Source organism: Danio aesculapii, chromosome 18, assembly GCF_903798145.1.
Source record: "Danio aesculapii chromosome 18, fDanAes4.1, whole genome shotgun sequence".
NCBI classification, from domain to species: Eukaryota; Metazoa; Chordata; class Actinopteri; order Cypriniformes; family Danionidae; genus Danio; species Danio aesculapii.
The window spans coordinates 46,641,326-46,704,345 of record NC_079452.1 but is presented as its reverse complement, the minus strand read 5'-3'; the positions used below and the strand labels follow the sequence as shown (position 1 = coordinate 46,704,345).

The window sequence follows — 63,020 nt, the reverse complement described above, 5'->3', positions numbered from 1 at the left end:
CTGATTAACTTACTAAACTAGGATAAAGCTTTATAAAAAAACATTTGTAGCCAGGACTTTTTGGCTTTTTTAGTGTAGACATTTATAATAATAATAATAATAATAATAATAATAATTATTATTATTATTATTATTATTATTAAGCCTTTATGTATATATCATTGTTTACTAAAAGTATTTATACCACTGTTTTTCATATGAATAAAATATAAAATTCTTAATTAGGCAACACAAACCTGTTTATTGATTTGAAACAATGTCACTCAGAATATGCAGAAACTAATAAATGATATTTTCTATTAAAATTATATATTTTTTAATGATACATGAATATGTAAATCATTTAAAAACATACAATAACCATAAAGAGCATTAAAACCTCAATTAACAGTCCGATACTTTCCAATTAGGAGCAAATAATCTGCCTTTAAACTTCAAAGAAATAAATATGAGTGATTTATAGTGATAATTATATATATATATATATATATATATATATATATATATATATATATATATATATATATATATATATATATATATATATATATATATATAATTATTATTATTACATAATTATTTATTGTGATAATTAATATTGACTAATATGAAAAAAAGTTATGTTTTTTGGCCATATCATGCAGCCCTGAATTAACATAAGCTAAAATTGCAACTGCTAAACTGCAAAGTTAGCTTTGCTAGTCACACTGTGCTATATCAGCTTGCAGAGAATGAAGAGTTCTAGGCTACATTCATACCTGAAAACATTAACCAGAAACAAAAGTTTTTAATTCATTGATTTGTTTGTTCGTTCATTCATTCATATCAGTGTGGCACCTTTCATCCCTAATACATATTTCAGGAAGTTCACTGGGAGTACCATCCCACATATAAGATAGAATTTCTGCTAATATTACATATTCTAACAGTAATGATAATCGAAATGGAATTTTCTCCAATAAACAGCAAGTGTACAATAAATGTTCGATATAATGGTTAATGGTTAAACTAAGTTAAAGTAACATTAAAAAAACATTAGTAGCCATGACTTTTTGGCTTTTTTTTTTTTTTTTTTTTTTGACTAATATGAACAAAAAGTGATATTTTGTGGCCATATCATGTAGCCCTGAATTAAAATGAGTTAAAGGGCACCTATGGTGAAAAATCTACTTTTCAAGCTGTTTGGACAGAAATGTGTGTAAGTATGGTGTATAAACTGTCATATTGGGGTGAAATAAACACACCCAGCCTTTTTTTATTCATTTAACAACATAAAAACGGTGGACCAATTGGAGCGGTTTTCAGATCGACCGCAACTTGACGTAGGAGTGCGGTCCCCACACCCACCAATATTGATTGACAGCTGCACGCATTAACGTGTCTCCGTAGTAATGCATATAATCATATCAACAAGCGCAAAGCAGCCAGGAATAAAAGGTCTGTTCAGTTCGCTAGAATCATCAATCATCATCAAATGTGATCAAGAGTGAATTTTACAAGTTTAACATGTTTTAAAACAGAGCATGTGTGTAATGAATTACAGCGATTTAGCTTAGCTTTACTTCATCAGCACAGCTGCGGGTCAGAACAATTATAAAAAAGACGTTTCAATCCTGGTTTGTGGACATTAAATCAGGTTTATTTTGTACATTAACATAACAGATATCCATACAGCAGTGGATATTACCAGTATCATGACAGATATGTGTGCAAAACGAGTGCAAAACTTAACGCGCTGTCTCTCTCTCTCTCTCTGTGTGTGTGTTTGTGTATGTGTCTGCGCGCTGTGTTTGAGTCCTCGCTGTGTGTGTGCGTGAACTTTGTAATGACATTGTGTGTGACTCGTTGCAACGCCACAAAAAAATGCATTAAATACTGATTGTTAAAGTTCTTACTGTAGTATTTCTCACACACGTTACGTGAGATCTGCTTCCTGGGGCAGCCAAGGGCGGCGATTGAGGCATGTTGCTGACAGGCACGTGGGAACTGTGGGCGGGGAGGACTAGCCTTAAAGGCCCAGTGCAAAAAAACAGCAAAACCTTTTTTCCAGCTATAATATAGACACTTCAAACAGCTATAATAAATAATCTGATGGGTGTTTTGAGCTGAAACTTTACAGACACATTCTGGGGACACAAAAGGCTTATATTAAATATGAAAAAAGGGGTAACCTATGTGCCCTTTAAGTTAAAATTAGTCACACTGTGCTATATCAATTTGCACAAGACTAAGAGAATTACAATCAAACCTGAAAGCAATAACCAGAAACAAAAGTACAACACATCAAGCTTTCCTTCATTCATTCGTTTGTTCATTCAATCATTCATTTCAGTGTGCCACCCCAAAGGTGGCCCCCAATACATTTTACAGGTGGAGTGGCATACCATCCCACACAGAATTTCTGGTAATATTACATATTCTAACTAATCAGTAAGAGTTCTACAATTGTGTAGAAATTATATAAAATTACAGTCAGAAGTGTATCATATATATCAATAATTATTTATTTAGGTCCACCTTATTGTACAATGTGTAAATAGTGGAATATGCAAAGAAACACGGTTTGTTTCAATAGTCATTTTCACACATGCATGCATTTGAAAAGATCAAGTTTGGTCTCAAAATAGCACCCGACGACATATGCGTACACAATTTAATACTGCAAATAAAAAACAATGCATTGTCGTGTGATAATTACGTATATACATGCAGTTGTGCCATTTATGCACGCCTGTTGGACTTCTGGAAAGAGCTCTTTAATAACCATGGTGCAAAACTGGACAAACAATTTTTCAGTTTCTTCCTCAATGCCCTTCTCGTAAGACAATATATAAAAGGATTTAAGCAGCTGTTAGTATGAGCCAAGCATACAGTGACGGGAAACACATAAGTATGGACAACATAATAAGCCTCATCCCATCGAATCGCGTTCAACTTGACCAGAACACCCCAAAATGTAATAGCGTGGTTCGGCATCCAGCAAAGGAAGAACGAGAGAATGACCACTGTGATGGATTTGGTGACCTGGATCCTGCGCCAGGAGTGAATGTTTTTCATATTGCGCTTTCTCACAAATTTCAGAAGCAACAAATAGGATATGGAAAGGATCGACATGGGCAGAACAAAAGCGACCATGATTTTTTGCAAGTGATAAAAAGCTAGCCAGTATTGTCCCGCAGGAAACTTCAGCAAACAGAGCTTCTCTCCGACCACATTGGTGACCGTGGAGAAAATAGAAGTTGGCGCGGTGGCGACTGTAGCGAGCACCCACAAGAACGCGCAAACCCATTTGACGGAGGCGGATGCTGGTGGTCGGATCCTGTTTTTGCTGGCCGAAGCCACGGATAAATATCGAGTGATGCCCATTGCGGTGAGGAAAAAGACGCTGGCGTACATGTTCATCACGGTCACGGACAGTATGATCTTGCACATGGCGTCTCCAAACGGCCAGCTGAAATCCAGCGCGGTGTCCACAGCCCAAAAAGGCAGTGTCAGGACGAATTGAATGTCTGTGACGGCTAAGTTAAGAACAAAAGTATTAATGGTGGTGCTCTGCCTGCAGTGTTTCACTCTCATGATGAGGAGCACCAGCGAGTTCCCAATTAAGCCTATTGCGCACACGAGGATGTACACAACGGAGATCATGATCCTCAAGACTGGGCTCCTGTCCGCGGTCACGTCGATGTCCTCCAGATTTCCAAATGTGACTTGACTTTGCAAGGTTCGATTGAATGTCCTGCTGCTGTTGATGAAAGGGTCACCCATGGTTAAGCGTTCAAAAGCGCGTTCCTTTTGCGACCCGAGCGCGCGCTGCGCAAAACCTGTGTTGTGCCGTTGAAGGGGATCTATCTTTCAGTCTTTCACTCTCTCTCTCTCTCTCTCTCTGTCAGGTGGTACGGTACTCTCTCTCGGCCAGAGGTACAAGACACGCTTCATACACGCGCCTTCATATAACTCGCCCATATAGCAAAGATTGGCAAGACTAGACTTGATAAATGACAACTGAGGGTCAGTTATATTAACCTATAGGGTTAGGATTATGGCTGTTTGAACCCCTGGGAATAAGGTGTTTAATCATCATAATAAGGCATTTGAAATCTGTATGCTGTTTTTGGAATTTTGTACCTTAAATATAGATATTAAAAATACAACTAATAAAAAAATAAATGAAATAATTTTGTACCTTAAATATAGATTTCAAAAATACAACTAATAAAAAAAATCAATGAAATAAATGAAAATTTTATTGGGTAAGTTGATGTTTTACCCAAATTTGACCAACTATCCATAATACATGCATTTATAGATGTGACCCTGGACCTCAAAACCTAAAAATAGTCATATGTTTGACGAGTATAGTAGGTCTGTGTGTCAATATTATTATCTTTTCTTTTATCCCAAAAATCATTAGAATATTAAAAGGATGGCTCACCAAAAACGAAAATTCTGTTATCATTTACTTGCCCTTTACTTGTTCCAGAAAATGTTTCTGTTAAACAGAAAATATATTTTGAGGAAAGCTTAGACCCCATAACCTTTGAATTCTATAGTAGAAACAAAAATACTATGGAGGTCAATGGTTACAGGTTTTCATCGTCCTTCAAAATATATTTTAGTAAAGTTAATTTTTGATTGAACTATATCCCTTTAAGTAGAGACCACATTTTATGAAGACATTTCATAAACATCCACCTTAAAAGTCTTTTGATTAATGTGCATGGCATGCCACATTTTACACAAATTAAAGCTGATTTTCTCCTTATTTAGATTTTGTATAAACCCTCAAATTCTGGGTTTTTAAATAGTTGCATCTCAGGTACATATTGTCATATCCTTACATACATCAACGGAAAGCTTAATTATTTGGCTTTCATGTGATTTATAAGTCTATTAAAAAAGCCACTTATGACTGGTTTTGTGGTCCACAGTCACAAATATTGGCCTATAAGTGACAAAGAATGGAATTAATTTAAATGTGTTACTCACAATTGCTGAAGACAGTCTAAATATTTAAAATATACATCTAGATATATAATTTGTTTTCAATCAAAATTATTGAATTTAGCTTACTTCCATAAATTTCCAGCAAAAAAGCTAATTTGTGCTGCAGTGGTTAGTCAATAGGCATAAAGCTTCATGCTTATAAGCAAAATTTATTCCAAAACTTTTTGATGTTCATTATTTGATCTGTTTGTTCAAACTACTTATTTAAAATGAGCTGAATCAACACAATTCTTGAGGTTTTTTTTGGGACAACTTAATTGTCTTATGGTTTTATGTTTAATTCACTTTAAAGTTACAAAAAAAAAATAAGTTAACAATCAATTTTGTGTTGGGGCAGAATTGTGTGGATCCCAGCATTTTCTTTGCTGTTGTTTGATTTGTCCCCTACACAGTAGCCACGGTTGGGTCAGTTTACATGTTCAGCCCATGTTTGCGTGGGTTTCATCCGGGTGCTCTGGTTTCCCCCACAGTCCAAAGACGTGCTAATAGGGTAAGCTAAATTGTCTGTAGTGTATGTGTGTGTATGTCCTGGTCCTCCAGGTTATGGGGTTGAGCATTGACGACCCACCTTGTAAAAATTAGATGCTACAAAACACCAACATGGTGCGGCTAAATATCAACTTCAATATAAACGGCCATGGGCGTAACTAATGTATTGTTTGTTGTTTGCTTAAACGTTTTAGTGAGAAGTTAACAACTAAATGAGTCAGCGGTACTCAAGTTTATTTTATTAAGAAGTTAAGTAAATACAAACTGTTTTAAGTTATGCTCACTTAACATTAATACACTACTTTGAAATTAAGGCAATCAGTTTCCTAAATTTTTCTCAGTAAGGTCAACTTATTACATTTTACAGTGTAACTAGATTATGACTTCCCAGAATTTTTATAAGCGATCTCTCTCTCAAGTGAAAGCAGACCCAGCATGCCATGCAAGAGCCAAATATTTGTGCTTCTTTTTTTTTTTTCTAGGGGTTTTCACCTTTATTGGATAGGAAAGTAGAGAGAATTGACAGGAAAGCATGGGGAGCAGAGATAGGGAAAGGATCGACATAGGACCGCGAGGCGGAATCGAACCCGGGTCGCCGTGAGCACCGGAGTGTGTGTCGACGCCCTAAACACTACACCACTGGCTCCGACTTGGTGCTTCTTTAAAAAATAAAAATAAATCATAGTAATATAATCATGAAAAATTTATATCTTTTTTAAAAATAAGTGACTATCCAACATTATAATGACACACTATTGCCACACTGTATTTGCCAATTCAGATTAGTTTAGAAATGACCAGAAACTAAGGCTGCGTTCGAAATCGCCTACTCAGTAGGTACTGCATTTGCATTTAAATCAAACTCGACCATTAGAAAAGTACGTTCTATAGAGTATGATTGTGAGTAGTATGAATTGAATTCGGATGTACTGCATTCACCATTTTGTCATCAAGTGACCTACCTGCATCAGTTGCTTCGCTTCACTCCCATTCATGAATTCTCTCCCAGAGCATCTTGGGATAGCATAACGTCCATCGGATGCACACTTCAGAATCTCGCAGGAAGTAGTAGGTCATTCGGGAACATACTGTTTTTCGAATTCTATAGGTGCATCTCAAATCGCATACTTATGCACTATTCTAAGCCATTTAGTAGTATTTTGTAGTAAACAGTGCAAGTAGTGCGCTCGTGAAAACTCTAAAAATAATTAGTGCACTATAAATACCCGGATGATGCACTTACTCAACGGTTAAAACAAAAGTATGGATTATTGGACACTTCACGCACTCAACAGCCACTGCTTTGCTCACATAGCGAAAGGAGCAGAGCTATCAGGCACTAATGTTGGATTAATTCATTTATTTTGGATCGTGAAAGCAAAATTTACCTACGAGAGTGATTATATCACCTCCCGATGGTGAATGTGGTTAAACTCAGGGCAGGTATTATTTGGTAACGTTAGTTTGGTCATTTATTTAGCTAATTTGGCAACTGTCAAAGGTCATCAGGGAAACGGTTTGAATTTCCGCTTAGTAAAAAAAACCTGTTCCATTTAGGACGGCACTACATTCATATACAATGCGGTTGAGTGTGTAATTGCATAAGTACATACTGTATAGTGTGCCATTTGGTTCAGACATACTACTCAGATTGCATACTGTTTTTGGCGTCCTATATAGTATGGAATTATGCGATTTTGGGCGCAGCCTAATCTCTAAATTGTTATTAAATAAGCTATAAAAACATTCTCTTATGCCAACAGCCATATCACAAGCAGAAACTTTTTATTTGACATGTTTTGTACTCAATGATAATAAAGTACTCGTCTTAATATCAAATAAATCAAGAAAACCTGCTGATTCAATTATCAGCTCTCAAATATTGCCAATTCTATGGTCATGATGTGGATTCGGCAACTGTAACTCATTTAAAAGGGACTTATTTACTCACCCTTCATTTGTTCCAAACACTAAATTTCTTTCTTCTGTAGATATTCTGAAGAATGATGATGGGTATGGGTAGTCATGGACGTCCATATGTATACAGCGACGTCAGTGTCTACTGGTTTCCAACATCGATCAAACAAAGAGGCCAAAATACAGATAAGACAGAAATAGAAAAGATTTAATGTATTTGTTTTATTACAGCTAAACCGCTCTCTACATAAACAAGTAACATTCATTAAGTAAACAATGTATCCCAATTCAAATAATAAATAATTCATATAATATTTTGTACAAACTGGTATTGGTTTCCTGTACATAATGGTTTCTCTCATAGCGTACCATACAGTAAGAGAAGAACTTAAGGCAGAGAGTTCACACTTGCCAGTTACTGGTACAGCTATAACAGACTGACTGTCTAGTGGTTTACTTCAAGGACGTAAGCACATGAAATACGTGATTTCAGTGCAATGTCGAAATGGGAGATTTGTGGAGAATGACGGCGGTCTCAATTTTGTGTGCTGTTATGTAACTCAGTGCAAAAGTAAAAAATATAGATATATATTTATGTATATATAAATTAAACAAGCATGGGTTTGATAGTCCAATTGTTAATTTCCAACACTGAAGACATAAATCACTCTTTTAGAAAGGTTAGTGGACTCTTTGTGCACTGGCTGTCATCAAGCAAATATGTGCTGACGTTCATCATGTTCCACAACCCTTTCTATTTTTAATGCGAAATAATCAATGACAAATCGAAAACATCCGTCCCATCGCGGTGAAGCCAGAAGATGTGGCTTTTATCCTTTAAACGATTTCATTCCAATCGGACACAGTAAGAACGACTGTGGAATTAATGCCTCAGATGTCTCATATAGTACAAATATGAGGGGAGGAGGACACATAATCAGCTACTTGTAAAATGCAAAGCAAATGTTAAGAGCTCTTGAAATAATAAAAGCATGGAAGTAATGCATGATCAAACAAATAGTAAAAATATAATATATAGATTAAAATAAATAAATTCAATTTTATACAGACAAAAAAAAAAAAAAACAGACAGCACGGATTATGTTGCAAAAAGGTCACCTTCCGAACACACTTCGAAAACCTCGAAAAGTTAGATTAGATGGTGTTGCATTTATAAATCTCAATAGTAGCCCAAAGCCACACAGACCTCAAGAAAATGTGTACATGATTTAAAGTGGCTAGTTCACTCAAAAATTTCTAATTTATTAATTATTCCACCTCATGTTATTATATAATCGCTGAAACTTTCAGAATTAAGATATTTTTGAGGAATTCTGAGAGCTCCCTCATCCTCCGTCCAAACTGTCCATAAGTCTGTAGCGCAGGGATGCCCAATCCTGTTCCTGGAGATCTACCTTCCTGCAGAGTTCAGCTGCAACCTTAATCAAACACACTTGTCTTTAATTACCAAACACTCCTTCAGATCTGACTTCGTTGGTTTAGTTGTGTTGTGATCAGGGTTAAAGCTGAAATCTGCAGGAAGGTAGATCTCAAGGAACAGGATTGGCCAACCCTGCTCTAGTGATTCATTCTGAATATTCTGAAGCTACAAGAATACTTTTGTGCACAAAAAATAAATGAATATAGACTTCATTCAACAGTTTCTTTATTAAGTGTCATTATAGGGTGTGCGTTCACAAGAGCAGTGTTACTTCTGCGGACATATACCTCAGATTTGTTTCAAATACAGAAAGTCACACACTGACATCAGGTGTCAGTGCACAGTGCTTATGAATGTGCACCCTATACTGACACTGAAAAAAAGAAGCGCTTAATAAAGTCGCCATTCTTGTTTTAGGTGCACTAAAGTATTCTTGCAGGTTCAAATTATTCCATATGAACCGATTGTGTTTTTTGGTACCTTTCTGGACCTGTCCTAACCATTGCTGTCTATGGAGGATGAGAGAGCTCTCGGACTTCATTTAAAATATCTTAATTTGTGTTCTGAAGATGAAGAGTGAAGGTTTCAGGGGATTGGAATGACATGAGGGTGAGCAATTAATTACAGAACATTGATTTTTAGGGGGACAAACCCTTTAATACAGGTCACATAAAGAGAGCAAGTGTGCACAAAGCTGAATCTGAAGGTCTGCTGGCAATGGACATTACACCATCATGAGGAAATAACTGCAACACCATTTTTCTGTCATATTAGCAAGAAACTAAATGAGGTATGCTATAATGTCTGAAACCCTTAGCGCTGTTTTTGCTAACCTCACCTTATCTTTTGAGGATCGGCGCAGACAACAACATCAAAGGATATGAGATCATAAAATAAAAAAGTACAAGAGTTTACCTCAGGTACTTACCAGCAAATCCGGGCACTGACGTCCTACATACTTAATGTGGTAATGGATGAGAAAGAATGTGCAACTGGAATAAGACGTGACCTCTGTCGACTCTTCAAGCATGTCGTGGCTAGATTCTGTATTGGCATTAGGGAATGCTTCTGTACAGCATACATCCTACATAACTTAAAAGCAATAATAAATTACCTGCACAGGATAAATGGCATTAAATAAAGTGATGTTCCCTCACTGATCGAAAAAAAAAACGCACAAACCATGGCTGAGGGACAGAGTCTCCAGAAATAAAAACAATAAAAGATGACTGCCACTCTATTACCGCGACTGAAATCATGATCTGAAGTCAAATAAAATAGCAAAAAAGGTATAAAAAGGTAGAGAATAAGATAATCAAGGAACGACACACAGAGCAGTGAAAAACATCTTCAGTATCCATGGAGAAAAGACCAACTGAAGTCACTCACTGGGTAGGCAGCGTCCTATTGTTTATATACAAAAGTAAAACTGAAAATAGATTTTTCTTCTCTGTACACAGCAATTTTATTCTTCTCTTTACAAAAGTCTTTGTTCTCCTTTTTTTCCTCTCTTCCTCCAATCCTTCGATCCCATTTTAATCACGAGTTCACAAAGCTCCTTCTCCGTCCTCCTGCTGTCTGTGGTAAAAGCCTGTCTTTTTTGGCGAGCCAGCCAGGAGCAGTCAGTCCAGTGAAATGACGTCAGGGATGGAGCCGTATATTACTGATGCGGCGGCGTCAGATCGCGAGCGGGACGTGTTGTTGTGTGGGTGACTGTCTCTCAGGCTGCTGGAGGACACCAGGCTGCTGCTGCTTCCGCTACTGCTGCCTCCGCTGCCGTTAGCAGGCACTAGCGAGCTGCTCGCAGGCGTCCCTGACTGCTCCAGAAAGAGCTGAGAGGAACCGTAGGGCATGAAGCGGTTCAGGAGCAGCTCGTGGTCTTCGGATGCTGATGCGGAGGCTGATGCGGCGGCTGCAGCAGCCATGACCATGTTGTAATGCTGGGTAGAGGACAAAAGAGCAACAGCTTTATGCTAATGTTTCATTTAAATGGGTTTGTAGTGTATTATAATTCTCCCTAAGGAAGATTTTGGCTACATCCAGGCCGAGATAATAACCAGATGCGTTTAATCATAGACTTTTGTTTAAGCTCAACGCTGCCCTCTAGCAGTGAAGTGTTGCTCTGTCAGAGAGTGAACCCACCTGGTGATTGTCCCCTTGTAAAAATGAGAAGAAGTTCAGATCTGTAGAATAAGAAAACAAAAACAGTTGTTTGGCATAAATTGTGCTCACATCTAATTCAAGGATATTTAATACATTTTAAAAACATTATTTTGAAATCAATGGCACCTCCTCTAGCAATCAAAAGTTAAAGGTCAATAATTTAGATTTAGATAAAAAAAAAAAAAAAAGAAAATCATTAATTTATCAAGAATATATTTAAAAGTGAAACTAAAAATATTAATAATTATAATTTCATGACAATTTGTACTGAACTATCTACTGAAATACTTTTAGTCAATTAAATGATGCATAATGGTTAAGTGTAGAACAATTTTCTTCTCAAATGTAGAATCAAAAAATTATTGCAAATTTCTAATATTAAATGCAGTCATTCCCAATTTCACTAATGTTTTCTGTTAAAGCCGTGGTTCTCAATTCTGTCCTGCACATTTTGTATGTCTCTCTTATTTGACACAAAAGGATCAGTTCGTGAATCTCTCTGTTAATGAGCTGATGATCTGAATCAGGTGAGTTAAGTAAGGAAGACATATAAAATGTGCATGGTGGAGGCCCCGAGGACTGGAATTAAACCACTGTGTTAAAGCCACAGAAATAAGATTTTGTATTGTGGCACAGACAGTGAAGTGTATGTTTATAATGCAATCACAACTGAACCTAAAATATTATAGTCTTATATTAATAATAATAATAATAACAACAACAATAATAAAAATAATGTAAATTGGACTAATTACAGACTATATTAATAGTTAAATTAGATAAATATGAATAAATAATATTAATAAATAACATTTTTAGCTAAAATCTATCATTTAAGCTGCCAATCTTAAGCATTAAAGGTCCTAGATATGTAAATACTACTATTAAATAATCTATAATCCTTTGTCATCTCCTGTTTGTTTGTTTGTTTGTTTGTTTGTTTGTTTGTTTGTTTGTTTGTTTTTTCAAATTTTGGTTACTTTTCATTAAAACTTTATTTGTGTCTTATTTTTTCATCAATAACATTAAATGCTGATAAAGACAATTTTCACTGAATGTAGTCGCATCGATTAATTTTATTCATGGACAAAAGGTAGTCATATCCCAGATTTGTCAACAAAATGAACACTAATCAATTATAATCAGAGCTGTTTATAAGCACTTAAATAAACATTTTAGAGAGATGTCTGATTCGTGCCATGATAGACACGCATACACGACCGGTCAAAAGTTTGGGGTCCGTTGGATTTTTAAATGTTTTAAAATAAGCTTCTCCTGCTCACCAAGCCTGCATTTAATTCATCAAAAATACAGTACAAATGGTAAAATTGTGAAATGTTATTGCACTACAAAATAACAATAACAATAATTTATTCCAGTGATTTTAAAGATGAATTTTCAGATTCATTACTTCAGTCACATAATCCTTCAGAATTAACTTTATTATTAATTATTATTTTATTATTATTAATAATAATAATGTAACAGTAATAAAAGCAATAATGACTGGAGTAATAAGTTCATTTGAAACTACATACAATAAAGCAGTTATTTATAATTTGATTCAATATTGAACTTTTTTTTTTTTTTTACATTTAATAAATTCCACCTTGTTGACCAGAATAATTTCTTTAAAAGAAACATGAAAAAAAACTGAACCCAAACTTTTGACTGGTAGTGTATATTACATACTACTACTACTACTAATATACTGTAATTACTTGACTGACAAGAACAATGCAGTCTTGACAGCACAAGAAATGTGAGACGTTAAATCAGTGCAATGCTGTAGTACCTGAGAGGTCACTGGGTGTGTGGTAGTAGTGACGGTAGTCCTGAATGAGAGGAGGAGGTGGAGGGATGTAGTTTGTCTCCATTGCTGGCATGCTGGGAGCTCGAGCCAGTGGAGACGCCTGATGATGCAGATTTAACACTCTGCAGGAAAACATACACTGGATTAATAAGGAAAGCCAGTGTGATATTAAAACAGTATTTTAAGCAACATACAGTTGCTCCAAATGTATTATTTGAATTACTGACTACATTTTTTTTTTAAATATCTTGGCTTGATATAATGCATAATAAATCAAAGTGGCATTTATAAATAAGATTTTAAAGGTGCCCATTGATTATGATTACTCTTTAGTAAGTGTTTAGTCAGTAAAATGTAAGAATTTAAGACATTTTTAAGACCATTTTGTGTGCAATTTCAGACTTATACAGAGCTAAATGTTAAGGATTTTTTTCTAATGGCCCGGTTGGGCCGGTGGAAAATTTTTTTACTTGCTCCATTAAGAAATTTAAATGTAGTTATTTCTTATACAAATTATCCACATGCTTTAAATAAAAACATATATCTCAACATAACTTTTCTTTAAAAACTACAGTACACTAAATGTATGCACAATATGATGTCTGTCCTTGTCAGTGTCCTCACCAGGTAGCTATAAATCATAAACCTTTGAACAAATGTTATTGAAAGGAAGATAATTAAACTATATTGGTAAATAGGTAATAAATAAAACTTTTCTTAATTGTTTTATTGAGATGGATTGTTGGTGAGTGGATGGGTGTTGACTCGATTGGGTAGCTTACATTGACATAAGAAAATTAAGACCAGTTTGAAACAATTTAAGAACTACAACACAAAGGTCTTAATGTTGTTTTTGAAATTTAAGACATTAAGCCTTTTTAATGCTTATGCAAAAACATCTGCAAAGTTATGATGCTTGATGTTTAATGCAAAACAAGTTGTATACATAATTATCTTTAAAAAAAATATATTTTTAAGACCTACAGTTGAGGTCAGAATTATTAGCCCCCTTTGAATTTTTTTAGTTTTTTAAACATTTGCCAAATGATGTTTAACAGAGCACAGTATGTCTCATAATATTTTTTCTTCAAGAGAAAGTCTTATTTGTTTTATTTCGGCTAGAATAAAAGCAGTTTTAAAATTTTTTAAAGGTCAAAATGATCCCCTTTAAGCTATATATTTTTGTCCGATAGTCTACAGAACAAACCATCATTCTTAAATAACTTGCCTAATTACCCTATCCTGCCTATTTAACCTAATTAACCTAGTTAAGCCTTTAAATGTCACTTTATGCTGTATAGAAGTGTCTTGAAAAATATCTAGTAAAATATTATCTACTGTCATCATGGCCAAGATAAAAGAAATCAGTTATTAGAAATGAGTTATTAAAACTATTATGTTTAGAAATGTGTTAAAAAAAATCTGCTCTCCATTAAACAGAAATTGGGTTAAAAAAATAAACAGGGGAGCTAATAATTCAGGGGGGCTAATAAATCTCACTTCAACTGTAGAACTGGTAGTGACTGTAAGGGATCTCATCCTTGGTTTATTATGTCATCACAAAAGCTGAAATTTACATGAACTCCGGCCCTGGATATGAAGTTTCTAGACCACATGCACTAGATGGTCACTGTATTACTTATATATTAGTTATATTATATGTATTACTTATGTTATATGTATTACTTATATATAAGTAATGGGCTTATTTATTTATTCTAAGTTTCAGCAGCATTGGCAATATTAATGGCAACACTTGTACTAAATATTCAATTTATAATTTACAATCATAACGGTTTCTTAATAATCATTTATTGTAGAAAAAAATACAAATAACAACACTGATTAAAAAGTCATACAAGTTATTTTAGTTTAATCTATATCAATCAATCTCTGATCAACATTTTATAAAAAGGTTTGAGTCTAAAATAATAAATAGGGCAACATATAAAGAATGAACAAGTGAAATACTCACCCCTTGTTGATTGGCGGGGAGGTTGGTGACAGAGATGGACATGCTCTTTTAGGTGGAGGTTCATCACTATCATCTTCATCTGATGAACTGTCCAACGTCAAGTCAATCACCTCCACTTTCTTACTGCTACTGCTGTGGGACGAACTGTTTCTGTGGTCTGACAAAACTGACCGACACGAGTCTAAAAAAAAACAAAAAACCTTGTTTACTATGCTGTACCATGCATTTCTTACTACAGGACAGAGACATGTCTGTCTCCATAAATGTAACCATCTTTGAGGAAATACCTTCAACGCCGTTTGATGAGGCTGACAGTTCCTGTACCACTTTCTTGGATCTCATAGGAGCCCAGTTGCCATCTTCTTTAAACTGGATCTCATCACAGTCCACACAACTGCTCAGGATCTCCATAAACAATCTGTACAAAAAAAGTAGTAAACAACAAACAAACACCTTTCACAAAACTCGCATATGTTTGACTTTTTTTTTTCTCATATTTTATCTGGGTCTACACATTAATATAATTGATATCAGATATATGTGACCAGTAAGGAAATGTACTGAATTGCTAAAGTTTTATATTCGAGTTAAGATTTTATTTTATTTTATTTGTCAAAAAAAAATTCTATTTGTCGAAAATATTTACAAATTTTCCTTGTAAATAAGATCAGAATCATTTCTGAGGAATCATTGCGACACTTAACCTGAAGAATTTTTTATTTAAACATAGATACTTACATTTAAAATAAAAAAATGTAAGCTTTTATTGTAATTTTGATCAAGTAAAAAAAAAAAAATTGGTAAAAATAAGATACTTTAAAAAAATCTTATCAATCACAAACATTTTAATGGTAGTGTACAAAAATAAAGAAACCTAAAGCAATTACTAGTACATTAAAGCTAATCTAAACAGTTTTAGCAGATTTCAGCTGGCCTACAGAAACAGGTGTAAGAAGTGAGAGCAGCACTGACCCATCAATAATAAGGTGTTCATAAGGGGCTTTCTTGTCACAGACCGGACAGACCCAGGTGGGTTTCTTCTCATTCATTTGAATGTAGAGTGTAGCATCAAAGCACTGCAGGTGTGAGCAGGTCAACGCTCGACACGGAATCATCAACCGCATCTTTCCCAGCTGTTTGTTTACACACAGGTGTGTTAGTTAGCATATATTATATGGTGACACATTGCTTTCAAACTTTTAAAAAATGAATGATGATTACGCAGTAGCTTCTAATCATTAAACCGCTGACTTGTGGTTTCTTAATCACTTAAACAGGGCAAAAATCAGATTTTAAAGACCTTATTAAACACCCTGAAAAAATACAAATGAATACTGTATTGTATAGTTGAGCACGATGGAGGAAAATAAACAAATTTTGCTGAGAATATTTCTGAATGAATTTAAACGCCATTTACAATTTCATAAATAATGCATTAAAATGCACATTAAATAGATTCTAGGTGGCGACCAGCACCTGTTTAATTAAAGCCAGTCATTTATTAAACCATTCATTTAATTGTCCAACAGAAACACTATTATTTCTTTAAAGTAAGGACTGTAAGCACAATAAGATGTTTACATGGCAAGATGGAACTTCTTTTCTCATTTTTACATTAAATTGACAATATTTTCATTATTAGTAAAGATGATGTTTTTATTTTTACACAACCTGTCCACTGTTTTCAATATATTTATATCAAATGCAAAATACAATTCAATTCTAAGGTTGTTCAGTGCAGAATCACTCTATCGCTTTCTTAGATGAAAATAGGAAGAGTATTGCAAGTATTAGGTTTATATGAAGTAAAGTTTAAATCACAATATTGCCAAAATTTCACTATAATCACATTATAAAGTGCTTTTAAATAATAGTCAGTGTTTATAACATCGTATTTAATTTATTGTTGTATGATTTGATTTTTGCTTGTCTGATACATTTCAGGATGATAAACAAGGCAAAAACTAATATGCATCTTGAATTTTGACCGTATAACAATATGCATCATACAGTACAAGTATGACCTCTGAAACCATATTTTGGCATTTAATTAATTGTGAGAACCCGGTCACAAAGATTCAATTCACAATGAACACAATTTGGGAATTCAGAGAATCTTAAGGAAAGATTTTTCTGACAAATGACTCATGCAGTTGTGCCCAAAGGAATGTTACAAGGTTTAACACAATCGCTGGAAGAGAATACACTCTTTATTCAGGGTCTGTTACATACCGGACAGAGCAAGGAGACTCGCAGGCTGGTGGTGGCGATCTCACTGTCAGGGTCAGCAGTGAGCTTTTCTTTGACTGAGGAGAAAGCACAGAATACAAACCCAATCACCTCACTATAGCTTTAGTCATTTTCTAAAGCCTTTTTACAGCAACGTTTTCTCAGAGAGACCACATGAAGAAAACAGACAGCTCAAATAAAACTTGGTTTTGGAAAAGCATTGATCAATCCTTAACAAATTAGTACTACAACTTCTGGTTAAATGGATAATCACAATTATTTTGCTTCAAATTTATAATTGTTACTTTCGTATGTATTGTTTGAATATTGTATCTGTTATTGTTAATTGTTGTTTAAATGTTTGTTAGACCAAAGTTTTAAGTCATTGTGTTTGACAAACACAAAAGAAACTTATAATTGTGATTCTTTCTCTTTTCCATAAGTAATATTCAACATCAACCTATGTGGTTTAATTCGCCTCTTGATGTATGGCTTACTATAAACAGTGTGTTATGCCAAACCCGTTCACAGATTCTAAAAGGAGATCCAGAATTTTTGCACAACACTGTAAATAAACACTTTCTACATTATGAAAACAGGAAAAACAAGCTAAACCTGTTAAATTCCAAATATTATTAAATCATTATTATTCATCATGTGATTAATATGCTGTAGTAATTACATCTAATTATCCCCCAGTACATGTTGTTGTTTAGTACAACTCCCTAATTAACTTAATAATTACACTGGCCAGAACACCTTAAAACAACAAAAACATATTTGCTTTATGACACAGAACTTTTAAAATTTCCTCCATTTAGTTGCAATTGCAAACATTACAGTGATGATTCATGTAACATTTATTTAAAGGTGCTGTATGTAAGGTTTTGACTCTAAAGCATAAAAAATACCATAATATGTTTGCAGATACTTAAGAAACATGCAAAGTGAACATTCTTGTTTATCTGAAAAACAATGCTAAAGAGACATATTCTACTTTGAAAATGTGAGTTACGTGCCTTTGTTTTGGTTCTTTGAACCCGTCCAATGCCATTTTAGCCAATTATATTTCAGTAAACTAGGTTGCCTGTGTGGAAAACCACGTATTTCATTCATTCAGTCTGGAAGACTGACTGTGACTGAAATGCGACCTCCGGTGGACAGTAACAGCCTCCGAAATGAGACGCAGATTCAGAGTTCCACATGAGGTTATTAATTAGCAAATAATACAAATATTACGAACGTAAACATTAGGTGAGCAGGTTACATTATGACCCTGTGTCCTAACAACACGCTATGTGACAAGATTTGCAATGATAAGCAATTTGGCTGTTTCCACCAGACGTAGCATGACAGAAATTTAAATACAGCCATTCCGAAGCACATAATAGTGCACTTACTGCACTTCAACAAAACGGTAAGGTTTATAATCTATTTAATACATATTAAACTTTAACATTGTTAAATGTACATGTTGAATCCCTGATATGTTGGTGTTGTCAATCTGGAAACCTGCACTTGCTTGTGTTTTAAACCAGGTGTGCAATACCTAATTCAACCACTGGGTGTCAAACTTAAATACTGCACGTTTAAAAGCAAATATAGTGGTTTAAAACAGAAAAATCTGGCAACCCAACACGAGCACTCATAGAGGCTTGCTTCCAATGCCAAAAAACACAAATTCTTAAACTAGAAAAAAAAAACCCAAATCCAATTAAGTAATAAATATTAAACTGCAAACGCATCATTAATGCTTAACTATAGGCAGTAAATATCTTCCAAAAAAATTATCAGAGAACTGTCCAGTGAGGGACATTTCCGTATCTCCCAGCATGTAGTTCATGTAGTTCAAAATCAAATTAATTAAAACACAATGCTTGAACTCCCCTTAAAGGTATTAATGCGTTTTCATCAGTGAATTTAATTTCTATAGGAAATGCGATAACCTGCAGTTGTGATGAACACAACAGATATTTAGTATTTACCTTAGAGAAGAAAGTGCAAGGATTATTTTGTTTCATAATTCTATTTATCTTAATTACTAACCACCTGTGTACTCTTTCAGCGCAAGACAATGTGAACTAGCATATTAACAGTTTCATGAACATGCAGCCATGCAGAAAAATTCACAGTAAAGTTTTGTTGTTAAAAATTACATTTCTGTTGTTATTTTTAAAATGCATTTATTAACTATTAAATTTTGCCTACATTTTATGGTAAAAAGTGGCAGAACATGTTTTTTGTGGGTAATATTTAACTATTTAATGGTTCAATTTGTCTTTTAATAGTGTAGAGTAAACTTACTGAGTGCTCTTGAATGGTCTGGGTTTCTAATGCCTTTTGACCGTAGTCTCTGTAGCAAAACTGAGGATGACTGCTGTCGGACCAGGTATACTGCCATTGAGTAACTCTGTATAAACAAAACAGCATTTAGAAACACTTAATTGTTAGATCTTCAAATTTCATACCAATCAAGGACAAATTTCAAACAGATACCACATTCATTACCCTTCCGATTTCTGACGTCCACGACACAACAATGGTGTTGGGAACTGTTGTAGACAACCTAACCAAGGAGGTAATGTTGATGGGTCTGCTCGGTCGCTTTGGCTCCACTCCATTTTTGGTAGGAGGAAGATATCCCTGAGGACAAAACAGCTTTGAGTTCATATTTGTGTAGAACATGTTATTTTAACATATTAACGTGGACTTTTTTTAATTGATTCGACTCAAAAATGAACTGAGACCATTTAAGTGTTGAAAAAGTTAAAGTCTGGAGCTGCTTTTTACACAAGTGTATTATGTTTGTTAATGTTTTGTTATGGTTATGCCTGGCATTCACACTACTTCAGCATCTTCAGACCACGAAAATGCTGGTGTTCCTTTTCAGTATAGACAGACCAATATGTTGACATTTGAAAAGGAATTGTGGCTATATACAGTTACTCTCTGACTGGTCTTCTGCACTATTGCGTATCGTTCCATGATTCATCAATCTACTCTCATATCAAACAGAAGGCAGTATACAAGGCGGTAAAATATGTGACATAAAACATTTTCACTCTAAAATGACATTTTAAAACAAAGAATGCCTTTTTACAAGCCTTAAAAATGCATACCTTCAACCAAACTTTAACTAGTTTACTGCTGTGTATTGTGCAAGGTTATAGCCAAGTGAAAAAAAATGAAGATACATGCATATGGCATAAAAAAAGATCAAAATGATTGTTATAGTGGGTAAATTGCCAAATTAATTTATTGTTAATTCATTTGCTGATTCTTTTGTTTTTAGTGATTGGCCTCATTTTATTGGCCAAGAAAAATGTAAACAGCTCAGTGTAAAATGCCAAGTTGTGATCTCAAAACCATTGAACATTCAGCATATAACGCAATGAACTACACAGATATACAATCACCGGCCACTTTATTAGGTACACCTGTCCAATTTCTAATTAGCCAATCACATGGAAGCAACTCAATGTATTTAAGCATGTAGATGTGGTCAAGACGATCTGCTGCAGATCAAACCGAGCATCAGAATGGGGAAGAAAGGTGATTTAAGTGACTTTGAATGTGGCATGGTTGTTGGTGCCAGACGGGCTGGTCTGAGTATTTCAGAAACTGCTGATCTACTGGGATTTTCACACACAACCATCTCTAGAGTTTGCAAAGAATGGTCCAAGAAAGGGAAAATATCCAGAGAGCGGCAGTTCTGTGGGCGCAAATGCCTTGTTGATGCCAGAGGTCAGAGGAGAATGGCCAGACTGGTTCCAGCTGATAGAAAGGTAATATTAACTTAACCACTTTTTCAATCGAGCTATGCAGAGTAGCATCTCTGAACGCACAACATGTCCAACCTTGAGGTGGATGGGCTACAGCAGCAGAAGACCACACTTGTTGCCATTCCTGTCAGATGAGAACAGGAAAATGAGGCTACAATTTGCACAGGCTCACCAAAATTAGACAATAGATGATTGGAAAATCGTTGCCTGGTCTGATCAGTCTCAATTTCTGCTGCGACATTCAGATGGTAGGGTCAGAATTTGGAGTTAATAACATGAAAGCATGTATCCATCCTGCCTTGTATCAACGTTTCAGGCTGGTGCTGGTGGTGTAATGGTGTGGGGGATATTTTCTTGGCACACTTTGGACCCATTAGTACCAATTGATCATAGTTTCAATGCTACAGCCTACCTGAGTATTGTTGCTGACCATGTCCATCTCTTTATGATCACAGTGTACCCATCTTCTAATAGCTACTTCCAGCAGGATAACATGCCATGTATAAAGCGTGAATAATCTCAGACTGGTTTCTTGAACATGACAATGAATTCACTGCACTCAAATGGCCTCCACAGACACCAGATCTCAATCCAATAGAGCACCTTTGGGCCATGGTGGAACGGGAGATTCGCATCACGGATGTGCAGCCGACAAATCAGCAGCAACTGCGTGATGCTAACATGTCAATATGGACCAAAATCTCTGAGGAATATTTCCAGTGCCTTGTTGAATCTATGCCAGGATGGATTAAGGCAGTTCTGAAGGCAAAAGAGGTTTCAACCCGGTACTAGTAAGGTGTACATAATAAAGTGGCCAGTGAGTGTACAACTATATAACCTGTATATTTATAACAATCTGTACATACAACTCAACATCCAGGTTTCTTGACTAACCGCATCTGTTTAATGTTCATCATTTTTTATTAATATTATTTTATTTTTTCAGATTTATTTTGTGTTGTCACTTGTCACTTTATGTACACTGGAAGCTTCTGTAGCCAAAACAAATTCCTTGTGTGTGTGAAGCACACTTGGCAATAAAACTGATTCTGATTCTAATTTGAAACACTAATTCATTGAAAGAATCAAAGATGTTGAAATGATACGTTTAAGATAAAAGAAGTTTAAGATTCCAAAACGTTCAAGTCCCAGATTCTTAAAAATGAAATCCCTCTGTTTAACAATTTAATAATGGCAAATAGGTGAAAGTAATAAGGTATTATCCTGAAATCATAAATATACTTAAGTACACGCTAATCATTCTTTTGAATTATTTATCCAGCATTGGCAGATGAACTAAAAGAGTCTTCCTGATTTGTGACCAAAAACAAAGCCAGACTTACAGGGAGGTTACAGGGTTTTCCATTCACTTTCACACAAAGGTTGGGTGGGAAATGATCTTCCTGAGGACAACTTGTCTCCGATAAGCAAAACCTGAAAAATAAGTGTTTGAGATTCCTTCAGGAATGTGTGGGAAAGATTTCAGAAACCCAAACAAAAGAAAGCTCTGAAGATGGAGGCATGTTTTCCTTAACACAGACAACCAGAAAGCAGACGGAGCATTCACAGCCACAACAGAGCATTTGCCATTTTAAAAGTTAGATACAAGACTTTACAATATGAAGATTTAGTCTGATAAACACTGATATCAAGTAAAAGGACATTCAGCGGTCATTTAGCTAAATGCTTCCAGTTGTCAAAAAGGTTCTGCCTGAGTTTTATACATATTTTGCTGAAACGGCGATCTTATCATACCTTAGCTGTACTTGCACGGTGAAGTCACATTTGGTCCCAGAGATGTCCCTGTGGAGACAGCAGGGTAGGAGTGAAGGAATGTGTGATGCAGCGTAGGAGAGAAAAGCATACCAAACATTCTAGAGAGGACCGCTCGCTTGGGCACGTTTGATAAGCACTAGAGCCTGCTGTGTAACTACATGGAGATCATATCTAACAAGACAAGATAAGATAAAGGGACTAACAGCTGTTTTCAATTCGACAGGTTTTCAGTTCTGGCCGAGTAACTTTTCTAGTTTAAATTTATTAGGAGCTCAAATTAAGAAGGGGCATTTCAATCACTTGAAACATGTTTTCTTGTCCAATGATGTACTTTGATATCCCATAAACACACTTACATTGAACTGCTGATCTGTTGGACTTGCTGAGGCGTTAGTGCAAACGCAAAACACGTTTCCTGAAACCTCTGACTGTTGTCTGAGGCTGTAAAACAAAACGAGGAGATGATCATTGAAGATGGAGAACTCAACACATCACACCTCTAAAAATCTCACAGTTAGCTACATCAAGAGTAACAAAAAAAAAAAAAAACACAATAAATAAATTACTAAATGAACCTACAGTGTATTCTGTTATGGTCACTTCATTATGAGGGTTTCTGTTATTATAGAATTGAAACCTTTTTAAAAGATACTATATAGTAACAATATATATTATTAATTTTATTATAAATATAGTATTTTATTCACTGTATAAAGGGTGTTAAGTGTATTAATTGTATGACAAGTGACTTTTTACGAAATAATTACATTATCACAATAATTTGTGATAGTTACTTTGTATTTTTTAAAGTATCAAAACTGCAAAACAATTTGTTTAACAAGTCACAATTCCTAAAACAAACAATTAATCACCAAAGCTCTAATTAAACATTATCAAGCAACTAATCATCATAGCAGTTAGGGGTGCATGATATTGGGGAAAATCTAACATTGCAATATTTTTTTATTCTGGGATATATATTGCGATATGAATACAATTTCACTAAATTACTTGAATAACTATTTGGAAAGAATTTATAATTTAAGGTTGATTAGGATGATTCTGTAGTCGGAGTGCATCTGCATAAAATATAGTTAACAATCTACAAGCGTAAACTCAAAGAAAAAAATACTAATTAAATAAACAGCGTTTTATTGTTTTCAGAGGAGTCTAACTATTCGACATAATAATACAGCACAGCTAAAAAAATTAATTGTTATTAATTTTTCAAAAGTTACAAATGGTACAATATCGTATGCCTGAATGCTTTTAAAATGTTTATACAATCACAGGCCTCAAAAAACACTTGCAATATGATCATTTATAATTTAGACTCAACATTGCATGTTCTGCAATGTGACTATTGCAAATGATCTTATTGCAATATTGATGCTAAAACTATATATTGTGCAGCCCTAAGAACAAGAAATATTTATTTGTTAATTTGCTAACCAATTTTTGACGGCCCAACACACATGGTAGACAATTTTGCTCATTTACCATTTATTTGGTTATTATCTATTCCATACTGTGTATTTTACAATATCAATAAGATTTTATTAATAGGTTCCAAAAAAAACAGAACGCTTCCCAAATTAGTGAGGGGGATTTTCCAACCGCAAAAAATATTTCCAGAACAAAACGGTACAGTACAATACAGAACACCCTCTATTGGTTATTTTTAGATTATTTTATGCAACCATAAAAAACTATTCTCAGAAGGTTATTTTTGGGTTTATTTTTACAACCTTTTTGACAACTTAAAAAGGAACTTTTGAAAACTTAAAAGAAACCACACAGATTACACAGATAGCCACACTGCAGATTATATTTACAACCATTTCATTTTAACAAACAAAAAGTTATATATTGTGAGAAAACATTACTAAAATGTGTATTACAGCATTTAATAATTTTAGAAGCACACAGTAAAAAGTAAACAAATCATGATCTTATTCTTTTGTTTTGCATACCTTTGATCTACGTGTGAAAGACAGATGCACACTTTCTATCAATTGCTTAGCAAGCTTCTCATTTTATAATTCCTTACAATGAAAATAAATATGATATGACAGTGTGTAGCATTTTTATAATTATTTTAAAGTGACTATTTCAAAAACAATCTAAATTTTAGCTTAAACTAAATAATTTCATTTTAATAACATTATTTTAATTCAGTAATTGCACTATAATAACCCTACTTCCACACACTGCACACAAAAGATATTTCAGAGAACTGCACTTCTCCAACTTTCCACCAAGAGGGAAGTTTAGAGAGGGAGTTTTCTGTTCCATAAAGTCCATAAACAATGTTTCTGTAAGTCGGGCAAGTTTTCTGAAAGGGAAACTGCTAGGAGAACCAACTTCCTTGTAATGTAAATGCTTTTTGCTGATTCACAGGTAAAATATATTTGCATATTTCGTGACAAAATCATTGACTTGAACAGTGAAAAGGACAGTTTTTCAAAGTGAACATTAGTTTGCAGGATTACAAATAAAAAATATAGAAAAATTAAATCTGTGAGCATTTACTCACTACCTACTTGATCCAAAGCCATATCAGTCTCTTCAGTTGAACACAAATCAAATTTTGTTAAAACAGTAGCCAATGACCTACACAGTGTTTTTTTACAACTATGGATGTCAAATAGCCCCTTTCACACAGTGATACCGGTAAATATCTTTAAAAATTTCCGAAATAGACCATTCACACATTTAGTGCTGGCCGATTAATCGAAAAGACATTCAGAACCTATAATCAATCTAATTCTTCAAGGTCAATTTTTTCAATTACTTTCCCTACTGTGTGTGGAGTCACGTGACCCTGCCTTCGCGAGCTTGTATACCTGTGCACCTCTTAAAAAATATATAACTACACATTGCACGTTTGCACTACTTTGAAGATGATTGGAAGCTGCGGCAGAGATGCCTTGAGACGGCATATTTTCTATAATGATGTATTATGCGGGTTTCCTTCATTTATTTTAAGATCAAGTAATGCACCCTTCATTCAAAAATCTCTCACTTGTAATATGTGAACATATAAACTGTACAAAACTTGTCATTTACTACGAGGCCAAAAAATAAAATAAATAAGTAAAATAATCGTTCATTAATCATAATCGAGGTAAATCTAATTGCCCAGCCCTACACACATCCATTATAAAATACCAGTAAATTGACATTCTTAACCAGAAATGGCCTCTAAATGGCTGCCCTTGTATTGATAAACATAATAGGGGTCAGGCTTTTGTTGATGGTTTCACTTTTTTTTAAAGCTATAGCATTCATGCAGCTGCTTTTGTCGACAGAAGCTACGGCAGGAAACCGCAGTAAATGTTTACAAATTTGGATGGATAACTTCGATGTAAACATATGGAAGAACACTTTCGCATGTCGAGATGTACATTTGTTTGTGTGCTAGCACTCACCGGAGAAGACCTTCATGTGCATGAGCGCTACGCAGCTGAATGTAGGGCTTGCAGGAAAACTCACAGCGGTTTGTCATAAGCATTTATCGATAATTTTTTTTTTTTTTTTTTTTTTTTTTTTTACAGTTGGCAATAATAATGAACATAGAAATTTGATCTGACTAATAGCTGCTAAATGTGTCTGGAAAAGTATTCACATGCTTTTATTTTCATAAACAGTGCGGAATGAATGTGTGAATGCATCTGAATGTTCTGATTGGCTGAAGTAGACATCTCACGTCAGTGCGTTCTAAGCGTGAATGCGTTCTTTCCAGCAATTTTCCTTCTGCGTTCACAAAGCGCAGCATTCTGGCTAATTACCGGTAATGGTACAACTTCTCGTTCCAGAAAAGTTGCCAGAACGGATTTATCAGTATTTTCACACATGATTCCGGAAAAGTCTGTATGTGTGGGACTATAGTCATTCCTCAAAATATAATGTGGTCAATAGGAAAAAAAATCCATTAAGGCTGGAAACCCCTTAAAGGTGATTAAATGCTCCTTTTAGAGTGAACTTTCCCTTTAATCATCTTATAACTATAGCAAACCAGCATCTCAGATACAGACACAAGGTTGCTGGTCCTTTGCCGTGGAACCACTTCAAATGCTTGTGCAGTTTATTTCAAAGCCAAACTCTACAACAGAGCCAAAAATAACCTCAGGTTACATAACCCGATCTCCTTAAACGAAGCAAAGGGTTTCAGGAGCATGAGAGATAAGAGGAAGCTCTATCTGCACCTCTACAGGCCTGAACCCAATGAAAGAGAAAGAAACGAGGTTCGTTTTCTACACACTGACCACTTGAGTAGTCATGTGAAGAGGAAAATCTATTCCACTTGAAGCAAAGAGAGTTTAACAGTGAGATGCTGGCAGATGATTAATCTGTACACATGAGGAAGGAGAGCCAATTCTCTAGTGCACACAAGATCCATCAACACTGGTTGCTCTCTCAGCTCAAAATTCACCAATCGTTTTCATCGCACTGACCTAGAAAGAAGCGTTCAGTCAGAGGGACAATACGGAAGGAGGACCCAGTTGTTTTCTTGAGAAGCAATTTAATGTTGCAGAGTTCTTTGCAATGCACAGCGGAAAGCAGTTTAGCAATTTGCACTCAACTGAACTCTTTAAGAGCTCTTGTAAGAAAATGAAACTTCAAATAAGGTAACTTGCTCCCACACTTCAAAATGAGCTAAGCATCGGTTAAGAACTGATATTTGATTCAAACTGCCGCCTGCTCAGAAACAACATACAGAATTATCTTTGGATCGAGTTTGGTCCGTCTGGCCCCATGCATTACTTCAGAACACCCACTTTGGCAGTCATTTCCTATTGATTCTGCCATGCAGCTCAAAGACTACAACTGCTGAAGAGGAATCTATCACAGCTGAAATGCCCAGCCTACATGCTTAATGACATCCTTTCCATTGATATTGGCCTTTTATTCTTAGCATGAGCTGGATGACTAAATATAGCGCACGTGGCCCTTGTTCAATCTGATAAGCTATAAATCACTTGAAGAGCACCTTTATGTTTGTATGTGTGGGGGAGGGGAATCCTCAAGAGAGGTCGTGAAGCGATGTCCAAAGTGATAGAATTTGAAAATGGACCAGATGGTGTGTTATCTGAAGGCTTGCATCATAATTAAAAGTTTTGAGAGCGCCTTTGTTATCTTGTAGCAGTCTTTTTTCCTGAAATTTGCATGGAGTATTGCTGCAGTACAGAACATCACAAAACTGCTTATATGCATGCACGACGAATACTGATAATACGTGCATGCATTTAATAGTGAAGCTTCTTACAAATGACCTTACTGGGCTTGAAACCTTTTGACAATGGCATTTTTCAGTTCAAGTGAATAGAAATACAATTTAAACCTTAAAAGTTTCAAAAGCTCTTGAATTTATTAAACACTTTTTCATGTGATGTTAACAGATGTACATAAGTGGGACATTGTTGAAAAAAGTAATTGGAAAATGTTGGTGATTGGCTGCCTTGACAGTAGAGTACACACGTATACATAATCTGATTCAGAGCGTTTCTACACATTAATTGATGAGAAAGGGCTTGTTCAATTCAATCCTGCACAATACTGTAAATGAGCCATAATAATTGCATTGTCATGCCTCAGAAAGTATCTCCTCTGATTATTCCATCTTCCCTCATTGTCATTATTCTGAAACATGTTTTAAGTGCACCAAGCAAAAAGTATTGTTTACATTTTTCTAGGTGTAGGTGGGTGGTTCGGTGTGGCACACGAACACAAAAACATGTTTGTACAGAACTTTTTACCAGAATTTTGATGATTTGGACCAGTAGAATATAGGGCTGGGTGACCGGAAAAAAAAAGTATATCTAGATATTGTCAACATTTTTCCAATATCTGATACATACAGATATTTTTGCATCAGAAAACTCTTGTGCCCCGATTAAAAAAATATTTAGTTTGATCACAATACATAAATGCTCATCATCATGAGCTCAAGTTAATTATTTCAGATATAGATGCACGGCAAGTGCATGCAAAAAAACTGGACTGACGCAGGTTCAATTTACAATAACTTTCTATGATAAGCTTCTTTGACACAATCTACATTGTAAAAGCGCTATAGAAATAAAGATGAATTGAAATACAGAAAGTGAAAAAACTCGCGATTTCCAAATGCTTCTTTGTAACAAATTTTCTTTCAGCCTCGTAAATTTTTTTGATAGCTATATAATTATATATTCTACTTAGTCCTCCAACCTATACTGCATCAACAAATACAAAAGCTCTGGAGAATCAAGTATGGATGGATGGACGGATATCCTTTTTTATTAGCCACCTTTAACAGGATTCTCAGTGTGTGTGTGTGTGTGGATAATTAGGGATCAGATGTGTAGAGTACTAAAACCTTTTCAGTTATCTCATAAAACAAAACGGGTAAACATTAAACTGCGTTTATAGAAATACATAATATAGGCCTATTCGAAACAAATGCTTGTGTGTGAGAGAAAAATGAACAGACGAGATATACGGCTCACCTTGTGTGCAGATATTTCCCTTTTATTTATTTTTATATCCACCACGAATGTGAAAATTCTTTTGAGGACTAATTCATCATCTCGTCTCTAGTCTTTTTCCTCTGTGCGGTGTGTCGTCTCTATACTTCATTTTGGAAATGTGTCAAATAAGACCCCCCCTAACCTCACGTCTCTTTTGTGCAGGGGGTTATATTGGATGGTTGATGCATTCTTTTGGGAAAGTAGCAATGTCTGAATTTGAAATATTCGATACGCGTGACAATTCGAAATTTTACATCATCTGCAAAATTATTCTGACATTATCAATAATATTCGATGTATCCCCCAGCCCAAGTGAAAAATGGATTTCAGGATTCAGTTTTCTTTCCACTCTCACTACCATTGTAACTGCTGCTTTTGACATCTTTTATTTCTGGTGTGCAAATTAGCTGTCTTATTATATTGGAACTACTCTTTTAATGAAATCCCTTCCCTTTTTCCACACTCTACCCTCGTCTACAGCTATAGCAACACACATTTTTGAAACCATTTTCAAGTCATTCTCACTCACCTAAACTGGTGGGTTTGATGAGCTCATCGAGCACATCGTAGAAGGGCAGCCTCTGGAGCTTGACGTCTGGATGGACTGGGTGAAGGGCGGAGGGCAGGTGGGGCAGGCCCAGCTCATGTTTTGGCCCAAGCAGTGCGACAGGTAGTAGAGACGGTGAGCCGTGCCCATCATATCCCAGCTGTGTGAGGCTTGCTGGCAGGCCTGCGGAAGCCCCTCCAGAGCTGGAGTGTATGCCAGGGAGAGAGAGGTCTGTCGGGGACACCATTTTTGTGGGGAAGCGTCGGCGGTAGAGCTCCTTGATCTTCATCTGCACGGCAGGACTGCAGCCGGTTTTCAACAAATGTAGCGCTTTGGTCAAGAGTTCATGCTTCCTTCCATGTTTGTTGCGGCCTGCATATCCCAGAAGAACCTGAAGCTCTGAGACACGGAGGCTCATCACCATTTGCTGTGTTAAAAAAAGAGGAAACAGGAGAAAAGTTATGACTTAAGAGATCGTCCATTTAGATTAGACATAGTTCACCCCAAATTATGATTGATGAGGCAATTATCAAAACAGTTTATTTGTTTACACGTTTGTAAAACTATTTTAAAATATAAGCATTTTTATTATTAAAACAACCAAATTAGTAATGCTCACCAAAGTCATATTTATCTGCTAAAGAACTAAAAGTAAACAGTAAAATTCAGAAAAATGTAAAATTTAATTTAATTTTAAATAGCGTTTTTACAGGCTGATCACACTTTTCTGCTCTGAGAAAGCAAGGCACACCAGAAACCCTCAGAATGAAGAAATCATACATCTTCGAATAACTCAAAACAGCAACCACTAGTCTCTCCTCCATCTTTAAAACTATCTATAGTAGTTTTGACAACATAAACACTGCTGTTATCTCAACGGAAGCCCCGCCTTTCATTTGATTGGACAATGACAAAAGATACAACTGTGCAAGTTATCATTGTAGCACGATATCATGTTTCATATATTATTCAGTATCTATTCCATATATTATTCAGTAGCTATTGGCGCGTAAATAGACGCGTGAACATTTGAGTGTATTCGCTTCATTCGCGCATCAAAATCCGCTTCATTCACACGTCAAATTCACATCAGAACAGGGCTTCTGTCTTCGTAGCTTTGTTGCTAAATGGCTAACATGGATTTTATTGAGAAAATAACAGTGTTTATGTGCTTCATGGAGGCTGAAAAACAGCGTCGATTCATTTGGAGCAGAGTCCACTAGATCCTTTCAGAGGTGCAGCTAGCTCTGTGAGCTCATAAACTCCTATAGAAACTTAACCTGGATGATAGAAGCATTTAGCACTTCTGACTGAGCCGAGCCCAGTTTGAAGAACTGTTGTCGGTGTCAGCTGGAGGATTTTCCGCCCGAACACCAACAACAGGGGCTACGTCATACTCACGCCCCCACAAGAGCAAACTCCTGATTGGTTAATGCGGCGTGAACGTGGATTTTTTTTGTGGAAATAATGTTAACGCAGGTGTTAAAATTCTTTGACGAATAGAAATTTAAAAAAGAAAATAAATGTATCAAATTGTAAATGTCTTTATGTTTTTTTTTAATCAGTTTGAAATAGAACTGCACAATATATCGCTTCAGCATTGATTTTGCAATGTAATCACATCGTAAGACATGCAATGTTGAGTTTGCATTATAATTTATCATTTGCAGGTGTTTTTAAGGCCTGTGATAGTGTAATGATTTTAAAAGCATTCAAGCATAATAAACTGTACCATTTGTAACTTTAGTAACAATTAATTTTATTGAATTTTATTTTTTATTATTTAAACCTCGGTACCTAAATACTGTTAGACTCCAAAACAAGATAAGACACTGTTTATTTCAATTGTATCTTTTTCTTTACTATATTTATAGATTGCTTATTAGATTTCACGGAGATGCACTCCCATTGCAGAATCATCCCAATAAATCTAACATTATAAATTCTTTCCAAATAGAGATATTAAGTCATCTGCTGAAATTGCATTCATAAATCGCAATATATATTGCCAAAAAAAATTTCAATGCTAGATTTTTCTAATATCTTGCAGCCCTAGTTTAAGACATCTTAACTGCTGGGCAGTGAACAAGCTGAAACCTCAAAGTCAGGGTTTATTTTCTATTAGTCAACCAAACTTATAAGAAAACTAATGTTCAGGTGCCTCACATTTAATGAGTGTGATTTCAAACAAGGTTATCTACTCTGCTCCACATGAACGATGATTTAGAAGCCTTACAGACACAATGTAGGCCAGCTAGGACTAAATTAGCTTTAGGCTCAGTCTTGGACAAGCTTTCATTATAAGCCATAAGCCATGCACAGTCAATCTGCCCAAAAGACACGTCAGTAAGATTCAGTTTACCACATGCAAATCACGTCAGAAACTTATAATCTTCTAATATCGTGCTGTTCATATGGCAGTGCAGACCTGAAATTGTGATGACCCTCATGAATTCGATCACATGTGCGAACATTAACACCTACGTGTGTGTGGGATCAAAACCACTTCTCATGTGCAGAACAGCAACTTTGCCTCCCCGGTTGTTTCTTGATATTCTGAGAGACTATAAAAGGCTGTGTTGGTGGTATACCAGCATTCGGATTGTATTAAATCTATGGGCAAGCAGAGAGGTGAAGAGGGTGAGTGAGTGGGGGAAGGGAAGATCAAGGCTGAGTCTGGGCCAGTGAGCTTTCATAACAAAAGCAGTGAAGCACAGCTCCAGGGAAAACAAGAGAACCGCAGACCAGCAGCGGCTCAGATTTCTCCACCTCTGAGAGACCAGAGTCCCCTCCCCAGTTTACAACCAAGTGCCAACTGGACTGTTCACACAAATACTGACACAAACACCCTTTATTAATTTCCACCCAACACAAATAAACAAGCTTCACTGGTGATGAGGCTCTTGCTCTCATAGGGCCCCAGTGTAATCCTAGAAGAGATGTCCAAAACATTCAAAGTTTGGCAAATCGTGAAGAACTCATGGAACAGACTGAGGCCTGAGGTCTAGTTTAATTATTTATTTAGTTTGAATGAACTAAAAAAGGTGGGTTAGTTATGAACTGATTTCATTGTCATGATGATTAACTTTACATGGCTAACCTGCTCCAGGGATGGTTTTACTCTGAGCAAATCAATAACTGAGCTGTGAATAAAGTGACAAATCTTCTGCAATAAAGTCGCACTCCTATGCGTTTCGCTACAAAATTAAATGCTTTTACATAAAACTGCCCTGTATTTTCCTGCTATAATTATTTATTTAATTTATAATACATTATAATTTTGTATCATCCATATATTCTCACATAATTATTAATAAGATACTATTAAACTTTGCATATAAAATAAACTAAACAATTTAAAATAATGATAAATGTACAAATAAAAATACAATTGTGCATTTTTTCTGGTCCTTTTAGTTTTTTTCTGAAATGTGAATTAATTTGGAACATTGTAAAAAAAAAAAAAAATCTGTTGCCATAGTTTGCGATTGATGGATTGTAGGGTTGTCACGATAATGGAATTTGTTACCAATCGATACTGAAATTTTAAAAACCTCCATTTCCCGTAAGCATTTGAGTGCAGTTGAGCACGTTCTTAAACAGCGTTGATTTGCCATTGTGTTCATGTGCTCAACAGAAATGACTGTGATTGCCCTTAAAAGTCATCAGTTCACCAGATTCACCACTGTTTACTGAGTGTAAACACAGATACAGGGATCCTGGAGCGTTTTTAAGCTGGAATTCATCAGTGGATCGCTCATATGTCAACTTATAGACAAACCAGCTCATCAGTGTGACTTTGAAACGCACCATTGTCCCCGGATCTGTTCTTATACTCAGTAAACAGCGGTGAATTTGGTAAACTGATGACCTTCATGGCCAATTGCAGTCATTTCTGTTGAGCAAATCAGCAGTGTTTAAGAACGTGCTAAACATTGCTCAACTGTTCGCAGGAAAAAGACATTTTTAAAATTTCAGTACTAATTGGTACCGAATTCCAGTATCATAACAACCCTAATGGGTTGTTGTCTATCAATTAATGCTTTTAAATAGAATTTGAACAGCTGGTTGGTTAAGTAAATTACTGTAGAAAAACTGGTAATAAGCCACAAAAACCTTCCCCAATAAATAATATAAAACAACATCCAATTCAACGTGTTGTCAAACAACTAAATATAGCCTTCTTTGTTAAATGCAGAGTTACATTTTTAACATGAAAAGTTCTTTTAGCAAGCAGGAAAATATTTTCTAGTGTATTCCTGGCTTGTTAACACACTTACATACATCTATTTTCATTACACTCTATCAACTTTCAACAGAGAAGTGAATTGTGCTGGCTCTCTCATGAGAAGTGGATTTCTATTTGAAAAGTTTTGGCCAACAGAACAATTCACATTTACAAAATCTAATTTGTAAATTCTAAACACAAATTCAAGAATCCATAAAAAAATATTTATTTAAAAAATATTTATTTAAAAGCATAAATATTACATTTATAATATATACACACATATAAATCAAGCACAGTGCACACTCACAAAGCAAACAACTTCCACACTTCGCTGATTAAACATATTAACGGGATTACATTTGTCATGTTGAATGTGGAAAAGTTTAAAACCCTGGCATCCTGAACAAGTAAAATGATCCCTGTTGTATCTACAGTAATAATAGAATTATTTTACAACTTATTGCATGCACAGACCAAGTGTAGAGTGGGGCTTAGTATGATTTCTTTTAGGTTGTGCAGTTTAATTCACAGAATTTCTACAAAGTATGTTGTATACTGTAAACTTTTTTTGCCACATCCGTAATGCATGCTTTATTTTTCTCATTTAAACTATTACAAATGTTTAATATTTTTTCTAGTTATTTGTTTTGGAAAATATAAACTGTTGCTTCAACATAATGTTAACATATACTTTCTCTGTGAACTTATGTTTTGAGTTCCATAATGCTGGAATTGCTCACATACATATATATATATATATATATATATATATATATATATATATATATATATATATATATATATATATATATATATATATATTTGTATAAATATTAGAATTGCATTTAGGTAATAAGCATTTGTGTGAGCATTTGAGGAAATATTTATGCCTTTATCTAGTGAATTCATGAATCAGTGTTTATACACATTTTTCCTACTAAAATCCCAAGACATTTCTAAGACCTTCAGGTAAATATTCATGACCTAATGTTTAATGTAATGTATACGTGGTAAATGATAAAAACTGTATGTTCAAATTTATTACAGCATATCATAAAAAACTGTGACAATATATGTAGTTTATATTTATATCTATGTAAAATGTATTTAGATGATGCTTACACAACACTAATAATACGAGAGCGTGTGATTGGCCAAGGACATACGAAGTAAAAACAACTAACCCTACCATCCTAAGCATTCTTTTTACACAAAAAGTAGAATATTAATGACGATAGAACTGCAATTCATTCAAAACTACAAATAAAACCTGACAAATAACACGTTACATTTATAATAAAAAACTTAAATCAATTTTATTCAAAGGTAAACACTGGAAGAAGGAAAATTAAAAAACTATTTCCTGAAAAATAAATGCTTCACACTTGACTTCTTCTGAAGGTAAAAACTAAACAATGTTTTTACTTGGTCTAAGTTTTTTTTATATCTGGACTAGAAACAAGACAAAAAGTAAGAAAAGCATATTTTTTTGCAATGTTTTGATTAAATTTCTGTACCTGAATAATGTTAGACTCCAGAAAATCAATTAGAGCTATTCAAACCATCTTCTGAAACTGTTTTCATATTGCAATATTTATCACATAAAAATAAAATATCTTAATATCAAATTTTTCCAATATCGTGCAGCCCTATATTGCAAAGTACTACGATTACTCAAATCTGACTATTTTGGATTTCTTTAAGTATATTGTTTACATCAATAGGTTATCTGCTGATAATAAAAAGATGAACAAATTGCATCATTTCTCTTGTTTACGTCAGCAAAAAATGTAAAATAAAAGCCAGTCTATGGTAAAAATGAATACAGTGGGTTCAGCAGCTCTGCTAGATGTTAATACACTCTCTGCTTCAATACATATTTTTTTAAAAGGCCTACGTAAATGTGAGCCCTTGCATTTACCACATGCAAAGCTAGCAGCTATCTTGCTGTCTGTTTGAACATATTTTTGAAATGTTGGCTTGTGTCTTAAGCCTTATAAGAATAGTACAATTTAGTCTTAGCACCCCATGGTTTCCGCAACATTCATTCTTCCGTGGCGGGGCGCCACACCAAAATTCATCCCGCCATGGCTACATTATAACTTCTCATTCAAATCATTCATTCGTTGTTTTTTTAATAGCGGGTTATAATCGCACCAAAATGTACTACAAGGTAAGTGAATTATAACAGCGCAAACTTTTCTGTAATTGTAGTAGTACTGTGCTCTATTTGTTTAACTCTTAAAGGTGACATACTGACTGACTGACAGGTGCGTGACGCATAAGGGTAGCAAACACGATGAAGCTTTCAGTTAAGATGAACACAGTTTATATAAATATACTTTATTTATAGATAAAGGTCTATGATTTTGCTTGCAATGACTTGATCTTGCTGGAGTTTATAGCCGTTTCACTTTACTTCAGGACGCATTAATACCGCTCTGTAGGTCTATTGGAGACATTAATAAATATTCCTAGCAAATCTAATAAATGTTGGAGACATACCTGTTACATAAACGCACTAAATCGCACTTCAGCAGCGTTTAAAAAAAGTTTTGCACGAACGGAGGAAATTGGCGCCCAAGCAGAGATTTCCATGCTTGTATTACATAAATAACGTCATTGGTAGTTGATGGATCTGTGTAAAAGGCTGCCGACACAGCAGGAAAAAATCCTAGAGGAAACACTGGTGGCACCCACACAGAATCTTATCTAGTTTCTGGACACAACACTCAAAATATTGCTTGAATTGCAATGAATGAGAATAAAATAGAGGCACAGCTGAAACAGCAATATGCCTTATTTTTTTCCCAAGTTTTATTGAAACGCACACTGTAAAAAATGGTCGTGATTTCAACGGTAAAAAAAAAAAAAAAAAAAAAAAAAAAAAACTGTAAAAATGCTACAGTACAAATCTGTAACCTGGTTAACAGTACGTTTCCTTAAAATATAGGGCGAATAACCGTAAATTGACTTTCCCAGAATTCCCTCTATGGCACATCACTTTTTATGCTTTTTGTGGACATTACTATGGATCTTTTTAGTTGTTTCCCCATCAGTTATTTAAGGGATTAATGCTACATCTAATGTTGATAAACTATGTTTATTTCATGACTTGAATTTCATGCATGTTACCATACTGGTGTATAGTAGCTGTGTGAATGACACTGAGCACCTTCTATATATTGATACACTTTTCTGCTTGTGGGTAAAGTTGTTTGTGATGAGCTTTGGTTCATTATGTAACTTCCTCATCACCACCTGCATATGGGTGTGCTAAGGTGTATGTGTAACAAAAGATGTGTAGATATTGGTAATTCAAAATACAGACATATTTCATCTTTAAATTAATAAAATACGATAGTTTACTGTAAAAATTTGAAATTACTTGTATGGTTTGTACCGTATTTTTAACGGTAAAATACTGGCAACCACAGCTGCCGTTTTTTTACCGTAAATTTTATGGATTTATTTTTTACAGTGTAATACAGATATTTGTTAAGCAACTTTCCAAAACTTTGTGGGTTTACTCGTTTTTCCAAAACCTTTCCAAAAATGCCATTTTTTCAATGGCCGTATGAACCCTGATGAACTGTGTTTAGAATTTACAAATTGGATTCAGAGCAATTTTATTTTGTAAATGCATTTTTTTGAGACTGATCTGTCTCTATATAATACATCTAGTAAAGAGAATAGTGTTGTGGACCTGAACTGGGACTAGGCTCTATTTTTTTCATTGTTGAATCACGGTTTCAAATAAAAGATTAGAAGTTAGACATGTTCACAACATAACATGATAAACAACTGACCAAACCATGACACACCTAATTGCATGCTCTATCTAGAGCTGTAAAAACAACAACATATCACCGGTCCTAAAGGCCTTTTTTTTTTACACAGCACGCACTGAAAAACATGAGAAGCAGGAAGTAGAACAGGGGAGAAAAAAAAACACAAAAAAACGGATGTAAATTCTATCATAACCATTACAATAAAGCATGCCGTTTCATAGACGAGACACTGCTCAAACAAATCAGTCAAGTGCAAGTTTACAGAAAAACAGTAGCAGAGCAACACAGAGGAACGCAAAAGCTTGTAAGGAACTACTTCTGTATGTTAAATATTTCATGTATGCATGCTAACGGACTAGATTTTTTCTCCGCATTTACTAAACATTTACTGTTATTACCAGCCTAACTGTGCTGCATTTCTGAGCTAAAACTGAATGCCAACATGTTATATTATTTCACAATGTGGGGTCAAATTTCATGCACATCTTCAGCAAAGATATATTTCATTTGTTGAGACCACCGACCACTTCATGTGTGTACATTTACATTTGGAATTCTAACTTCTTTATATCAGATTTTTCTTTTAATTAAGAGAGTGTTATTTGATTCACGGTGTAGTTATGTTTTGATATTATTTGAACAGATATTAGGATGAACTCATTTCCATCATGAGGGCTTTATAACCCCTGATCTGTGTAGATCGAAACCTCTCCAGTGAGTAAGAAAGCAGGTATCTTCAAGTTATCCTATGAAATCTTTAGTGTCTGCAGCTACAGGGTATACACCTACACTACTGTTCAAAAGACTGGAGCTGTTCAGATTGAAAATAACTGTTTCCTGCTTGAATATAGAATTTAAAAATGGTAATTAGGGCTGCACGATACTGGAAAAATCTGACATGGTGATATTTTATTTTTCTGCGATATACTGTCTACAATTTCATCAAATGATTGAATAGCACTATTCGGAAAGAATTTATAGTCTTCTCCATTAAACTTCCAATAGGCAAAGGGTCTTTTGCCTGAATACTTTAACCTCTCAGGCCTTAAAAACATGCATACTATAAAAACTCACTCCATTGTTGTTAAACTCTGCAGTGACTCCACAAATCTTGTGTTCTGAACTGACTTTTTGTGACTATTGTGGATGCATACATTGCAAGATCAATGCTGAAACGATATGTTGTGCAGCCCTGATGGTTATTATTAATTTGATGAATGTTTAACAGTCTAACAATGAAGACATGACCAGTGAGAAAGTATGTTCATGGGCTAATTTGTTACTCAAGAAAGAACTTTCGTAATATTAAATGACAATAGCTGAACATGTTTGTTGAAATTGTCACATCGTTTTAGGATTTCTTGATGAATAGATTATTAAATAGAACCACATTTATTTGATTTAAATTTCATATTAATTTTTTATTGTAATTTGTCTATGAATAAAAATATTAACTTAAAACATTCAAATTACAATGGATAACATATCATTTTAAAGTAAATGCACACTCTAATAGCATCTCTCTCAGTGATACTGATACCCAATGGGAAATGGGCTCTTGTGTCTGTAAACAACACGTCTAAATATACCTCTGCAAACAGCAGGATGCTGCATGCATTTTTTTACACAAGCTAGATAAACCAGGAGCTACAAATAAGTACTACAGGTCCTGAGAAAGCCTTCCTAAAAAGCTGCAGTGCAGATTTTATAGTCAGTATAGAAAATTCTACATTTACAAAATACTTGTAATCTCTTTCTACTAGAACTACAGTACTAAACTAAGTTGATGATATTGTACTATTTATCTACACTATTTACTACAGTCGAGTATGGTTTTAATACTAATGACGACAAAAAAATTGACGATTTAAACAACACTTATAGTAATAATGACACTATTCTCTTTTTGGAGCTGCTTTATTGATGATATAATAACTCACTGTTATTATTTTCCTGTTCATTAAAGTAAAGCTGCTTTAAAACCCAACAAATTATTAAAGAACTTCATAAATAGTGCTCGTGACAAAGAATTTAACTTTTTAACATTTTTACTACATTTTAAAGCACAGAAATGTACACAATATTAAACTTTATTAATGACCGAGCGAACCCTGCAGGTTACCTTTAAAACAGTTTGTGCTCCATCAGAAAAGATCTACATTGTCTGCCCTTTTTGTTTCCACTGGAATTTTATATGCTCTGATCCACTGTTTAGAAGCCAAGACAAAATATTCTAAAATATATTCAAAATATTAAGTGACAGTTCAAGGTTTTATTTTTTTATTTATTATTATTATTATTCATTTAATAATTCATTTTTCTTCGGCTTAGTCCCTTGTTTATCAGGGGTTGCCACAGTGGAATGAACCGCCAACTATTTCAGCATATGTTTTATGCAGTGGATGCATAACCCAGTACTGGGAAAACACCCATATAATCTCACACTCATACACTACGGCCAATTTAGCTTATTCGATTCACTTGGTGGTCGGTCACGGAGGAGTGGAGAACATGAGACTGATTCCTGTGACGCTCCAGAGACAGACGAGTCTTCGCTGAGGCCAGCTTCCACCCTCCGCCGCTGAGACTGCAGCTCTGCACAAGACGTTTGGCCAGCGGAAAATTAAAATGGTCATGCACAACTGAGTCTGGTTTCTCTCAAGGTTTTTTTTTCTTCACTTTCGCCAATTAGTGAAGTTTTTTTTCCCTCTCCGCTGTCGCCAGTAGCTTGCATGGTTCAGGATCTGTAGAGCTGCGCATCGTTGGTTTTGCTCTTCAGTGTTTGGACTCTCAGTGGTGATTTTTAAACCACACTGAACTGAGCTAAACTGAACTGAACTTAAACACTACAAACTGAACTACACCGTTCCTATTTACGGTGACCTTTTAAGTGAAGCTGCTTTGACACAATCTACATTGTATAAGCGCTATACAAATAAAAGTGAATTGAATTGAACTTATAGCACATATCACCCGACGGAAATCCACGTGAAAATGAGGAGAACATGCAAACTCCACACAGAAATGCCAACTGGCCAAGCCGGGACTCAAACCAGCGACCTTCTTGCTGTGAAGCCACCGTGCCGCCTTATTTATTATTATTAACTTATTTTTTACTTTCTTTCTGCATTTATGTGACTGTCTGAGACAATACGATTGTAATGATCAAGATCAAGAAAGGACTAAACAGATGCTAGATTCATGCTTGTGTCTGATTCAGCTGGAGCCTTTCACAATAGATGACAAAACAGTGATGAAGATGTCAATGAGTCAATTTGATTATATATAAAATGAATTGGGTGTGGATAAATTTACTCATTGAAATGTTTGCTTTCTTAGTAGATTTGTGTGAGTAATTTAGGCATATCTAAGATAACTGTGTGCTTACAGCAAATATTATATACAGTCAAATAATAAAGCCTTGGACATAATGTGCACAAAATATATAATTTAATTTATTTCTCAAAGCTTAATAAAAAAAAAAAAAGGTAAAAACTTGTTTTGGATTTGTAAAAACGTGGCACACATATATTCATCCAGCTCGGCCAGATTTAACTCCAAGTTGAGCATTTTCAAATCTGGATTCACACATGAAGTTATAAAAACGATCTGTATCAGACAAAGTTATGTCATATGCACTCAAAGTCAACATCCGCTCAAATTGCTTCTGATTACAGAAAGATACAAATTCTTACTTCTATGTAGTTTTTGTACTACGACAGTTTACATTTTGTTACATTTAGTTGAGTGTTTTGCTGCCCCATATTTTTGCTTTCTTTGTATTTTAAATTTAGATTGAGTATTGTACACACTGAAGATCTTAGGTTCGTTTTTATTCTTTGTTTGGTTGTTCAGTTTAGGAGTCAGACTTGAGGATATATTTATTTTTACTATATATTTGGATTGGCCAGCAATTATTAATTTTATTAATTTTAATTTTATTATTAAGCAATTATTAATAATTATTAAAAAGTCCACATGAATTTGAAACTATTCGTATTGATTTTGTTTGCACACATTGCTAGTTTTTGTTGTGAACTATTCATCTGAGAATGTCATTAAGAAAAAAAAATAGTTTGCCCTTGGAATCTTGAAATTTGAAAATGCCCTTCCTTTTCATGCAGAATTTAACAGACCCTCAATCAGAAAATAAAGTTGAACTAAAATGATATAAGAAGAATTAAAACAGGTGTTCATTTTATCAAGTCATCAAACATCTGAAAATATGTCATCAGGGTTTCTGCAGATATCATAATGTCAAATTTAAGACTTTTTAAGACCATTAAGCATTAAATTTACGACCTATATCACAATATCAAAAACACGCATTCACATGAAGAGAAAATGCAAAATCACTAAATTAGTGGTAAAATAAATGTATTCAAATTGAACAGTACTGAAGACAGGTTAGATACACCATTGAACTGCAGAAAAACAAACAAACAAAGAAACAAACAAACAAACATCTTAATGCTCATTTATACTTTCATCTGGCGCCACATCGCACACCTCACGAAACGGATGAGGCTTTTATACTTGAGTTAGCCATTGAGATTTTTTTATTTAAATGACAGGGGGCAGTCAAAAGAAACAGACTTATCCCTCAGGTTTTTCAAAACTTTTCCAAAAACTTTCCTCCTTTCCCACTGCTGTTGCAATTTCTAGCCAAGAATTATTGATCATCTGGTTCTCCCTATGATCATGCATGGACGGATCATAAAGATGTCTGTAAAGGCGTACCTGTTTCAGACTAAATCTCTTCAAAGTGTTTCATACTCAACTTAAATCAAAGGCGGCGCCACGCAAACTGTTCACCCGAGTTTGTAAAAATTCCATGAGCTCCGCTATACCGCTATTTCACTGACAAATGTCATGAGCGCAGTATTACAAGTCAAGAGCGCATTCATGTAATACGAGCGAGCAAATCTCTTTGCTCGTGCACCGATTTCCTCTGTTTGTGGACAAAACTCTGTGCGAGCTCTTAAATATAATACGCTGCTCACCTGCAAAATTTCTCACTCTCAAATACGCACTGCTCACGCACAAAAATTTTTGCGCGCCCTTAGTACACTGTTCCCTCTTCTTTTTGTGCTTTTTGATATGATTTACATTAGTACACTATTTATTACCAATAATCAAAATACTTAAATATACGTACATATTACATTTTTAATCTAATAAACCATACCATTTTTGGCTGCATGTTATATGATGAGATATTTTGAGTTTCAAACACTTAAAGACACAGAGAATAGTTTTATTTTAAAAACATTTATTAACCATCCAAAACGTGCACCATACTAATAAAATAAAAAAAACATTTAATTATAACGAACGCATGCAGAAATGTAACTGTGATAGAAAATAGGGGAAAACTTGATAAGGTATTATAGCCTACTGTACTATTCACTCTTCAAATAAATCTCACAATCGATCTCATTTCATCATGGCAACTAAAATAAAGTGAACTAGTCTCTGCTGTCTTCCACATTGTTGATGAGATTGTGGAGGACATTTTCCCCGTAATTCTCTTCATTTTAAGGAAAAGCTGTTCCACAGGGCCCCTGAACACGTCTATTGGCATGTACAATGTTTTGAACAGTACTATAGTAAAGTACATCAATTACTCGGTTGTGGTAATACTATAGTTGCTATGGTAACACAACAAATGGAATATAAACAAATTACCCAATGCTGTAATTTTTTTGTTACAATATAGGGTATATTATACTACAATTCACCACACTTTACTGTAGTAAAACTACACTGTATTTCATTTTATCAGTTCACTATTCTTAATACTACAGTATGCTGAAGCATCTCTGGAGAGCAAAAGCACGAAAGGAGGAGGAAGCACAAGACACAAAAATTGTAAGTCTGCATCGTCCGACGGAGCGAGAGCAGATCATTCGCACATGAGCAGCCAGTGTTTTGAGAGCTCGCAAGCAGTTTTGTCCACGAACAGAGTATTGTGTTCCACGATCTTGTATTACATGAATGCGCTCCTGACTTGTGTATTACAAGCGTGTATTACGCTTATGAAATTTGTCAGTGAAATAACGCCATACTCCACCAGCCGAAATCATGTGGCGCGCACCTACAGCGAACCTCCGCAAACACAGCGATGATGTTACATTCGCCGCGCACTGAGTCAATAACAGAAAGCTGAATGGCTATTGCATGTTGACCTCATTTGTAGTTGTAATACTGCAAATTACTATTGGACTAGTGAAATGAAGAACTACAATACCACGAAAACCTAGCAACAACAACAAAAAATTATTTAAATGACCATTAGATGTAGCGTTACACGGACATCAGAAAAATAAGAACTGTGCAAAAATATTTAAGACCTAGAACAGCCAATTTAAGACTTTAATGCCTTTTATATTTGAGACTTTGTAAGACCCTGCGGTCATACAGCCGTGTATCAAAAGTTTTGACATTAAATGCAGTAAGCAAATGAAGCACATTCTGAATTTCAATTAGTGATGATGTACTCAGAAGTTGCAAAACATGACAAAATAACATACCACCAATCTTTGTCTTAATGTTGGAAATTAAAAGACTGCCCAAGTTTTGTTACAGAGTTTACTTTCAGACTAAAGTTTAGACCATTTCAAATGTCAATACAGTCTGTGACCATTAAATATTTATATCTGCAGCAAATTCCCTTTTCCTATGTAGCGAGATTGTACCCAAGCAAAGTTTTTGGCTCTGTGTTTGCTGGCAAAAACAACAGGAAATGCCTCCTCTATACTGCCACACTGAAAATGCACAGCTTACACTACGTTTCTCATAATCATAACACAGAAAAAAATACTGCTCACTGTTTTATGGCAGTTATGACAGTAACACAAGGGCAATGGTCCATCCTATCAAATGTGACACAAAATAGTTTATTCCAGGAAAATATAAATATTCAGTGTAGTTACCATTTAAAAAATGAGTGCTGAACTTCCGGTTGTGTTCTGCTAGTCTGTGGTGACGATAAATGCTAAAACTGCCAGTTTGAGTGATCAATCCAATTCAAGTGTGTTGCTGTTGCTGCTGCTTGTCCCCAATCAGTCTTTACTCATATTACACACTCCCCATATTCAGGATTGTATTGACAGAATTTCCCAATGTTTTAAATGACTTTATAAAACACTGCAATGTTATCATGACCCAATCAGAACCCAGATGCCAAATGCTTTGTTGTATTTTGTTGTTGTATTGGGTCTTGTTTGAATTGGGAACACAGGTTTGAAATAAATAAGTGATCTATACATTGTTTGTGGTAAAATTGTAGCAAGCTATAAACTACAATTTTTTGTAAACATGTACTTGATATTGGTGTCGTATGCTTGCTCTAATTTGCTAGCTGATATTTTTTCAGCAATATACAGCACTCAATTATTTACTATGATACTTACCATCTATACTTATCATCTATTAATTATCATATTATTACTCAACTATTTTTATCATCAGTGTGAGAAATTAAACATTGAGACTATGCATGGGCCGGTATAAGATTCTGACGGTATGATAACCTTGAATAAAATATCACGGTTTCACAGTATCACGGTATTGTGTTTAGGACTCTATATATATATATATATATATATATATATATATATATATATATATATATATATATATATATATATATATATATATATATATATATATATATATATATTAAATGTCTGGGTAAAAAAACCTAAAAAACTTTTATTCCCAATTAAGCACAATATATTTTATTTTAAGCAAAATTTTAAATATTTTTTAACAGTAAACATGTCAGGCTACATAATTTTTTTTTTTACAATTTAATATCTATCTATCTATCTATCTATCTATCTATCTATCTATCTATCTATCTATCTATCTATCTATCTATCTATCTACATACAGTATGGTCTAATGATGCATTAACATATTGCAATACAAATATGCCACAAATACATTTAACTGCCTGCATTTATCATAATTAGATAATTACAGAGTTTTCAGTGTTTAATAATGCCATCAGAACAATGCCAAATGTCAAATTTTAGCAACAAACACAGCCTATTTATAAACAGTTAGTGACAGAGTGCAAATCATAATTAATAAATCAACTTCAAAACCATGAACATTTGTATTCTGGTGTGATCCCTGCCCTGTGCACTGGGGACCAGGACAAAGTTCAGATCTAATTAAAGTTCAAATTAGGGATGTCAGTTTTCAAAAAAATCATACGATTGATCATTTGTTTTGAATAACGAACATTGTTTAATCTATAAATCTGGACTTTACTTGAATTTAATTGAAGTTTAATCACTAACAGCTTAATGACACAAGCGTCTACTTCAAATGATAGTCAAAACACAAGCATCCGCACCAAGGAAAAATGTTTTAATGTAAGTAAAAGGTTAGCGGGCTTTAAAAAATTATTAATGATTGAAAAATTAATAGAACCATTTAATCATTAACATAACGAATAAATGTAATGATTAATTTACAACGTATCAGTTGTGCCATCTCAAATGTACACAATAACCACTAGTGCATGCATTTATGTGAGAAAATAGATTAAGTTACAGTGTATTCTTCCTAAATCTGCATAGGACAAGCTGCAAGAAAATATGAAGAATGTGAAAATGAATCCAACTATTGATTAACTCCACCCCCCCATGTCCATACCAAATTTTGCATTTTAATCAGCAGTCCATTATATAATTTTAACTAGGGCTGGGCGACTTGGTCTAAAATCAGAATCTCGATTAATTTAACATTTTAACTCGATTACAATTAATGAACAATTATTTTATTTATTTATTTTTATTTTTTTGCCCTCGTAGTTCACTGACAATTTTTATATGATGTCTAAAGGCATCTCTGGCACATCTTTCAATCCTCGTCAATGTAGTGCAAAGTAAGGCTTAAGAATGAGTCTATTGTCCAGATATCAGATGTGGCTGTAAAGTGGCCGCAGAAGTAGAAATCAGCCACAGCCTTTAACAGAGCGGGGTCAGGTGGCAAGCAGTGAAAGTAATTTTAAAAAATTGTCCTAGAAAAAGTTTGATCGATTATAGGTTCTAAATGTTGATTTTAATTACTTTTTGATTAATCGCCCAGCCCTACAACAAACTATTTTTTTATTTTGCCTTAAAATAATTTAGCATTATGAATTCAGTATTGTTATATGCATTGAATTGTGATACCCCTAATAATGCTACAATAGAATAATAATTATATGCTATTACAACAAAAAAGCCTTTGAAATAAGAAAAAAAAAAACTATTACAACTATTACATCAATAACAAACAATAAATCTAAGTTTTCAGGCCTTGCAAGTTTTCTATTTAGATTTTTTTTATTAACCTCAAATCACAGCTAGTTCTTAATGTTCATCTTCTGAAGTAACACTTTATTACAACAACAACAAACTCCAAACAAGTGAAGCTTATTATCACTAGCAATCAATATAATCATACCAAGAAAACACAGGTGGGGCACTAAAAATGCTCATGCCAAAATAAACAACAAGAGAAAGCACAATTAAAAGCTTTTCGTGCCTGGTCTCAGTACAGGTCAAACAATCTCACCGCACAACCTTTCCCAATAAATCCCCCATGTAAACACCAGCTAAACAAACACCAACTTCAAACTAAAACACACAGAAACTAAAAGTAACAGGCCGTGGTCAATGGTTGTTGTTCTGTAAACACAAGACAGTTTCTGACCATCACAAACACACACAATTCAACGGTTCAAACATGTCAGCGACCACCAAAATTCAATCTTTACTGCCAACTATTTAGGTTACGCGACTGACTAGTTGTGTGATTGTATATACATGCAAGTTACAAATGTAGCAAGTTACCAGAAGTCCAAACTGTCAAAGTAGCGAATCTCCAGCCTGTTAGCAGCCTACGCACCACCCACATGCTGCTTCTCACTTACGACTGACTATTCTCACGATCCATACATCATTTAACAAACTCATTTAAACGTTAAAAGAAGAATAAATGGCACTGATATCTTAATTCAGGTGGAGGAGGGTTAATTTCCCAGCAGCAGGCAGACAGCTGTGCGGGTTAGCGGGCAGCTAGCTAGATCCATCACAACAATAACACTGCTCCTTTAACCGGCTTCAAAACAGCACATCGAGCGCTCTAAAATCTAATACGCAGCGTCGCCTCGTATAAATGTCAATCACGGGGACAGGCCGGACGAAAAGCATCGCTAAACAGGTGTTGTATATAGGCTGTATCGAAAGTAATTTGCGGGTAACACTTTACCTTCAATTCCGCACTCTCCGCCATCTTGTTTCTCTGGCGCAAGCGTGATCGGAGCCCTGGCACGTGACCAGGACGTGTGTTTGTTCAAACGTTCAGGAATCCCTCTAGTTCAAAAATTAGCGCGCGGATTACGCGATTTCACACTGTTTGAAATGAGTGCACGATGGCATCATACATTAGCGACTAGATCTGCTGCAATGAAACGGCGCGAATTGATAGATTTTTCGGTTTATATGTTAGAAGTGTGTTTACTGATTGAGCAAAATGATAACGGTTGATGTTTTCCTCAGAACTGTAACACATTTGGATTCAGTTTCGTGAGCTAATGAGAGATACGTCAGACTGCGAGTCATTTTCACGAGTCGGTTCTTTCGAGCAGTTGTTCAGAGAGTAGTGAAGAAAACAACAACGATATTGCTTATGTCATTTTGTACTTATGTTATCTGTATTATTTGCACTCTGGAATTTCACCTCGTCATACCGCATGCTTTCAATGTTTTTCTTTAGGGTGTCGTAATTTCATTTGTCTTTTGTTTCAGGCTGAAACTTTCAGCCATGATTAATTTCAGTCCAGCCCAAATAGCCAAATTCATTAAAATATTTTTGCTATTATTAATGAAAATCAATAAAGATCCAATTAAATAAATGCAAATGAAAACTGTTATTTTGACAATTGTTGTTTTCTGAAATTTTTTTGAGATATTTGTAAACAGATTCAACCAATTCAAAAGTTCGATTGAATGATTGAATGTTGATTTGTTTTACATCACAAGACATATAACTTCAGCAAAGGGAAATTTACTTCGATGAACATAAGAAAGAAAAAAAAGAAGAAGCCCAAGGAGCTAAACCGACAAACATGTTGCAAATAAATACACAAATACAGATCCCTTTATTTTGGCATAGATAAACCGCGTTAAAATAATATTTGAATCTCTGAAATATTTTAAATCCACAATTTAAAACAAAAATATTTTTCCACAAAGGAAAAATAGTCTCCATTTTGACTGTCAATCTATTAAACCAAATTGTAAAAGTAACCTCACGGTAAAAGAATAATTTTTTTTGTTTTGTTTTTTAAACCCGTACCAAATAACTAACTGGGTAAATATATTTATATTAATTTGGTATACTTATTTTTAATAAGTCTTCTTAAACTTCTAAGCTGCTGGGTATGCAAAAACAAACTAACACAATTTTTATTATATATATTTTTATTATATATTTATTATATATTTTATTTTTTATTATTATAGGCTATAATTTGTTATTGAGAGAAACTTTAAAGACTTAGATGGCTTAATAAGGGGGGGGGGGGGTCTTTTTATACTAAACCTATTTAAATGTATAAAATACCCATTATCATATAGTTAATGCCATGAAATGACCCAACAAAATCAAAAAAGCTTTCTGCTACATCTGTCCTAAAAAGATCATTTAAATTTAGTTAGGGGACTTTAATATGCTCATTATCACACAATGAAACAAACTCATGGCTGGATTTTGTATGATTTATTGTTCAATTGAACAATAATAAATTGTATAAATAAGTTAGGATCGTTGAACAATTAGCTTATTGTTGACATCGGATTGTCGTTTCTTATTGATTTAAGCAGATTGCAAATGCTTTGCCGCGTGTTTGCAAACAGTAAGTACAATTGTCTGTATTTTGGACAAAAACTAATTGCAAATGACTTGTTGATCAAAACTGATGAATCAATTGTCATTTACACTGTCAAACTCTTCACAGCGTCTCTCAAAGGTGTTTTTATTGAACTTGTTAAATATGAAACATGCAGTTCAAATAGCTTTTCACTTTTTCTTTTTTTAGACAACAAACAAACAAACATAAATAAATAACAAAGCTATATTATTAATATTAAAATAAAATACAAATAAATAATAATATTAAGTAAAATATATTTTCACTTTTTTATGGATAAAAGAAAAGAAAGAAAAACATATCAAGGAAAAGTTCTACTGTTCTAAAATAACTGAGGGGTCTTTATGTGATCTAAAACAGACTGCCAAGTAAGAATAAACATATCAGTACAACCTCTTACAGTATAGTGTAATTTTTCTAAGGTCAAGTAATGTAAAAGTTCCTTGAGCCATCATTGCTTAAAGGTTGGAGGAGATTTTTCTTTCCAGTTGAGCAATATAAACCTTCAAGCCAAAAGCATAGCAAAGGCAATCACATTTATTTTACTTTTATTAAAACATATGGGCTGTGGTTTAATCCCAAATATTGAAATTATGTCCTCAGGTTCTATATAAGTATTTAATGCATCAGAAATAATTTTAAACATTAGCTGCCAGAGGTCCTTTAGTTTTGAACTAGACCAACACTTCATCATGTAAGCCATTACACTCAAAACAATCCATTCAATTATCAACCACTTGTATACGCACGTTCACACTATAAATATCTGATATTGTGGTACTGTATTATCTGACATTGTTTGTAATGTCTGTTAAATTGGCAAATGACCTCTAATTGCAATACAATTTGCATCATCTATTTAACCAATCAAATTTGGGTGCATATGTAGATTGCCCACAGCACAATCACTTCCTTTTTTTTTTGGAGAATGAAGAACTTTCACAATCCTGAACTACAGCAACATGCTTGTGGAAGAACAACTGGAAGAAATGTAAGGCCAACAAGACCGACAGGATGTTCACCAAGAATAATTTTTTTCATGGATGCTATTTTGTTATTCTTTTTGTTCATTTGTGGAAACATACATAATAAATGAAATACAGTAATTGGACAAGCAAGATTGCACTTTACATGTAATACTATCATACAAAAATAATGTACTGCATAAATACAAATGTTCATGTATTCACTCCTCTCAACAAATATCAGATTTAAAAAAAAAAAACGTTCGTTTCCATAGTTGACAAGAACTAATCATTTTGAGCAGTGTGGCTCTCACAATGACAAATAGACTGTGTTAGTGACCTTGGCCAAATTGCTGATGCGACAACTTGGTTTTGAGACATTAATTAAATGTTTTGGGTGAGTAACTAAATTTTGCAGACATGTTCCAGCAAACAGTTTTGACATTTGTTAAAACAATGCAAATGTAACTGTGATTTGATAATGTGCTCATATGATAAACTTGTAGGCTTATGTTTATGGGACAGCTACAGGAAGACTTAATAAAACAGGTAACAGCTCATTGTGTAAAGTCAAATGCTATATTTTGTTTTCCTTCAATTTATTTTTAAAAAGATTGTCAAATTAATTTCTTTGTCTCATCGTGTTATAACATGAACTAAATGATTTTGAATCACATTTCGAGATTATTACTGCAGTTTATCTTAATCGCTTAGACACATTTTTTCAAAACAGAATTAACATTCTCTAAACTGTAAGTCCAAATCTCAAAACTGTTTGCTGGAATTCAGAACTTTATTGGATGTCTGCAAAAAGTAGTTACTCACCCAAAACATTTCATTCATGCTTCAAAACCTAGTTATTGTGTTATTAATTTGGTCATGGCCACCAAAATATAAAGTGTATTTGTCATCGTATGAGCCACACTGCTCAAAATAATTAGTTGTTTTTTCACCATCACAGTCATTCGTTCATTCATTCAATTTCTTTTTGGCGTAGTCTCTTTATTAAAAGGGGGTCGCCACAGCGAAATGAACCGTCAACTTATCAACAAACCAGGACATGTTTTACGCTGCAGGTGCCCTTCCATCTGCAACCCATCTCTGGGAAACATCCATACATACTCATTCACACTACGGACAATTCAGCCTATCCTATGTACCGCATGTCTTTTGACTCGGAGCACCCAAAGGAAACCCATGCGAACGCAGGGAGAACATGCAAACTCCACACATAAACGCCAACTGACCCAGCAGAGACTCAAACCAGCGACCTTCTTGCTGTGAGGAGACAGCACTACCTACTGCGCCACCGCGTCTCCCCATCACAGTCAACCATGGAAATTAAGATTTAAAAAAAATTTTCAATAGTACATATAGAAAAAAAATGAACATTTGTATTTATTCAGTACATTTATTTGTGTACAAATGTATTACATGCAAAGTGCAATCTTGTTTGTCTAATTACTGTATTGTATATTTCATATTTCTTGTGATACCACAAATACACACACAACAAAAAACTTACAAAATATCATTTATGAAAAAGAAAATCTTGGTGGACTTCCTGTAGCTCCTATTATAACATGAACTGAATGATTTTGAATCAGATTTCGGGATTAATAGTAATAATAGTAACAAAAGATGTCCACTAGATGCCACTCTCGCACCTATTTTCGACACTGTCAGTAATACATGACATACAAATGTGTTAGTTTTACGTGGTTGGTTTTTAGATGTTTTACTATTATTAAATAGTTTTACGATTAGTTTGAACTAAAATTAAAATAAAAGCATATTTATGGTGATTGGTCTGCACATAATAACCCTGATGATATCTAGATATTCTAGATAAAAGAACCGAACTTGGAGATGGTAATATGAAGTAGTCTAGATATTTATATAGATAATAACACATAATAATATTTTTAATTTAATATTATTTATTCATTTAAAGAAACACAGCTTCCTAACAGACAGGTGGCCTGTGGAAATATTTGTAGAAAATGTTTTTAAATATGCTAATTTAAATAATTATATCAAAATAAAAATAAATAAATCACAAGTTATTAAATATATTTATATAATTATAAAACACTAAATAAAACACTGAGGTAAATAGAACATGAGTATACAATAACCAAAGGATAAATAAATAAAAATCGGATTATCAATTAGAATTGAACAAAAACATGATTATTTAATTCATCGATAAGACCCTGTCTTCTTATCCTCAAGGTTGAATGAGCCAGCAGAAACAAAACGCGAAGATAGAAACTAATGGAGCTTTAACATCGACCTCTACAAATGCTAAGAATTCATATGTGTAAATAGATACATGTAGTGTGCCATTGACCTTCATGACAGGGTGCCCACGCTTCTTGGCAGTACTTGAAACACTTACTTGAATTTCAGACACATCTATTCAAGGACTTGAAAGTACATGAAAAACAAACATGGGTCCTTGAAAGTGCCTGTAGTAAACTTGAACTAAATTTTGTTACGGAGCGATTAAAGCTACTGCTTTTGAAAGACTCGTGTATGTGCGTGTGTGCTCTGGTTTCTTTTTACAACGTGATATCGCAGTGTTGAGTGTCGTAGCCAATCACAGGCATATCTGTTGGACTCAATGACCAATCAGAGGGGTTTGTTTAGATTGAGTTCGCCAGAATATGCTCAGTATCCACCAAAACGAGTTTAAAGCTCGCAAACCGTATTATGTTTAATCAAAGTGTAGACACGATGTAAATAAGTTATTCATTCTGCAATGTGAGAAGTTAGATAGGCTAGTGAACTAAAGTTTTCGGTTGAATAAACTCAATTACGCCATTATGTAAAAGGAGGCGCTCTTTGTTCTCTGTCTGTAGGCTAATTCACAAATTTTTATGTGCTATTTGTGTATGTGGTTTTTAGCAACATGGGACATATATACATCTCAAAATATCTCAAACATCAGCATCTCAAAAAAATGTGATTTGGTGTTTCGTGACCCTTTAAGACGACGTACTACCATATACATCTTTCTATAGACTAAAATGTCAATATTAACTGCAAGAATTCGTGAATAACTTAGGTCTAACTCCTGATATTGGCTCGTCTTTTTCAAGAACACGAAAACCAGGTAGGCCTAACGTTATATTTACTTTTTCTAAGCTGCATTGTTTACGTTTTTAATTGTTAGCACTAGCAGCAATACATATCATTTTGTATTTTAAAAAAGAGCTAAAAATCTGCTGAGGTCTGCGCTTATACCTTTTGAAAAATTAATCTGGGCCCACAACCCAAGTGTTTTAGAATTATACTAAAGTAAAGTGTATTATAATGTACATATACACTTTTTATTTGAATGCTACAGCATACTGTAGTTTTAGGTATAGTGAACTGATGCACTGTAATATATACTACAGCTAATTTATTACTTAGCCTATCATTTTCCCTTCAAGTGTTTGTTTTCCACCAGGTGGCATGAATGGTCCACTTAAACAGTTTATTTTCCAACAAACATTTAACAGTAATTTAAATTATCACGACTTATTTTTATCCATGATAATTAAATGAATGATGAAAATATAAATAAACATATGCATACAGTTAAAGAATTATTAGCCCCCTTTTAATTCTTTTCTTTTCTAAATATTGTATAATACAGTATGTCTGATAATATTTTTTCTTGTGGAGAAAGTCTTATTTGTTTTATTTCGGCCAGAATAAAAGCAATTCTCAATTTTTCTTCAACTATTTTGAGGTATAAATTATTAGCTCCTTTAAGCTATTTTTTTCCCTCAGTCTACAGAACAAACCATCGTTACACAATAACTTGCCTAAATACCCTAACCTGCCTAGTTAACCCAATTAACCTAGTTAAGCCTTTAAATGTCACTTTAAGCTGTATAGAAGTGTCTTGAAAAAAATCTAGTCAAAAATTATCTACTGTCATCATGGCAAAGATAAAATAAATCAGCTATAAGAAGTGAGTTATCAAAACTATTATGTTTAGAAATGTGTTGAATAAATCTTCTCTCCGTTAAACAGAAATTGGAGAACAAAATTAACAGGGGGGCTAATAATTCAGACTTTAACTTTATATTATTTATTTTTAGTATCATGAAACTGAGATGATAACACTGGAAAAAACATTACCTACAGGTAATTAACATACAATTTGGATTTTTCTAATATTATTGGCTGACAATTAATTAATCTGTAACATTTTGTTTAACTTATATTATAAAATATTATATGTTATATTTAAATGTTACTAAATGTTAAAGTAATGATTTTGTGGAAATTAAATGAACCAGAAATACATATAAAACTGCATCTGCCCACCTTCTTACATTGAAATCAATTCAATTCAATTAATTTTTATGTCTATAGCGCTTTTACAATGTAGATTGCGTCAAAGCAGCTTAACATAGACGTTCTAGTAAATTGAAAATGTGTCCGTCCAGTTTTTAGAGTTGAAGTTCAGTTTAGTTCAGTTCAGTGTGGTTTAAATCATCAGTCATATTCCTTTTTGATTTAGTTGTCAGTAAACACCATACAATTTTGTGGAGTAACTGAAACAGATTGCAGATTGTAATTTGGTAGATACATTTTTTAAAACCAAGTGTTTAAAATAGTCTCAAGGCTTGAATACACTCAAAAAAAGACAAACAGTGGACTATCTGATAATCGTTAATGCGTTTAACTTATCAATTAAAGCAATCTAAGATCTATAAATTTATACATTTAGTATGTAGCCATAAATTACAGTAGAAACTTTGAAATGCAGCATACACATGATGAGGTTACTGATTGCATTGATATCCTCAGCTCCCTGGATTTCTGAATATTTAGAAAAGGATTAAGAAGCCTAAATTAAAATCTTGACATCAACATCATCAACTGGAAACACTTAAAAATAGTTCAGTGTTATCTAAAAAAATGAAATTAAGAAAGACTCTCAAACAAGATCATTTAATCCACATTTCAGTAGTCAGGGCTGCCAATTTAAAGTGCTTTACATCAATAATATACAAATATGCAGATGGGAATAAACAACCAACATGGTCATGAAATAAATAAAATATACAAAAAACATTAATTATCGTTGCATCTAATGTCCTAAACTATCACTAACAAACCCAAAAAAAAGGTATCACAGGATACATAACAAATATATGCATTGCACATAGCCACTTAATACCAGTGATTTCTACAACATATTTAAGTGGGACGTCATTTTTTTTTAATAATGCAATTTTCTAGAACTTTATATAAATTATACAATACATACAGTGACTCTGAAAACACTCCTTTGCGAATGAAAATGACTTCATTACAGTGTAAGAGCTAAAATACTACAGTACACACTTGCTTATTCCAGGTCTAAAGGTTGACAGTGTTTTGCAGAGGGAGGAAGAAAGTTTTTTTTTTTTTTGACACAGCAGTATTTCTAAAGAGCGTGTATGTCTTGAATGGGTGTCCATCAAGGCGGTAGAAGGGGAGGTTTGAAGGTGCAGGTCCCAGTGCAGTGACGGGGAGTCAGCATCTTACACGAAAAATGGTGTAGTGCGTCGTGAGCTTCTGGGAAAAAAGTGAATGAATCGTTTAAAAAGAAGGTAGCATTTGGATATGTGTGTGTATGTATAACATAGTGAGAAAGGGAGAAAAAAATGTGTCAAAATACAAAAGCTGTAGCTCAAATATAGCTTTTAAACAATATATAAACACCCGATTACCCAAAAATATTCTGATTATAATAATACTGTACCTTTGCTAAAAATCAATACCTTTTGAATTACTGATGAACTCTCATAGTTCAACTCACTTAACAAAGTGTTTGCGCAGGAGAGATCAAGTACAGTGGGTAAAATAAGTATTGAACACGTCACCATTTTTTTCAGAAAACATATTTCTAAAGGTGCCTGTGACTTTTCACTAAATGTTGATAACAACCACAGAAATCAATATATGCAAAGAAAATAAATACATTTGTTTACTAAATGTAAACTAACTAGTGTACAAATTAAGTTATGCCTAAGAAAATGAAATGACGCAGGGAAAACGTATTGAACACATGAAGAAAGGAAGGTGTAGAAATGCAGTGAAAGTCCAGACAGCAGCTGAAATCTCTCAGTAGTTCTTCAGCAACCCTCTGCCCTTTATCAGTGTAAATTAATATTCGCTGCTTCAGTCCAACATCTACATTAGCAGGATGATGAAGATGAAACCAGGGTGGAAATTTTAGCAAGACAATGAACCGAAACACAGGCAAGGAAACTCTCAAATTGTTTCAGAGAAAGAAAATCAAGCTGTAGAATGGCCCAGCCAATCACCTTATTGAATCCAATAGAAAATACAAATTAAAGGTCAGATTTGATAGACGAGACCCACAGAACCACAGAAGACTTTTACACTCTGTTGAAGTCACACCTGAGCAATTCATGTGACTTCAATCTCCATATGAGAGGTGTCTTTAAGCTGCCATCACCAAATAAGCCTTTTATATAAAGTATTAAAAATGTTTCAGTAGTTCAGTACTTTCTCCTTGTGTCGTTTCATTGTTATAACACAGAACAAATTTTTCAGTTTTTTTTTGTTTTGTTTTATTCTTATGTTTGTATTGTTTGGGTTTTAACCAAAATCTTGTTCAATTCCATGTCAACAGCTCTTTTAGAAATAATATTGCCACGAAAAACATGACGTGTTCAATACTTATTTTCCCCGCTGTATAATTGTACTAATAACAGGTTTATTTTGGGATTTTCGGTCATCCAAGTGTTTGCACTTCAGAAGCTGAGTATGCCACTTTCTTAAAAACCAATGTACAATGCATATTTTTTTAGTTTAATAGCGTACTATATGGTATTTATCATACTATTAACATTAAGTATAAAACTATCATAAAAAGACTCTTCTGAACTCGAGTGATCATTGTATTGTTTTATTAAATACAATCAAAACACTGTCGTGTGAAGTCGAACGCTTACCTCGAACAATCTGGAGCTGCTGCACCATTTCCTCTCTGTATGAAAGCTCCCTTTTCATTTGGTCTTGAAAACTGTCTGGGATAAAAATGTGAAGTAAATTAAATATCAAAGAACATTTATCATTATATACAAATGATGTCGTAAAAATAATTCAGACGCTTAATTCGTTTTTATTTGACTCATTTATTAAATGCGCATTTTAGGATAAAGAGCTGAAACGTTGAGCTGAAGCTTGAGAGTTTTAATGGTGTGTATTGTAATGATGTCTTTTGTTGTAACGTTTCTTAGAAAGGGGTTGTTTCTTCAACCTTTACGATATTTATTTTATTTTCCCTGTGTTTGAAATCATTACGATGCTGAACTTTATCATGATCATCATTGCTTCTGCTGCAGTACATCAGAGTTTTCTTTAAAGTCTGCTGATTAATATTTTTTAAATGATGCTCAGTCCAGAAAACAACATGATATTCTCAACATACACTCAGAAAAAATGACGTTTGGTGTTTGGTGTTTGTTCAAACTACTTAAATGAGCTGAAACAACACAATTTTTGAGTTTTTTAGGAGTCAACTTATTTGTTTTGTATTTGTATTTGTTTAATCAGCTTATATTTGTTAAAACTAATAAGATAACTTAATTTCTTCATGTTGTCCCAACACAAATCGATTGTGTGGAATCCAGGATTTTTTACAGTGTTGACTTGGGACAACATGAAGGAAATTGTGTGGAACTCAGCATTTCTTACAGCATAACATTCAACTAAACGATAGCAAAAAAAATGGGATGCTTTTTATGTACTCTTTCTAATCTATTTTCAACTACTCTTGAAAAAAATCCCTTTGGTTTAAAAGTGACAAAACATTTTCTAAATGTGAGGTTTATATAGATCTTATATAAAGAAATTATAGAGATCTGGTTATTTAGTAATGAAAAAAAAACATAAATGTAATTCAAAAATGCATTTGCATCTATATTACAAAGAATTATATAGAAAGTACTTTTTGCCAGGTTTCAGTTTTTAAAAAAATATCACGTTTTCTTCCTCAGGATGCCTAATATCATAGATATTGTATGCTGATAAAAAGACAAAACACAAAAAACATCCTATTTTTTAGCACATTAATGTACATAAACATTAGAGAATTACTTGATATTTCAGTGGTATGTGTTTAGGAAACCACGAAGAACACATTAGAGAGAAAAAAAATGAACCTACCTTTTAGATTCTGGAACTCCCGCTCCAACTTTTTTCTAAGTTCGACTTGTTCCACAAGTTGTTTCTGCAGTTCCTCTGTTCAAATAAATATAAGAAGCTCATGTTAACATTATCAACAGATTTAGAACCATAATAAGCAAAACTGTTATGCATTTAAAAACAACCATTCTACGATGTATCGTGTTCTTTTCAGTTGTCCTAAATTTGTGTCAAGTATTCTAGCACATAATGTTTAGTTTAGTTACCTTTGGCCATGCTCTCTATGTTTTTCTCAATCAAGGAGCCCCTGCTGCCAGTGTCCTTGCGGATTGCTTCCTCGTCTGCACACACACCGATACACAAACAGCATGAAGAAAACCAACAGACTGGTGTTGAATACCGTGAGGTCAGTAAACTGTACACACCATCATTTGGTTCCTTCAGGCGCTCCTCACTGATGTTATTTTCATCCTCATGATTTTTGGGTTCCATCTCTTCTACTGTAGACGAAGGCTCTTCTTCATGCACATCTTTAACTATAAGCATAAACACATATTTAAATTAAAAACACAATATATTTATAATAACTTTTTGTTTACATCATTTAAAATATATATAAATATTAAAAAGCTCAAACGTGAAAATAGGCCTACCACTTGTTTCGCGCTGGTAAGTGGTCGCAGAACCAAAATAAGACGTGCTCATTTGATGCACGTGCTCGTCTCTTTCACGCGCATAGACCTGCAAATTGAGCAGACAATTAGCCGCAATTATCCACCTTTACATTTTATATTTGGATGTGATTAGTAGAAACATAATGGAACCTTCGCTCATTTTAATCTATTTACACATTTTCAAAGAACTAAAATAATTAAGAGCCATAGCCTATCCACCGACAACAAATTATCTGAACCCTTTAAGATTTGACAACGCGATGCTTCTATTTTATTTATTCGTTTCGAAACGAATAATTAAATAATTAGCCGAAAATGTTTATATTAAATTAAAGATAAATCGAAAATATTTACTTAGCTATATTTCAGAAGAGAAATGAAATAAAAATGCTTATAATTCTGGACCTATAACTGTTTATAAATATGTAGATATATGCATATTAGGCCAACGCTTTTTATATTTTAAAATAACCAAAAATAACGCCTACAATAAATACAGCATAATAAAATTAATCAATAATTATGTACAAAGAAATTAATATCGCCCAATAAGAGTAACAAAAATTACGTGTGCTCCTGTATTTAATCACTCACTTCAAAGCGCGTCGTGTGTTTATTGCCGTGGTTTTCCATGTCAGACGGCCGTGTTTCGCTTGAATTCGTCGTGTGTAGGTCGTTCAAGGTGTGCATCTGGGTATTTTCTTGGTCTTGCCCTTTAACCCCTTCACTCTGCGCTAGGGTCAAACTGTGCGGACTCCGTCGGTCATCCACCGACAGCTGCAGACACTCCTCATCCTCATGCGCCTTATGAGACTCGACATCCACATCCGGATCATCCACACTGTCCACGTCCGGAGATACTGACCTATAACTAGAGCTTTCACTCAGGAAATCTGGTGACATGTAGCCAGACCGAGGGCCAGAATACGGCCCTCTGTTGCCGTATAATTTCGCGATGCTCTCGACATCTTTAACAACCGGCCTGAATGCAGAAATGTAGCTTATTTTTCTCGTGGTGGGTGGAATTCCCTCTATCGACCTGCTCTCGTCCCCAGATTTATCCTCCTCGTTGCGGGTCGACTGAGTGCTCGAGCACCGCTCATTATCTAGTAAACTGTCTTTAGGGGTGCTCGTGCTTCGGTCACTTTGCTCTGACACGTCAAGCTCATTATGTCTGGCGCATAACACGTCAGATGGAGGTTTAGGTTGGGCATGATGGTACGTTGGCATGGCCAAGCTGCCTGTCGTAGGCCAAAACATGGGAAAAGAAGTATAGGCACTGTCCTTAGGGCTCGGCCAAAACACACCTGACAGGTTTGTTTTGTTTGGCTCTCCCATCACCTCACCGTCATCCTTCTTTTGACACAATCCAAACGCCGGGAAACCGTATGGATGTGGAAAAAGCGGTGGTGGTATTTTCTGTAACATTCCAAAACTCTTACTGGGCACTGGGATAACTGGGTAACTGCGGATGCTGCTCGGCATGGTCACGTTCACCCTGTCATCCTCACAACGGAGAGTTTTGTGTGGCACATCGGACGGTTCCCCTTGGGTCTGACCTCTGGGTGGTTGCGAAGACGAACTTTCAGACCGACCGATTGGCAGCGTCCTCTTGCGGCTGCCACCGTTAAACATGGCCTTGACATCTTCCCAGGCGTGGATCACGTCGTCCGATGAGTTTTTATCGCTGAGTTTTAAGTGTCTTCTCCAAGAATTGAAGTTTGCCGCGTCGGGCTGTGTGTATTTGGATTCCGGCGTGCGGTGAGAGTGGAATATGAACTTATTTGGAGAAAAATACATGTTGCAGAATGAACACTTAATGCACTTGGCTCTTGAGCTGTTGTACCTGGCAGGGATGAAATTGCCCCGGCTGCCCCACGCGCATTCGTGCGACACGTCAAAAGCGAAATTTTCTGGTAATTTCGGCGGGCTGTGGGCGCCCAGGAACGATTTGCAGAGCCTCTCGGCCTCTCTCTTTGTAATCATCCCGCAGCGTCTCGAGGAAATGGGCATAGCCCCCGCGCGCCTGAGGATCTCCAGCTGGACCGGGGTGCACTGCACACAGGTGATGCCCAGGGCGACGCGCCGGTTGTGGATTTCGTTATAGCTATAGTTCTTCAACAAAGTGTTGGATATTTGGGCTAGGCAAAGTCTCTCTTGACCGTCTATGACTAATGAAACGATCGGTATTCCGTATAAAGAAGTCTCACTGACTTGGTTCGGTTTGAGTGTTGGGCCAGAGTAAGACTGCAAGTCTTTAGAGTTGGGCGAACAGCTGGAGTCTCTTCCAGCCGGCAGCTGATTTGGGATAGATTCCATTCCTGGAAATCTGCAAAGAGTGATACAAAGAATAGTTTTAGGTAATTTATTGTGTACACTAATTTAAAAAGAGAAACAAATATTTTTTCATGTCACAGAATGCGATTTAATGTAATAACAATAATAATAATAATACATAGCCAATAATAATACGAAAATATAATAAACGGTGAAAAATCTAATTTATGATGCTCGATACTCGCCATGCAGGTTTAAATCATTCATATAAAATAGATTTGTCTACAAATCTCTGTATTGTACAAAAATATAATAATAAACATATATGGAAGAGTGTCTAATTCCATCTTTTTGTGTCATCGAAATTTGGGACGTTTGTTTTTTATTCGTTTGATCACATTACAAGTTTACTTTTTTTGCTTGCTGAACATAACCGTTTTGAAAAGGCAAACAAGTGTTGTGTCAACAGCAGGGATTATCGAGGAAAGAGCAGAAGGAAATTATGCCTTGAGCCTTACCAAAGAGCTTAATAATGGTGTAAGACGCTTTAAGCAGCTTTAATTGTAATTACTAGAGGTGAGCTTTGCGTTTTTGATCTGTTGATAAAGCCAAATGAACTATAATTAAGATACAATGTGTTTACATTATAGTCCCGTTTCCTATTTTAATTTCATTTAGCTAAACTTAAAAAGGTGTTTTGTTTGACACGGGTTCGATACAAATTGAAACATCTTTTACACATGTATATATTTTGGATGACGCATTTATCTGATTTATACAAATAAATGTTAAGTGTGCTTTTGGAGAAATTGTGTATACAGACGCAGACAGTGTTTGATTTGTTTATCATACACGCAGTTATTTAAGATTTTTCCCCCATCATCTGAACTGTTCAAAAGTGAACACTGCAAAGATGAAAAATCTCACCTTTTTTGAGAAGATGCCTTTTGTGTCTTTAATCTGTGGAGCAAAACGCGTCTTCGAAACCTCCGAGTCCTTCGAGTAAACGCGCTCTTTCTGTCCTCTGTTAAAGCCTTTTAGTAATAAGACGCATTGGAATCCCGCCGATCTGATATAAAATGTCCACAAGCGCTAGTTTAGCGGTTTTCTCTCCGGTCTGTTATCAGTGCGCGTGGACTTGCATCGTACTCGGCTCTCCCGCGACTAGTGTTGAGGCGCGCGCGGAGTCTTGACCACATGCTAGTGCAGACCTCAACGACACAACCACTGAAGACATTCGACAGCGCTCAAGTGACAGCTAAACTAATGGCGAGGCACTCCCACTTAGCGCCAGCATATTTACATTAACTATTTGCCTTCGGGACCAATGGGG

The 63,020-nt window shown here is 34.7% G+C and overlaps 3 protein-coding genes across 7 annotated transcripts in view; all 3 read right to left on the bottom strand.

The window, feature by feature from the left end:
* Positions 1-2,626: 2,626 nt before the first annotated feature.
* Positions 2,627-3,831, bottom strand: rxfp3.3a3 (relaxin family peptide receptor 3.3a3). The gene has a single exon (XM_056478707.1). The coding sequence runs from the start codon at positions 3,763-3,765 to the stop codon at positions 2,722-2,724; it is 1,044 nt and encodes a 347-aa protein (XP_056334682.1). The 5' UTR covers positions 3,766-3,831; the 3' UTR covers positions 2,627-2,721.
* Positions 3,832-9,882: 6,051 nt separating this feature from the next.
* On the bottom strand, positions 9,883-47,980 carry pias1b (protein inhibitor of activated STAT, 1b). Its single transcript, XM_056478364.1, has 14 exons — positions 47,943-47,980; positions 29,631-30,075; positions 22,946-23,030; positions 22,569-22,616; positions 22,157-22,247; positions 19,540-19,674; positions 19,336-19,441; positions 17,035-17,108; positions 15,775-15,935; positions 15,090-15,220; positions 14,803-14,983; positions 12,810-12,949; positions 10,994-11,034; positions 9,883-10,791 (listed from the first exon to the last, which is right to left on the bottom strand). The coding sequence occupies exons 1-14, from the start codon at positions 47,964-47,966 to the stop codon at positions 10,474-10,476; spliced, it is 1,980 nt and encodes a 659-aa protein (XP_056334339.1). The 5' UTR covers positions 47,967-47,980; the 3' UTR covers positions 9,883-10,473.
* A 7,579-nt stretch (positions 47,981-55,559) lies between these two features.
* Positions 55,560-63,020, bottom strand: part of skor1b (SKI family transcriptional corepressor 1b) — an 8,964-nt gene continuing 1,503 nt past the window's right edge. Inside the window, exons 1-8 of one of the 5 annotated variants that reach the window (XM_056478471.1) lie at positions 62,615-62,899; positions 60,005-61,739; positions 59,390-59,477; positions 59,162-59,272; positions 59,003-59,077; positions 58,758-58,832; positions 57,542-57,616; positions 55,560-56,135 (exon numbers count right to left, since the gene is read on the bottom strand). In XM_056478471.1, coding sequence (XP_056334446.1) covers positions 56,038-56,135; positions 57,542-57,616; positions 58,758-58,832; positions 59,003-59,077; positions 59,162-59,272; positions 59,390-59,477; positions 60,005-61,729 — 2,247 coding nt within the window. In that variant the 5' untranslated portion in view covers positions 61,730-61,739; positions 62,615-62,899 and the 3' untranslated portion in view covers positions 55,560-56,037. Of the gene's footprint in view, positions 56,136-57,541; positions 57,617-58,757; positions 58,833-59,002; positions 59,078-59,161; positions 59,273-59,389; positions 59,478-60,004; positions 61,740-62,614; positions 62,900-63,020 lie in introns of those variants that run through there. The other 4 variants (XM_056478470.1, XM_056478473.1, XR_008839352.1 and 1 more) reach the window with 4 other exon arrangements.

Excerpts from the sequence above, each read along its gene's own strand:
- pias1b (XM_056478364.1), bottom strand. The coding sequence starts at position 47,966 with ATGGCGGAGAGTGCGGAATTGAAG. Across the intron at positions 14,984-15,089 it reads CTCATCAAACGGCGTTGAAG|ACTCGTGTCGGTCAGTTTTG; the intron begins GTATTTCCTCAA and ends GTTTTTTTTTAG. Across the intron at positions 12,950-14,802 it reads TCCCCGCCAATCAACAAGGG|AGTGTTAAATCTGCATCATC; the intron begins GTGAGTATTTCA and ends GTTTTCCTGCAG.
- rxfp3.3a3 (XM_056478707.1), bottom strand. The coding sequence starts at position 3,765 with ATGGGTGACCCTTTCATCAACAGCAGCAGGACATTCAATCGAACCTTG.